General features: G+C 37.1%; 2 protein-coding genes across 2 annotated transcripts; both read right to left on the minus strand.

Annotated features, from left to right (window-relative positions):
* Window positions 1–31005: 31005 nt before the first annotated feature.
* LOC136222028 (uncharacterized) lies at window positions 31006–32973 on the minus strand. Its single transcript, XM_066009505.1, has 3 exons — window positions 32529–32973; window positions 31567–32089; window positions 31006–31496 (listed from the first exon to the last, which is right to left on the minus strand). Exons 1-3 carry the CDS (start codon window positions 32940–32942, stop codon window positions 31186–31188), a joined length of 1248 nt encoding a protein of 415 aa, XP_065865577.1. The 5' UTR covers window positions 32943–32973; the 3' UTR covers window positions 31006–31185.
* Window positions 32974–44041: 11068 nt separating this feature from the next.
* Window positions 44042–46864, minus strand: LOC136221799 (putative pentatricopeptide repeat-containing protein At5g08310, mitochondrial). Its single transcript, XM_066009225.1, has one exon. The coding sequence runs from the start codon at window positions 46789–46791 to the stop codon at window positions 44332–44334; it is 2460 nt and encodes an 819-aa protein (XP_065865297.1). The 5' UTR covers window positions 46792–46864; the 3' UTR covers window positions 44042–44331.
* Between the last annotated feature and the right edge of the window lie 25225 nt (window positions 46865–72089).

The raw sequence follows: 72089 nt of genomic DNA on the forward strand, positions 1-72089 counted from the left end.
GTTCGTGGACAAGAATTCATACGGCTTCCACCGATCGATTAATTTCATCCATCTTCTTTTTCTTTGATCTTGTGTTGATTAATTAGAGGCAATCTATTTTGGTTGCATCTTATACGGTTGATTCTAACTTAATCTCACTGTGTTCATGAAAGAAGGAAAAACAAACAAAAGGGAGAAATTCGTTTTTCTTCACCTACATCAGGCCAGTTCACTATTTCGCGGATTCCCGGAGATTGAACCGTCGGATCGTCGCGATTTTTGGACAGTAGCTTCTAGACATATTCTTCCACGTTTCCACCGAAGGAATTGTCGTTCGGAGGTCTGGAAGGTCTGTTTCGGATAGGGGCAGATTGGTAAACAGTTTCCATCTCTTTTGAAGTTGTGGGCACTTCATTAACAACGGTAGATTGTTCATCAAAATGTATTTCTTCTTATCCCTCTTTATATGAAATAACGAGTAACGGATCCTATGGTTAAAAGGAAGTAGGCTAAAATTTTTATATTTCCGCTGCTATACCTTAGCCTAATTTCCTTCATAAGTCGGCTCAACCATTCTGCAAGTGGATAGCTGACCTTGGTTGGGAAACCCTGTTTGGGCTTACTGGACTCACCTACCCAGCTCTTGTAATGGCACTAAGCTCACCATTACCCCCAAAGTACTTGGCTGACCTATTAAAGCTGAAAGCTGAGGGAAATGAGCTTTGAAGGGTTGGAGATGAAAAAGACATCGACTACGATAAAGAATACTGTAAGCCTAAGGGCTTTGCTGGTGAAGTCTCAGCAACTTCCCTTTCCCAAGCTCAACGACAAGCCCACTACATGCTGATCAACTTTCTCTTTCCAAAGTTTAAATCAACAACATCTGCCTCAAACTTTGATCAATGTTTCATATAGCATATGCTGGAGAAGAAAGCGCTAAACATGCCGGTCTTCTTGATCGGTGCATTTCAACGAAGTTCTGGGAAGCTCAGACTAGGCTCACTAATCACAGCCATTCTTGAGGACCACAGGATAAACCTTGAGAAAGAAGACTATGAGGTTAGGTCGGAGATTACCACTGAGTGTCTTCAGACCTTGATACACAGCAGGCCACATGTGCCTAAGGGCAAGAAAGCTGAGGCTACTGAGGGCACTGAAGCTGCCAAGCCCAATAAGGGGAAGAAACACAAAACTGATGAACCAAAGTCTCATTAGGTCAAGTCCCCCAACGACGTCATTAAAAAGGTTAGAGTCACCAAAGACGACTCCGAACCCACGGTTGCTGAGATGCCACAAAAGAGAGCTGCTACTGATGGACTTACTGAGGATGAGCAACCTCTTAAAAAGAAACTGACCATAAGGGTAAATGGATTAACACCTCAGCCACTGGTTGTTGTTGTACCTACGGATGCACACTTTTTAATGACATAAGGGATGGCTACTGAGGTCACTCATATCTCTATATCTGCTCCAGGTCAAGAAGCCCCTGTTGTCTTCACCATTCCATCATCTACTGAACAGCAGAATGTCCCAATTCAAACTGAGGAGGAAACGGCTTATGCTCCTCAATCATCAGCACCTATCTCCTATTCCTCTTCAAAACATCACAAACATCATTGGTCAAGCCGAGAAAAGAGGTATAAGAAGACGAGTAGAAAACCTAAAGTTCATTTCATTGATGAAGATACGCCTGCTGATGTAACCACTCTTGACCCCAACAATATAGAATTCATCTTTCCCTTCTTCACACCCAACACTCCGCTTACTAAGCCCTCCGCTCAGCAAAAGCAAGCCTCTATTTCCGAACCTCAGGAACAAGCCTTATCTGAACCCAAATTGGGCCCCCAAATATCCAACATCGTTGCTCCCAACACCTCCTCAACTGAGTAAGTGATTGACATAACTGCTACTCCCCAATCTTCCAACATTGAGCACACAAACCTTGAGTCCACTGCCACTGCTCCCAACACGTCAAATATTGAGCAAGCACATATTGACTTTGAAACTCCTGTCCTGACTCCTTCAATTGAGAAACCATCTACTCAAACGGACAAGGAAATGGCCGCTGAGACTTCTCGAGGTACTGATCATCATGCCTCAGAACCACCTACCCCTTCTTTCCTGAATGCCACTGAGTATGGGCAAAGGCTCAAAGCCACTTTTGCCTTAGTTGATGACATGGCTAAGTCTCATGCCACGGAATCTGCTGCACCTTCTGCTGAGCCAACTCCACTGAGCGAAGTCATGCACCTGCTGAATGAGCTTAACAGCATTAAAGAATTATTGCATGCACTTACTGCCCTTGTGTCTCAGCAGCAATATAAGGTGTTCACTGATAGAATGGCAGCATTGCAGCTGATGATGATCCAGCACATGGATACACTTAAAGGAAAAATCACGGCTATCTCAGCTGCCAACACAACTGCTGCCACGTCTGCTGAAGTAACTCAGCACTTCCAGCAGATGACCGTTGAGCTCTCTAAAGCTCAGCATTCTATCACGTCTTCACCCGAATGCACAATCGGGCAGGTTGCTGAGGCCATTAGGCTTCTCAATATAAATCGTGCGGTGATGGAGACTGAATAAAAGAAGACCTCTGCCATTTTTCATTATACAAAGGAATCATATGGGCATGTCAAACATCTGACCCAGCAGCGTCAAACTCAAGACAGCGTGGTGCTGAGCCTGAATCAGCAATGCATCGCCAAACTTACTAACACGATGTCATGGCACACAAAAGCACTCCAATTCATCCTCAGTAACCTGAGTGCAACTGGTGGTGTGCCTACATCTCAGATGGAAACTGGCCTATTAGTTTTTAACGGTCTCTCAGCCAGTGCGAGTGAACTTAAGATGTTTTCCTCCAAACTTTCACACGCTGCTGCTGCTGGCCAGTCTCTTCCTTCCTCTTCCCAACCCAGTACTGATGCTGGCAAAAAAGGGGAGAAAGAAAAGGGAAAAGCCAAGGAAGAACAAAGGACCCATTCCACTGAGCAAGGAACTCAACAACACACTCACTCCTCTTCTGCTGGCCCAAGACTGCACCAACAACTACAGCATCAACGGAAATCTAAAAATGTCCAATACAACATCAAGAAGTAGATAGACTCCTTAGATAGCCTAACTAGCTTCTTAGATCTTCTAGTTTCCTTTTATTAAGTATATATCTGTTGTGTTGCTTGTGTGCTATGTTGACTATATAAGAACGCATCTTTCTTCTATTGTGTGTTGACTATATACTCTGTCTATAATGCTTTCACTTGATTACGTCTCTCAATTTCATTGCTGTTGGTCCTTGGTAATTAGTTCCAAGGGGGGGGGGGTTAGGAACTAATATAACTTTTTCGCGTTTTAATTAAGCTGACTGGAAGTTATTTTTGAGAGTTTATTAACTCTGCCTTTGGTCAGCTTGGTGAGATATATCACAGGACAACTTTAGTCAGATGTTGACCAAAGTTGTTTCCTTGATAGTTAGGAATTGACACTCTTGGAGGTCAGTTTCTAACTCAGCACCACTTACTTACTCAGGATCAGCTTAGGCAATTTATATGCTGAGTAAATAAAGCAAACAACACATGCAGTTATAAGAGAGAGTTTAGAAATTACCCAGTATCACTTATCCTGGTTCGGCCTCTCTGCCTACGTCCAGTCCCCAGAGTCCTCCGGGCTTTTTGAATCCAATACTGAGCTCTTTAAAGGTATAGCACAAACCAATTACAAGGCAGTTGAATATGCAAGAGTATCCTCCTCTATTTGTCTACTCAACTCCTACTAAGTGCTACAACCCAGCACCTAGATTTCTCTACCACTGAAATGATTACAACCAAGCACTCAGCTTTACACTCTTAATATTCCTATTGATCACAGACTTGTTCTTTTTGAACTAAAGAACACTTTAGATGATTACAAATCAATCTAGCATTTACACATAGAATAGAAGAGTTGGTGTAAGATCCTTTTTGTATTTGAGTGCTTTTGAAACTTTCTCTCTTGCATTTTTCTTTCAATGCTTCAGTGTCTATCCAAGTTTTTCGATTGTCCTTTTATAGAAGGAAATCTGTAGATTTGATCGTTTTGAAATGTCTTAACCGTTAACATCAAAACGGCTCTTTTGGGGAACAATTTCTGGAAAGCTTCAGACTGCACCGCCATTCCATTTCTCTGTTTTCTTCAGGCATCAGGTTTGTCTTCTAGTCGTCTGGTTTGTCTGTTTGCGTCAGTTGTCTTTTTCCAATAATCCATCGTCCCATGACTCTTGGAATTAGTCTTTTAGGTGTCTTCGAGGTTCCAATTATTGGTGCAGAAGATTGGCAGACTTTGTCTTTTAGAGAACGGATCCTTCATGCTGTCCTGACTGTTACTCAGCTTCATTTGTTCTTTTCGAATGTTCAACGTTCATGCTGAGTTCCTTCTAGGTCAGCTCCGTTCTGTTTAATCGCTTCTGAAGAAATCTTCAATTGTTAGTCAGCTTCGTTTTGCTTCTGATTTTTTACTCCACTCAGCTTCCATTCTGTCATGCTGAGTTCCGTTCTACTCAGCTTCGCTTGTGCTGACTTTTGTCATGTCTTTACTTTATATATTTTTGCACTCAATATTTAACAAACATATTAGTACAATTAAATCAAAGCATCTAAATTTAATTGCCTCTTAATCATGGATGATTTTGTCAAATCAAAATCTTGTGGAAAGGTGTTTCAACAAACTCCCCCATTTTGATGTTGGCAAAATACATAATTACGGAACTCAGTTATAAGTTGCCCCATGATTGATATTTTTGATATGACTCCCCCGTAAGGGTTGCATACATTTTGTCTTAATTTTATTCTAAACCTTCCAAGATCTAATTTAATTAGACTTGATACATTCATGTGTACTGACTCAGTTTTGGAAGGATGTTGTCTCTCAGTTTAGTTTTAGTGTTAATGTTTTTAACTTTTTTGATTCGTCAACCTTGATTAGTCAGATCAGGAAGAAAACTGATACTTGTGATATTGGATTTAAACAACAACAACAAAAAAACAAACATATTAACCTAAACAGTAGACAACTAAGTATTCAAAGACAAGAAACGGGATATGAAGCTAAGTCTCTAGACACTGACTAGCTAGTTTTACTTCTTCTTTCTTTAAGCTGAGGGATCAACATAAGCAATGCCTTTTCCTTTGCTTCCAGACGCAGTACCTGCAGGTTGAGGCTGAGTTCCTCCTTTACTTGTCTCTCCCGTTTTGCCATCATCGGGTTTGTAGAGGAAAGTTTCATTCCGTGCGGCGGAGGAGAGATACTGAGAGTAGCGCTGGAGCCTTTTGGTGCTTTCACCCAAGCCATCAATGACTAGCACACTATCGTCTTGGATATGCCGAGGAACCCTAAGAGAGCTACTGATCATGCTGAGGAGGCATTCATGAGATTTGCTCAGGCAGGTGAGGGAGCTTGTGATCTGACCAAAAGCTTGATGGAACAGTTTGAGCAGAGCAGAATCATAAAACATGCGCTGGCCATTGTTGATGCGCATTGCCTTCATGATAGCTTGTGAAAAGCTCATGAGTTCAGTGTTAGAGATGGGATCAACATCCATTTGGGCTCTGTCGATGTTGAGTAGTCTGACTGCTTCACTTAATTGGTCAATAGTACACTGGGAAGAGGAGGATACTAGATCACATGTACTGGTCAGCTCAGTATGAAGTTGGGTGAAACATCTTTGGAGTTCGGCAGAGGTGGCAAACTCAGCATTGCCAGGTGGACTTAATTTTGTCAGCTCATCATTCAATTTGGTAAAACAGTCTTGCAATTCAGCAGACGTAACAGATTCAGGATTGGCAGGTGCTCTAGAGGTGGTCAGTTCCGCTGCTAGCTTAACAAAGTAGCTTTGAAGCTCAGTGGAAGTGACATACCCTGGATTGATTTCTGACAGTTGGTGAATTTTTCCTTCAAGCGAATTCATATGGGTGGCCATTGTAAGCACTAGTTCAGTCAGTTTTGTAATTTGCTCTTGGTTCGGTTGCTGAGTTTAAACCGCAGTGATAATACTAACCAAATCCTTAAGCCCTCGAAGTTCATTCAGAAGCTGAGTAATACCGGACAGGTGGGAGGACTCAGCTTGAGTAGATTAGTGACCATCAGCTTGAGTAGTAAGAAAATCTTGAAGCAAGGACTGAGCAGAAGCAATGACCCGTCGGCCAGACTCAGTAGCATTCAAGTATGCAAACTTATCAGTATTGGACTCAGAGGCTGGTACAGAGTTGGATGGTGGTGGAGGAGTTGGTTCTCTGCCAGATTGAGTACCTTGATTGGTACCTGGACTTTGATGTGTTTCTTGAGCTGAATCATCAACATGTTGTGTTGGGGGTGGAACTTGATTAGATAAGTTAATCTACTCAGCTTGACGTGGTGAAGTGGAGACAGGAAGTGTTCTACCTTGAGCATCTTGGATTGGGTCTTCAGGGTTTTTGGCTTGTCCCTCATCCTGAGTAACAGAGGCTTGTTTTTCCACTTGATCTTCTGGTGGTGACTCAGTTTCATTGGAGAAGTACTGGAACTGGATTGTAGAGAGGTCAGTTTCAGGCTCATCAATGGGAAAGTCGTCCATGAGATCAATTTGCTTTTGCGCCTTCTTTTTGAGTCTTCGCCGTGTCTCAGCTCTTGGTGGTGAATGGTTAGTTCGAATACCTTCACTGGACTCAGTAGCAACTGTTTCCTCTTCTACAGGTTGCTCAACAGGACCCTCAACAACATTACTTTCTTTCTTTTTCTGCTTAGCATCATCATTGGGATATTCTTCCTGCTCAGTATTAACTTCTTGGTGCTTAACATGTTGCTCAGTCTCTTCCACAGCTTCCTTTTCTTGGTCAGTTCCATGACCTTCAGGTTGAGTAGAGGCTAGTGGGACAGCTTCTACTATCTTTAAGGAGTTACCCTTTTTCTTTTTCTTCAAAGGGGTTTCTGGAGTTTCTTCGTTCTCATCCTCAGGCTCTTCTTGCCTCTTTCTTTTCTCAGCTTGCTCCTTAGCCTTGTCCGCTTTAGCTTTCTCTCTTGATGAAAGCCTTACTTTCTTTGGGACAGCATGAATGTCCTTGGAGCAGGTTTCTACAGCCTTCCTCTTCTTCCTTCTCTCAGGCTGAGCTGTCTCAGGTGACTCAGCATGAGCCTCAACATCTTCTGCAGGCTCAGCTTCAGGCTCAATTTCTTGTTGCTCATCTTCTTCATCTTCCTCAGCATCTCCAGCTCCTTCATAACCCTCCAAGGGTTGATTATACAATAGTCCATCCAGCAGGACTGCAGTGATTTCACTTCCCAATGTGCTTGTCTCATTCACCGTCTCTATTTGCTTGTCCTGTATAATTTTTGTAATGATTGAGCTCAAGCGGAGTTTCTTACCACTTCGTTGAAACGCTCCAACTAGAAAGACGGGAAGATTGAACGGAGTGCAGGTCAACATGTGCCAGATGAAGCACTGTTCGAAGTTTGATACGGATGAAGCTGAGCTGAGTTTGGGGAAGATAAAATTGGTCAGCATGAAGTGGACCATCTTTTGTGCTTTACCCATACAGGTGCTGGGTATTTCCCCCTTATGATCTTTGGGTTTACAGAACCCCTTTAGCTTATCAGATGTGGCTTTTGGTATTTTCTCCTTTGTCGTTCTAAATTGAATTCCTTCGTCTGGTAAATCTAGCAATGTGGCTAGATAGGCAGGGGTTACGATGATTTTCTGACCTTTAACAGTGGTCTCCAGATAGTCAGAGTCATCTGCATCAACATGTAGATTCGAGTAGAATTCCCGTACTAACCTGGGATAGGTTGTTCCTGAAAGAGAGAAGAGACCTTTCCATTTGTTCTTCTCGATCCATTCACAGAATGGTTTCTCAAACGAGACGAAACTTGGAGAAAACCATCGGCACTTTAAAACCTCCAGATTGTTGATCTTGGAGTATACCTTGATCATTTTCCTTTCGATTTCCATTGAAGGACCCGCGAGGTTAGTGGGTTTATCTGTGGTTTGAGTTTTAGGGGTTTTGTTTTTGCCGTGAGCCATTTTTGAAGATTTTGAAGTTCTTAGAGAGAAAGAAGTTTGATTTCAGGAGATTACAGTCGTAGTGAATGAAGAGTGGGGATTCTTCTACTTTATATAAATCTACGACGGCCCTTAATCATTAACTAGCTGTTTTTACCTAGGGACGTTCAACCGACAAAAATTCTGTCAATTATGACATCTTCGGCGCATGAGATTTGCCATTAATGTGCGTCTTCCCAAGGTGCCAGAGGTTACACGTGTAGGTTCTCTTTACGCGAGTGGGTTTTTACTAGGTTTCGCTAGAATTCGAAGCATCCGCGATATTTATTGCCTAACTTTTGAGAAATAATTTCTTTATCACTAATTAACTCAACATACATTACTCACTCATCATGTGTATTTACTCAGCATGGGGTGATTACTCAATATGTTTACCTACTCAGCATAGGATGTTTACTCAGCTTTTATGCCTACTCAGTATCATCACTCGATATATATGTTAATCCAGCATAGTGTGGCTTTTTCATTTTCAAGCTTAGTAAGGAGTATATATTTTACTCAACATGGCATTTGCACAATTATTCAAAGTTCCACTTATATGACAATTGTTCAGTACAGATTTAGTTAGAGTGGATTTGACATACCAATTGCTTCCCTTAGTGTGTTGAATTGTTCTCGTGCCAAGGGCTTTGTGAAGATATCTGCAAGCTGATCATTTGTTGGTACGTAGGTCAGCTTAATCTCATCTTTTAGTACATGGTCTCTGATGAAGTGATGCCTTATGCTAACATGCTTCATCCTGCTGTGTTGGACTGGATTTTTGGATAGATCAATGGCACTTTTGTTGTCACATTTGATCTCTATTGTCTTTGTTTTGACTCCGTAATCCTCAAGCTGTTGCTTTATCCATAGGACTTGTGCAACACAACTTCCAGCAGCTACGTACTCAGCTTCAGTTGTAGACAGAGCTACGGATGATTGCTTCTTGCTGAACCAAGATACTAGGCAGCTTCCAAGGAAATGACATCCTCCTGAAGTACTCTTCCGTTCTAGCTTATCTCGTCCATAGTCAGCATCAGTATATCCAATGAGTGTAAAGTCATTTGAGGTTGGATACCATAGACCTGCATCAACTGAGCTTTGCAAGTATCTAAAAATTCTTTTTACAGCAATTAGATGAGATTCCCTGGGGTCAGCTTGATATCTAGCACAATAGCATACTGAGTATTGAATGTCTGGTCTACTGGCAGTGAGATAGAGTAAAGAACCTATCATACCTCGATAGAGTTTACTATCAACTGACTTACTCTTCTCATCTTTGCATAGGACCGTATCAGTACCCATGGGGGTTGATATTGGTTTGCAATCTACCATGCTGAATTTCTTTAACATTTCCTTGGTGTATTTAGACTGACTTATAAAGATGCCATTCATTCCTTGCTTGATTTGAAGTCCAAGGAAGAAGTTGAGTTCACCCATCATGGACATTTCGAACTTAGTTTGCATCTGTTGGCTAAATTCTTTGCACAAGGATTCGTCAGTAGCACCAAAAATTATACCATCAACATATATCTGTGCAAGTAAGGTATGTTTACCCTTTTTCTTAATGAACAAGGTTGTGTCAGCTTTTCCCCTGACATAGTTCCTGGTCAGTAGGAAGTTGGTCAACCTCTCATACCAAGCTCTTGGAGCTTGCTTTAGGCCATACATGGCCTTTTTGAGTTTATAAACGTGATTTGGAAATTTTGGATCTTCAAATCCAGGAGGTTGATTAACATATACCTCTTCGTTTATAAAGCCATTAAGAAACGCACTTTTTACATCCATTTGGTATAGTTTAAAATTCATGTAACTAGCATAGGCACACAATATACGTATAACTTCTAATCTAGCAATAGGAGCAAATGTTTCTCCATAGTCTATACCCTCTTGCTGACTATAGCCTTGGGCTACAAGTCGAGCTTTGTTTCTAATCACATTTCCATGCTCATCTAGCTTATTTTTAAAGACCCATTTGGTTCCTATGGGCTTTTGATTCCTAGGTTTAGGTACTAAATCCCATACCTCATTTCTGGTGAATTGGTCAAGCTCTTCTTGCATAACATTGATCCAATATTCATCTTGCTCAGCATCAGCAAAGTTCTTTGGCTCATGTATTGATACGAATGCAACATTGCTGAGGTATTTTCTAAGTTGATCTCTGGTCATTAGTTTGTTGTTGGCGGCATCAAGAATGGCTTGTTCTGTATGTCCTCTTGGGATCTTTATTTCCTTGGGCAGTGTTGAGTCGTTTGGAAGAGGTGTTTCTACAATCTCTACAGGAATAGATTGGTCAGCAAATGATATTTCAATTTCTTGCTTACCTTGAGTCAGCTCCTGTATAGATGACATAGAGACTTCTGGTTGATCAGCGGAAGCTGAGCCTGGTTCATCTTCTTCAGGCTGAGCTGACTTACCTGTAGGGTCAGTTTCATCGAACTCAACATGTACAGACTCTTCTACAACCTGAGTTCTTTTATTAAATACTCTATATGCTTTACTGTTTGTTGAGTACCCTAAAAAGATTGCCTCGTCAGCTTTAGCATCAAATTTAGCAAGGTTGTCTTTTGTATTGAGTATAAAACATTTACACCCAAAGGCACGAAAGTATCCAATGTTGGGCTTTTGACCTTTCCAAAGTTCATATGGGGTTTTCTTAAGTATAGGTCTAACTAGAGCCCTATTCAGCATGTAACATGCCGTGTGAACAGCTTCACCCCAGAAGTACTTTGGAAGCCTATTTTCACTCAGCATTGTCCTAGCTATTTTGACAATGGTTCTGTTTTTCCTTTCAACGACCCCATTTTGTTGAGGTGTTCTAGGAGCAGAAAAGTTGTGGTCAATACCACAGGTTTCACAGAATTCATCAAACTGTTGGTTTTTGAATTCTCCACCATTGTCGCTTCTAATGTGAGCTACTTTTAGGTCTTTGTCATTTTCAAGCCTTTTAATTAGTGAGGTAAACATCTCAAAAGTTTCATCCTTGCTGCTCAGCAAGATGATCCAAGTGTACCGAGAGAAATCATCTACAATAACCAAGGAGAATTTCTTACCTCCCAAGCTGAGTGGCTGGATAGGTCCGAAAAGATCCAAGTGTAGTAATTCCAATGGTCTTTTGGTTGAGACAATATTTTTGCTATGAAATGACTTTTTAGTTTGTTTGCCTTGCTGACAAGCTTTACACAGTTGATCTTTTTCAAACTTTAATTTGGGTAATCCCTCAACTAATTGCTTTCTAGCTAATTTGGCAAGAAGGTCCATGCTGACATGCCCAAGTCTTCTATGCCATAGCCAGAAGTTGTCCTCTTTAGACACTAAGCATATGTTTTTAGAAAACTGTTTTTCTAAGTTTAACATATATAGATTTTCTACACGAGGGGCAGTTAAAATCAGTTCATTTGTATTTCCCTCGAGTATTTGACACTTAGTATCATCAAATACAACCTTTCTGCCGCTCTTGCAAAGCTGAGCTATACTCAGCAGATTGTATTTGAGACCTTTAACTAAGGAGACAGATTCAATAGTTGGGTTACCTCCGATAGTACCTGATCCGACTATCTTACCCTTCTTGTTGTCTCCAAAGCTTACACTTCCACCTCGTTTAAGCTCTAGTGTGATGAACTGAGTTTCATCACCTGTCATATGCCTTGAGCATGCGCTGTCTATATACCATAGTTTTGACTTCTCCACGCATGTCAAGCTGACCTGCAGTTCAAACTATTCATTTTTAGGTACCCAATTTCTTTTGGGTCCTTTCTTGTTAGTATAAACAGGTGCAAAATCATATTTTAGCTTGTGACGACATACTTTTATGGTGGGCCTGGCTTGCCACAGAAATCACAAAAAGGTACCCTTTGTGGGTTGAACTGAGTATAGTCAGCATTATTGTGTTGGGCATGCCAACATACTTTTGTGGTATGTCCTTTTCTTCCGTAGAAGTCACATTGGACAGTCCGCTTGTTATGCCAACATACATCCTTTGTGTGTCCCCTTTTTCCACAACACTCACATTGAGTAACTTGCTTATGCTGACTAGTATTTGCGTACTCAGCATGGGCTTTATTTCTTTTTGAGCCATTCTCTTGACTCTGTAACGTTGTGATATCCTTTCTAAGTTTCTTTGACTCAGATTGAACCTCTGTGACAAACTTATGTAAGATTTGCATGTTGGTATGCAAGTCAGAGTTGTCCTGGAGAAGATATCAGAGGTCACTCAGCTTGACCTCTTCAATCTCATCACAGCGCCTGCTGAGTTCCTTAATCTTTTTGTTACACTTCTTAGTTAGTGTATATAAGTCACTCAGGGCATTTACCATTTCGTTTCTAAGCAAAAGTAAGGATGTTACCTCATTGTTGTGATTCTCCTAGTCAGTTTCATCAGAGAGGTCAGCATGCTCAGATTGGGATTGGTCAGCTCCATCATCTGCCATAAAACATATGTTGGCTGTTTCATTTTGCTCAGCTTCAGATGATGTTGACTCATCACTGTCACTCCACGTGGCTACCATAGCCTTTTTGCTTCCCTTCTTCTCTTTCCCGAGGTTGGGACAACTTGACTTGATGTGCCCGGTTTGATGACACTCAAAACATGTGACAGATTTCGAGCTGTCCTTCTTGTACTTGTCGCTTGACTCAGCTTTGTACTTATCATTTCTTCTAAATAATCTTTTGCCATTTCTATCATTTCTCCTGAATAGCCTTTTCATCTTTCTGGTGAACATGCCCAGTTCCTCATCATCAGTTGACTCCGCTTCAGTTGAGTCAGCTTTCATGACAAGGGATTTTTGTTTCTTATCTTCTGATTTTTCTTTCTCTTTGGCTTCAAAGTTTTTCATAGAGATTTCATGGGTCAGCAGGGAACCGATCAGCTCATCATATTTATAGGTAGTCAAGTCTTGGGCTTCTTCTACGGCTGTTTTCTTTGCTTGCCAGCTCTTGGGCAGACTTCTCAGAATTTTCTTCACATGTTCTTCTTCAGTGAAGTTCTTTCCAAGCCTTTTTAGCTAATTTATAATGTTTGTGAACCTTGCGTTCATCTCTGAGATGTCTTCATCCTCCTTCATCTCAAACAGCTCGTAGAGTCTCATATGTTGATTGACTTTAGACTCCTTAACTTTGCTTGTGCCTTCATAGGTTACTTCAAGCTTCTTCCAAATCTCCTGTGCTGACTCACAACCTGAAATCTTATTGTATTCTGCAGCATCTAACGCACAGTGAAGCATATTTATAGCCGAAGCATTATTTTGTAATTTTCTGAGGTCATCCTCTGTCCACTCAGCCTCACTTTTAACAATTTTCTCATTGTTAACAGTTTTGTATGGCACATATGGACCTTGAACAATTGCAAGCCATGCACTCATGTTTGTGGCTTGTATAAAGTTCTTCATCCTATTCTTCCAGAAAGTATAGTTTGATCCAAAGAATAGGGGAGGTCTAGTGATCGATAACCCCTCAGGGAGTATCTGCGTTGTTTGGTTTCCAGGAAGGAAACGAGTGCTATTCTCACCCATTTTTAGGGATCAGCTCAAGATTGTTAAATCTTTGAGTAGTGAGCTTAGGCTCTGATACCACTTGTTGGTCCCTAGTAATTAGTTCCAAGGGGGGGTTAGGAACTAATATAACTTTTTCGCGTTTTAATTAAGCTGACTGGAAGTTATTTTTGAGAGTTTATTAACTCTGCCTTTGGTCAGCTTGGTGAGATATATCACAGGACAGCTTTAGTCAGATGTTGACCAAAGTTGTTTCCTTGATAGTTAGGAATTGACACTCTTGGAGGTCAGCTTCTAACTCAGCACCACTTACTTACTCAGGATCAGCTTAGGCAATTTATATGCTGAGTAAATAAAGCAAACAACACATGCAGTTATAAGAGAGAGTTTAGAAATTACTCAGTATCACTTATCCTGGTTCGGCCTCTCTGCCTACGTCTAGTCCCCAGAGTCCTCCGGGCTTTTTGAATCCAATACTGAGCTCTTTAAAGGTAGAGCACAAACCAATTACAAGGCAGTTGAATATGCAAGAGTACCTTCCTCTATTCGTCTACTCAACTCCTACTAAGTGCTACAACCCAGCACCTAGATTTCTCTACCACTGAAATGCTTACAACTAAGCACTCAGCTTTACACTCTCAATATTCCTATTGATCACAGACTTGTTCTTTTTGAACTAAAGAACACTTTAGATGATTACAAATCAATCTAGCATTTACACATAGAATAGAAGAGTTGGTGTAAGATCCTTTTTGTATTTGAGTGCTTTTGAAACTTTCTCTCTTGATTTTTTCTTTCAATGCTTCAGTGTCTATCCAAGTTTTTCGATTGTCCTTTTATAGAAGGAAATCTGTAGATTTGATCGTTTTGAAATGTCTTAACCGTTAACATCAAAACGGCTCTTTTGGGGAACAATTTCTGGAAAGCTTCAGACTGCACCACCATTCCCTTTCTCTATTTTCTTCAGGCGTCAGGTTTGTCTTCTAGTCGTCTGGTTCGTCTGTTTGCGTCAGTTGTCTTTTTCCAATAATCCATCGTCCCATGACTCTTGGAATTAGTCTTTTAGGTGTCTTCGAGGTTCCAATTATTGGTGCAGAAGATTGGCAGACTTTGTCTTTTAGAGAACGGATCCTTCATGCTGTCCTGACTGTTACTCAGCTTCATTTGTTCTTTTCGAATGTTCAACGTTCATGCTGAGTTCCTTCTAGGTCAGCTCCGTTCTGTTTAATCGCTTTTGAAGAAATCTTCAATTGTTAGTCAGCTTCGTTTTGCTTCTGATTTTTTACTCCACTCAGCTTCCATTCTGTCATGCTGAGTTCCGTTCTACTCAGCTTCGCTTGTGCTGACTTTTGTCCTGTCTTTACTTTATATATTTTTGCACTCAATATTTAACAAACATATTAGTACAATTAAATCAAAGCATCTAAATTTAATTGCCTCTTAATCATGGATGATTTTCTCAAATCAAAATCTTGTGGAAAGGTGTTTCAACAATTGCCTATGTCCAACTTATCTTGACTTGCTTATAATATCTAACACTTAAAAGATATTGAACAAATAACTCAACCTAAGAACATAAGACTCATTCAAGTATAAGCCACTGAGTATTTCTAACTTAGTAACCTTGATAACTCAATGTAACTTTCAACTCTGATATCTGAACACTCTTAATAGAATAATTCCAACAAGTATCAAAACTGAGTGAAATGAACATGTTCTTAAACCTGGCTTGCTTCTGACCTTGAACTCAGCCTTGCTTAGTTAAACCTTGAAATGTTTAAAGCAAAGCTAAGTCAGCAGGCCAACCCTTATGGGGGAGAACTCAGAAGCAAAACTAAGGTCAATAATCATAGGGGAGCTTCATGCTGAGTTCCTAATTTAATATTTTTCCAACATCAAAATGAGGGAGTTTGTTGAAACACATTTCCACAATGATTTTGATTTGATAAAATTATTCAAATTAGAATTAAATCCCTATGATAAAATATTCCAACACATTAAATTTAAATGCTTTGATGTATTTGTTACTAATGTGTTTGTTCAAGTGTTTTGAGTATTTAATTCACAAGTGTTGAAAGACATTAAGACCAAAGCCCAAAGTCCATTAAGCAAAGTCAAGGCCCAAGACAAAGTCAAATCGGATCAAGGCCTGTTGGAACAACTCAACCCAGCAAGAAGAAGGATACAGAAGACTGGATATCTCCTTCACAACGAAGCTGCTGAGTTCAACAAACAACGTGAAAGTTGACTCAAACAATTTGGAGAAAAAGCTAATCCAATTAAGGAAAAGTTCAGATGCAACAGAAAGCTGTCAAGAAGACTTTGCCATAAATGGAAAGACAACCTGACGCTTACTGACCAAAAGCATCTGAGCACTAATCAACACAGAAAAGGCAACGTTCTTATTGGCCGAAGACACTGAGCACTGAGGAGTGAAAGGGGCAGCAGAGCCATTTTCCTCAAACAGTTATTTTGAAATTCGAAATCACTGAAGGCTCAAGTGTCGCTATAAATAGGCCCTTCATTTGCTTCATTCGATGCAGATCTTCACCAAGTCGAAACGCTGACCAAATTCCTACTTAAAGTTCTGTGCCAAAGCAAAGCAAAGAAAAGAAATCTTACACACAATCTCATTCTGTGTAAAAGATTAGACTTTAGATCATTCAAAGTGTTCTATGTATTTAGAACAAAACCTTTATCAATTCTAAAGATTGTTAGGAGATACTAAGTTGCTCGGTTTTAGCACTCAGTGGTAGAATAATGTTGAGTATAGGATATAGAGGAAGGTACTCTGTATACTCGCTGACTATTGTAAGAGGTTTGTGCTTTACCTTAAAGAGCTCAGTAATGGATTAAAGCTCGGAAGGATACCGGGGACTAGATGTAGGCAGGAGGCCGAACCAGGATAAAACTGCTGAGTAACATTCTCTAAACCTTAACTCCTTATCTGCTTGCTTTGTATTGTGCCTAGTAAAATGCTTAACTAATATATATTGAGTTGTGTGATTTGGTGCTGAGCTCAGGAATAGACTGTCTAGTGCTATCTCTTAACTCAACGTTATAAGCAGCCTTGGTCTTTAATTAACTAAAGCCGCCTCTGACCTTACTCAATATCACCGTGCTGAAGAATTTAAGAGAAAAATTTTAAGTCAAGATTAATATAAGTCAGCCTTCTAAGAGAAAATTTTAAATAGTTCCTTAACCCCCCCTAGGAACTAATTCTCACATTTCAAGGGACCAACAGTCTTTTCTTAATCGCCGATATGTCATGGTGAATTTGGACCATCATACTGATATTTGAACCATGAATTTTCAGGTTCTTCCTCCCAATTTGAGTAGAATGAGTTGAAAACTTTTTCGGTCGACGAATGTATTCTCCATGAAAACTCATTCATCGCCATCTCCCTACAAAAGAATCATAAAAAAAGGTGAAGAAAAAGATAAAAGTATTAAAAAACGTTTAAATTAATAGAAGTTCGACTAGATTAATATTACAACTCAACCATCCCCGGCAACGGGCCAACAACTTGATGCGCGTTTTACGTATACGTGCATGTGAAGGCAAATGTACCTTAGTCGTGTATCAAGTAATAAAGTGAAAGTAGAGTATCGTTCCCACGAGGATGGTGATTATAAGTACTAATCTTTTTTCTTACTATCTATTATTTAAACAATCGAAAGGTAGAGTTTGTTGGATAACCAAGTTAAGACTTAATTAAAAAGTGAGATGAAAATTGTACAAAATTAGATGAGAGAATACTTATAATAGCTTCACTTAACCTTTTTGCTTGGTAATAACACTTAACCCCTTTTAAGTTGTTTTATCATTTTTAAGATGATGATTTTTCTTATTAACTAATAGTTCTCGAGATTGGTTCTAAACTCTCGACTAATTACTTTCCCTTGGCCCGGCTCAAGTAATTAATCAAGAGAAGCATTAAGTTTTATTAATCTAAACCTTTTTAACCTACTTTACCTTAGTCCGGCTAAAGTGATTACTTAAGATTCAAGAAAAACCGCCCGAGTAATTAGTTCTAAACTTTCGATTAATTACTTTCCCTTGGTCCGGGTCAAGTAATTAATCCAAAGAAGCATTAAGTTTTCTTAATTCCAAACCTTCGATTTATTACTTTCCATTGGTCCGGCTAAAGTAATAAATCTAAGATTTGTAATAAGATTCATGAAAAACCTTGAAAAACCAATAAGCCACACTAAACGGTCATCAGGTCCAACTTATGAATTTTGATTAATCAATTTAATCACGGTCAATATAAACGATTAATTATATTCAAGTAGGAAGTTGGCCAATCTCCTACAAGCATTAAGAATCATAAGTTAGTTCTAAAAAAGGATAAACATAGCTTAAATAGGTTAAACGTAATTACCATATAATTAAGGTTAAGATCCGCTTTTAGCCTTAGTTAAGGGGGTTTTAGCCCATGATTAGATTAAAACACACCTTAGAAAGATAGATAATGGAGTTCACAGTAATAAAAGAGATTAAAGTTTAGAAGAAACCGTAATGACGATTGCCGAACGAATTTCTTCGGTAACTTGAAACTTACTTTTATTGGATGAACTTTTGCACAAACAACACCTTAAGAACAATAACAACAATTACAACAACAAAAACAACTGGTTTTTGAAGAGAAAAATCAGCAAAATAACATTATAGAGGGAGGAATTAAGCATAAGCTTGGTGTGTCTTCAAATGGCACCCAAGGTCTCCTTTTATAGTAAAATGACGCACATAATTCCAAAGACCAAGTCTCCTTATAGCCTCCCACTCCCTAATCTTCTGAATTCAGCCTTTAAGAAAGGGTGGTGGAAGACTTTGACAATTTAGGAGTTGAAATGTGTAAAGGTGGGAAAGGAATCATAGGCTCCAACATGTTCATCAATTTAGATAATTTTCTGGGCCATTTGGAGATGATTATTATTAGTCATTTGTTCATCTTTCTCTTAGCTTTCCAACGCATTTTTAATCGCCTCAATCCGAGTCCGTATGAGGGAGATACGTTGAAAATACGAAAATGTGTCAAATCTGTCCTAGTGTGAACAATTGGACTTTTATCTTACAGCACCCATCCGCGACGAGGTGCATGTTGGGTGTCACTAAAACTCCTTTCTTCTAGTCCTTTTTACTCCCAAGTTGTCGCCTTAAGCCCCGACTTGGTTATTTGTGTCGAAAACCTTGCGAAAGTGCCTAGAAAACACACAAAGTGGCTTAGATACATAAAATGAAGAAAATATACAAAAACAATTATTAAAATGGTACAAAATAACTAGTAGTTAAATACTAAAATACTATAAATTACGATGATAACACTTAGCTTTTTTGACTGGTGGTTGATATTGATAGCGCGGCGTCTAGTGGTAGAGTTTCTACGACGAAATGTATATATTATGAGTGCGGACTCTATATCTATGGATGTGTTCTTTATAAATTGCTCTTAACTCTACTAGACGCTACGACTACTTAGGGGCAAGTGTACCCCGTCGTATCAAGTAATAATCCGGTTAAGACCGGGTATCGAATCCACGGGATTTATAACTGCAAGTATTAGACGACTCGGTTTCGTATGTTATTTAAGCGGTGTATACTTTGGGATTGGTGTGTGACACAACTACAACCTACTCCTAAACTATTGGCGACACAGGTTTATGTAACGGAAAACTCCACGGAATGATATGGGCGACGATAAGTTATAAATATAAAAGGCAATGACTCTGAATATATTCGATTGACAATTTACTCTTGCAAAGACGACTACGTGTAGTTCGACCAACCCGTGAAGTACTTAGACTACGTGGTTCCTAGTCAAGGCGTGTCTAATGCTGGGGATCAGAAACTAGGGCCCGTAAGTTCCGTGGTGTGTCAATTCCTACGGTTTCCGGAGCGTCACTTCCGGTAGGGCAACACCTATATGAATCCCTAAAGATAGCCCGAATGGCGTCGGAAATCGCGTTCCCCTACACAATAGTCAATTACGAGTATCAAAACAAGCAATAAACATCAACACGTATATAGAAACGGAAATTGCAAATCATATATTATAAATGTGGAAAGCATAAATGAGGAATACAACCAAGCCTAGTACATAGGAAGAGTGCAAGCTAATTAGCAAGCGAAGAGGGAAGAATCGGCCCTCGGAACTAGTCAACCGGACTCAAGGCCGTCTCTTAGGACTTGGAGGTGGAACTCTCGAGCTTGGTGATGAATGATGGAGCGGAACGTTGATGGAACGCCAGAATAACCGAACAAGCTCTCGAGGTGGGAGAGTTTTATTACATAAACTGAATCTAAAACCAAAACTATACAACAACTATCTAGAAGAAGTAAAATGTAGCTATGTTCAAGGTAAGGTAAAGGTATGTAGAGGTGTCTAAATGAGTGCTAGTCACTCTTATTTATACATCAAGCTAGGGGTAGAATTGTAACTTCATAAGGTACAAGTATGGAGCAACATTATTTGGTGCAGAAATCCCATGATACGCCCCGCGTATATGCCCATTTCGTCAGAAATCTCCTGCATGTGGACCAATTCCGTGTTTTGTTGTCTCAAGCACGCCCTGCGTAGCTAAAGTACGCCCCGCGTAAAAGAGTTGACTCAAGGAGACAGTGCAGTCTGACTTTCAGGATTAGGCCAATCATTTCCGACATATGTCATACGCCTCGCGTAAGGTGTCATACGCCTCGCGTATGCTGAGTCAGTTCTACGTGGTGTCTGCGGATAAGGCAATTATTCCTGACACCATGTTTTACGCCCCGCGTATTTGAGTAGATTTTCACTCCTTGCTTGTACCTGAAATACAAATCTTGAGAGCCGAGTTAGCTTGACGTTTTTATTCCCTAAACTAATAAAAAACGAGGAAAATTAGCTCGAAGCACAGACTTTATTCTTATTTCACTATTTTATTAAAAACACTCTATTTTTGTAATTAAACTTATTTGTTTCTTCTAAAATTAAACCGTAAATCACGCTAAAAGATAGGGGTAAAATACCCCTATAAAACCTCCTCGGACTTTAAAGTTTTACTTGTCCTCAAGTAAAAGAAATTGAAAGACAAGGGATTGAGAAAGTTAAGAAACAAACCGAAGGTTGGTTTTGCCAAGTGCGTGATTTCAAAGTTATGGTTTTGTGCAAAGGTTTCGGTAAGTACCTACGCAAACAATTGAGTACGAAACTTGTTTGAAACCTCCATGATCAAGATTTAATAGGAAATATTAACGGGGGTTGATTATCTTTTGAGAACCCGATAGTACCTCACCAAGGGATTTCGCTCTTACGCTCAATTTTAGGTGGGTCGGTGTTTTAGCACTCTTCTTTGCACTTACTCGAGATCATGTTGAATTTGCATTTTCATCCGGGTTTTTCCTCCTAAAATATGGTTAGGCAATATTAAAAATGAAACCGGAGGGGCGTTGTAATGTGGGTGGCTTCTTTAGTGGTTAGTTTAAAGAAACTCGAGTTCAAAAATACCATGATTGCATCGTACCATTGCTTATTTTGGCCTTGGCGAATTTTACAAAATATACTTCAAAATTGCTCGGGTGGATCTTGAGAATGCCTTTTTATTTTTATCGTATCCTTTGTTTTGATAGAGGCACAAAAACAATATTTTGAAGACTTATGGTGCTCATTTGCTAAGGCCGTGACTTATTCCGGGTAATTCGGGTGCAACTTGATTATGTCGGTAATTGAACAAGAGGAAAAAGGGTTAAATGTTAAGAGGGTATTAACAAAAAAGTTAGTTAATAGGCTCGAAGGGGTTTCCTAATGTTCAATGAAAACGAGAAAAATAAATTAAGAAAAATTAGCCTAAGTGGGTTCGATTTATCATCTATTGCCTTTTTACCAAAAATAAGTGTACTTAACCCGGTATTGGATGCAAATTCTATGAGTCGAGTGAAGTCAAAGCTCTCGAAAAATTGTGAAAGAATTAGAGTTCTCGTACGAACTCTTTTAGGCTCAAGAATACCTCACAAAGATTCGGGTTTAAATTGTGTACTATCAAGTCTTCGTCAAATTCTCAACTATCCTGTTTTTATTGCCTTTTTAAAGTTTATTATGAAGATAACATTTGAGTTAAGACTCAATGTCTTAGTTTAGTACTAATCCTAAGTTTTGCACAAATTCCCTAACTTTAAGATCAAGACTAAAATCTCTTAATTGAATCATTCCTTTATGTTCCGATGATTTTATTTTTTGATGACAAATAACGGAACTTTAATTAATTTCCGAAGGAGGGATAGCGTGTCGGGAAAATTTTAAAGAGTAATAAGTCAGTTTAATTATTTTGTTGTTATTAAATTTTTATTTTTGTTTTTGGTAGTGCAAACCAAACTAAAAGTGCGGGGTTGCACGGCCCTCCGCGTTATTTAAAATGACGCCTATTCCAAGGGCGTCGCAAAAAGAAGTTAAAACAAAAACAAAAATAAAGTAAAGAAGGAAAAGAAGACCCTTAATGGTCAGGGGCCCTACGCGAGGCGTGCCCAGGGGGGCGCCCCGCGTAGGGTAGCATTTTTAATGCGTTTTGAGTCAGAGACTCAAATACGCGGGGCGCAGGAACAAGGCGCCCCACGTGTTTGAGTTTCTGAGCTTTGTTAAGCATAAAAAAGGTGGGTACGCGGGGCGTACCATGGGGTACGCCCTGCGTGGTGTTATTCGAAATTATAAAAACGGAAATAACGAAAGCACAAAACACAAACGAAACTTAACAATTTTAAATAGAAGCAACATCGTACATTAAAAACATAAGAACAACATAGGAAATAGCAAAAGAAAATACATAAAGAAAACAGAAAAGAGAAAGAAAAACGGAAACTATGGTTGTGGTGGAGGCGGATTTCCGTGGAGGTTGAAGTATGAGGTGAAGGAGTTGGTGAGGGCATCAAAGCGAGCATCGAGATGGGCCCGATCCTCCCGTTGTTGTGCTTCGATGGAGTCGAAGCGGGTGTTGAGGGTGGCGAATTGGGGAGTCATAATGAACCCGGTCCCGGTGTTGGTTATCCTCCAAGATATCCAACCGAGCATAGATGGAATTGAAGTCATGGTTAGGCGGAGGACTGAAATTGAGGCCCATATCCGAATCCGAACCTTCCTCCTCGTGAGAGCGAGCCGCCCCCGAGGTTTCATCCGGGCCCGAGGTGGAGCACTTAAGGGATTTGAAGGCGTTCTTCTCCACGGGCCGAGGCAAAAGGCTTGGGAGGCGAGCAAGGGTAGCCTCACCAAGAGCGGAAGTGGCGAAAAGAGTGACTAGATGGCCCAACCCGATCTTGCCCCGCTTTCGGGTGGAGATGTGGTGGAGTTGGACGGCCACAAGATAGGAGAGGTCATAGGCACGGTTGTTGACACAATAATAGAGTGCCAAAAGTTCGTCCTTGTTGACCTTGGTGGATTCCGACTTCCCCAAAAAGTAGACGGAGATGAAGCGATGGAGAAGTTGGAGGATTGGATCACGAATGAGAGAGGGGCGGAGGTTGGAGACATCATAATCCTCGGACCCAGTGATGGAGGTCCAAAAATCACGAGCAGAAACATCCTCGGGCCAATAGGAGATACCATCTTCCGCTTGTTTGGTGAAGTGATTGCGGAGCCATTGGGTATCAATGGTGAAGGGGTGGTTGTGAAGGCGAAAATTGAAGAGGGCGGCACCGGGGACATTGTTAGAGGTGAAGGTGGTGTAGAACTCCAAAACTAAGGAGGGGTAAACGTGGTGCCGTGCAAGAAAGTGATCGTACCAAGAGAGGGCACGGAGGCGCTCCACGAAAGCCCCGCCAAGGCCGAAACGGTCAAGAGTGTTCCGCTCAATGTATGGAGTTCCATAAAGTGGGCGACGGAAAATGTTTGGTAGTGCTCGGCCTCCCCCTCGGTTAGGAGATGAAAAGGAGCCCGGTGTAGGCGGGTAAGTGGTGGTGTCCCCTCCCGTTCGGGTAATGGTTGTTGATTTTGTGCGGAACGGGAAGAACGGGCCCTAGTGGACCGTGGGGGACGCATGTCGGCGGTATGTTTTCGCCTAACCATGGTGGTGAAAGATAGGAGAGGAGTGGATGAGGGGTAGAGGGTGTAGGTAGGTTGTGTGAGTGAGAAAGAGAGGGAGAAGAGGGGTTTAAATAGGGAAAAAGTGGGAAATCCATGCAAAGCTCGGATTCCCAGAGGGGTACGCGAGGCGTGAAGGGGCCACGCCCCACATATCCCTCCCCCTGAGCTTATTTTTCGCAAGAATTGGTGCGGTACGCGGGACGTGAAAGAGGGCACGCCTCGCGTATCGCACCTCCTGCCCCTTTTTGGTGGAAAAACGGGCTAGGACGCGGGGCGTATATGGAGATACGCCCCCGCGTAAGAGGGGGAGGTGGAAGGATTTTTTTCGGTTTTTGATCAGTTTTCTGATTTTTAATTTTAAGTTTTATGAGTTTTTAATGAGTTTTTATGATTTTTATGTTTAATTATTAATTGCTTAATATTTTTATTTATTATTTAAATTGTAATTAAGGAGGTAGTTAAAATTTATTGTGGAGGGAGTTTGAATTTGAAAAGGTGGAAGTTGATTGGATGGAAAGGAAGGTGGAGTGTGGAAGTGGAAAAGGTGTATGGGGAAGATGAGTGATGGAAAGTTTGAGGGAAAGGGAGTTGCCATGGGGAGTTGTAATTCACAACTCCCCGAGGATAAACGAGGCGTGCCCTGGGGCGCGTCCCGCGTGTCCTCCCACGTGGCGCTTATTCGAAAAGGTTTTACTCACGATGGGTACGCGGGGCGTGACAGAGGATACGCCCCGCGTAGTGTGTCTTTTATTGAGTAAAATGGGCAGACACACAACTACGCGGGGCGCATGGGGTTGTACGTCCCGCGTAGCTCAAAAAATGTTTTGGATTAATATGGGATTTGTTTTTCTTATTTTTATTTATGCAAGAGGATACAAAAGAAAATAAAATGAGAGTAAAAATAAAATGATAGCTGAAAGGGAAGATGATGAGATGGCAGAAACTAACAATGACATACGTAAAAATACTAGAAGTAGAGACAAACAAAAATAAAAATAAGTTGAAAAACGTTTATAATATATATAGACAAGTGGTTCGAGAAACTCAAACCGGCGCTACGTTTTGAGTCGAAGTAGCTCGACTTTGAACTTCCTCCTAGGTGTATGCTTCCATTCGCGTTAGGAATTCAAATTCTTGAATAAACAACCCGTACCTGCAAAACGGATTGTTCGCTTCAAAAGAGTTTACCAAAAACCAAAAACTATATGTACAGAAATTATCGAAGAGTTTAGTTTGCTCCCTTTTTGACTCCTTTGGTAGTTCAAAGGGAGCAAAATGTTCCGAGGTAGAAGGAACCTCCGACTCTTCTAGCTTTAGATTTATTTCCATGGGTCCGCACACAACCGGCTCATCGATGTCCGTTTCCTCACAACTGAGACGACTTTTATTCTTTGGGGAATCCTTTTGAGAAAACCCGACTAACTCGAGCTTCCCATTTTGACAAACCGAATTGGACTCTCGACTTGATTCGTCCGCGGCAGAATCACGAGGAGACTTCAATCTGGCCCATAGATTTCCTATTTCCCTGAAATATGTCTCAGTGTTAGATAATCCTTCATGAATATCTTTAAGCAAAGAGTCTACTACATCAAATTGCGAGGTTGAGTGTGGGCATTCGTCATCCATGCGGTCGTCCCACCGATGACGACTATGAAGCATCATACCATGAAACAAATCATTAGTAACGACATAAAACGAAATAAATTATTCACAAAAAGAGAAAATAATATTTACAAATGCTTAAACTAACAATAAAACGTTTTTATCTAATATTGCAAGATATTATAAATCCCCGGCAACGGCGCCAAAAACTTAATAGCGCGGCGTCTAGTGGTAGAGTTTCTACGATGAAATGTATATATTATGAGTGCGGACTCTATATCTATGGATGTGTTCTTTATAAATTGCTCTTAACTCTACTAGACGCTACGACTACTTAGGGGCAAGTGTACCCCGTCGTATCAAGTAATAATCCGGTTAAGACCGGGTATCGAATCCACGAGATTTATAACTGCAAGTATTAGACGACTCGGTTTCGTATGTTATTTAAGCGGCGTATACTTTGGGATTGGTGTATGACACAACTACAACCTACTCCTAAACTATTGGCGACACAGGTTTATGTAACGGAAAACTCCACGGAATGATATGGGCGACGATAAGTTATAAATATAAAAGGCAATGACTCCGAATATATTCGATTGACAATTTACTCTTGCAAAGACGACTACGTGTAGTTCGACCGACCCGTGAAGTACTTAGACTACGTGGTTCCTAGTCAAGGCGTGTCTAATGCTGGGGATCAGAAACTAGGGCCCGTAAGTTCCGTGGTGTGTCAATTCCTACGGTTTTCGGAGCGTCACTTCCGGTAGGGCAACACCTATATGAATCCCTAAAAATAGCCCGAATGGCATCGGAAATCGCGTTCCCCTACACAATAGTCAATTACGAGTATCAAAACAAGCAATAAACATCAACACGTATATAGAAACGGAAATTGCAAATCATATACTATAAATGTGGAAAGCATAAATGAGGAATACAACCAAGCCTAGTACATAGGAAGAGTGCAAGCTAATTAGCAAGCGGAGAGGGAAGAATCGGCCCTCGGAACTAGCCAACCGGACTCAAGACCGTCTCTTAGGACTTGGAGGTGGAACTCTCGAGCTTGGTGATGAATGATGGAGCAGAACGTTGATGGAACGCCGGAATAACCGAACAAGCTCTCGAGGTGGGAGAGTTTTATTACATAAACTGAATCTAAAACCAAAACTATACAATAACTATCTAGAAGAAGCAAAATGTAGCTATGTTCAAGGTAAGGTAAAGGTATGTAGAGGTGTCTAAATGATTGCTAGTCACTCTTATTTATAAATCAAGCTAGGGGTAGAATTGTAACTTCATAAGGTACAAGTATGGAGCAACATTATTTGGTGCAGAAATCCCATGATACGCCCCGCATAAGGTGAGGCACACCCTGCGTATATGCCCATTCCGTCAGAAATCTCCTGCATGTGGACCAATTCCGTGTTTTGTTGTCTCAAGCACGCCCTGCGTAGCTAAAGTACGCCCCGCGTAAAAGAGTTGACTCAAGGAGACAGTGCAGTCTGACTTTCAGGATTAGGCCAATCATTTCCGACATATGTCATACGCCTCGCGTAAGGTGTCATACGCCTCGCGTATGCTGAGTCAGTTCTACGTGGTGTCTGCGGATAAGGCAATTATTCCTGACACCATGTTTTACGCCCCACGTATAGGATGATACGCCCCGCGTATTTGAGTAGATTTTCACTCCTTGCTTGTACCTGAAATACAAATCTTGAGAGCCGAGTTAGCTTGACGTTTTTATTCCCTAAACTAATAAAAAACGAGGAAAATTAGCTCGAAGCACAGACTTTATTCTTATTTCGCTATTTTATTAAAAACACTATATTTTTGTAATTAAACTTATTTATTTCTTCTAAAATTAAACCGTAAATCACGCTAAAAGATAGGGGTAAAATACCCCTATCAGATATCCTGGTCAGCCCGCTATGACATTGATTACTCTTTTTTATCTGACTTCTGCTTGTTTTCTTTTGGATCTTTAGTATCTTGGATGAACTTGTCCAACTTGCCCCTCTCTATCAGCTTTTCTATTTCTTTAGATAACTCTCAGCATGCTTCTGTGCTGTGACTATTTCTCCAATGAAATCGGCAATAGGCCTTGCCGTTTCTTCTAACATTCACATGCTCCCCTACTTTAGTGACGAGATATCATATGTCCTATTTGTATTGGATTTTCTCAATCCACATGAGGACTTCCCTTTTAGGGGTATTTAAGGGAGTGTAAGTTGGTCTGTCTTTTGTGGTCCGTTTGTTCCTGGTTGGCGTATCTCGAGAGCTATCTTTCCATTTAGATTCGATATTTTGGTTCTTCAACATTAACACATCTCTCTCTCTTCATGTCATTTACCTCCATAAACTTATTGGACATTTCGATTAGCTCCATGAGAGTTCTAGGGTGATGTGTGACAATGTCTTCCCTTAATCTCTCGCATATGGTGTTTCAAATCACTATCTCTATGGCCGTATTGGGTGATCTGGACACATAGCTAGTTGAATTTGTCGATGTACTCTCTTAAGGGTTGATCTTCTCCCTGCACAAGATCATACATCTTTCGACATGCCACCACTAGTGGGATACACCTTGCGATTTTTTTTGCACAGAACTCCCAACTTAATTTCTCCAGTCGTCAATGGATCCGGTAGGGAAAGATTATAACCAATCAAACTCTTGCTCTTTGAGGGTTGTGGAGAAAACTCTATAGATGATTCTCTTGTTGGTGTCACAAACATCCATTAGTTCCTTGTATTGACGTGCATGGGCTTTAGGGTTACCTTCTCCCTTGTATTGTGGCAAAGTGGGAGCTTTAAATCTTCCATCTCCTTCAAAGCCTAGGATTTGCGCAGTGAATGGCAAATTCTTGTTAGTAGGGAAGGTTTGTCTATTGGCCGAATATCCATGTCTCGTCATATCTTCTTGCACTCGCATGTCGATCTCGTCCTCCATATGTCTGATGTCAAACGGCGAGGTGTGAACGGATCCGGTGCTCCGCCTCGAGGTCCGTAGTCATATGTTGGGGTCTAATCATGAAGTAAGGGTTCAGAAGACCCCTATTGTGAGATAGCATTTGCCCTGTTACTGGATCAAATTGCCATTGACCCGTTGGAGTCTCCAATCTTTTCAGATTGCCAAATAGTTCCATTTGAAGAGAAAGAGAATTGTTTATGGAGTGACTAACTGTTGATTTGATGTTGTGGGATAAGGGAGGATTCGACATTCCAGGTGCCATGAAGGAGGAGAATTATGCCGAAGATCCAAGGATTGCCCCTCCCTGAAGAAGTGTTTGGGCACTGGTGACATAATATTCCCAAGGCCTAGGATACGCATACGTGCTTCCAGAACCAAGAAAGGCTCCCCTCCTCTACGAATGGACCGGAGGGCGATTGTGCATGGGTGCACCAATCTCAGCGGACAGGTTTCCTAAGATCTGTCTTATACAGTCCCTTGATTTGTAACCCATATTGGCTGCTACTTCCGGTTCAACTTCCTCTTGGAAGGTTCAGGGAGATGTATTATGTATGCCTTGGATGATAGGTTCAGTAGGGTGGGTTGAGATTCCTGAAGTAAATGGGGAAGCAATCCTTATGGTGATAGCAGTAGTGATCCCTGTTGAGGGAGGGTTTGGTGGTCCATCAGTTGTCATTTTTGTTCGTGGTGAAACTCTAAAAAATTGAGAGCTCCACGCTCATCACACCAGTTGATATTTGAGAAGTCCTTCCTTATGAGGTACCGTTGGGAGCGACGGGGGAAGCTCCAATGCCAAAGTCAGTATTGCTATTGGAGAATAATAACTCACAAAAGCACTTTAGTAAATCAGAATACATACCTCAAATACCTTGGGGTTGAGGTATTTATGTAGGATTCTATAACCTCTGGATATTGATGATATGGTACACGAACAGTCATGTCATTAATGCTCTTTAACATATTAATTGCTCATTCTTAGGATTTTTTCGTTCTTGCCATCAATGCTATTAATGGCATTAACCATTGGTTACCCTTGAGACCATTCCAAGAGGATATAAGGGTGGATCTTATCATCTTTGCTTCGTCTGGCATATGTCCATCCTAAACGGGTCTAGATCCAAGCCACGTGGCTGGGCATTATGCTGGTAAATACTCATTACTTCTCATTATTATATGTTTGCACCAAGGATAACACGCGGATGTTATCAAAGTTATATTACACTTGGCATGCATAAAAATGTGATGCATATTGAGCATACAAGATTTAATGAAGATCCATCTCTATGGCTATCCTTCATAATTTGTTATATATCATAATAACATATATAACATTCATAACACTTCACAAGGGTAGTGAACTTCAGATTTCTTTGATTAAAACAGAACAAGAAAAGGAAAAACTTATCTTTTTTTTGTCATAATCAATTTCAGATTACGTAGTTAATCTCTTTCCCACCAATCTATAGATAACCCTATCTTTGGATAGATTCGTTTGTACTGATAGAGTCAAGGTTTGAGTTCGGAGTTTCTATTTTGTTGACTCCGTTGTTTTGTTCATTGTGAAACTCTATACAATCATGATTTCGTGATCTTCTGTTTGTTAGTGTCCACGCTCACGGCACCAATTTAATAACTGCATTTTTTCTCCTCTAATATTTCTACTAGTGGCTCCGCTGTGAGGACCGTTAGGTTCGACCGTGGGCACTTCGATGATAAAGTCAATAATATCATAGGAGAATAATCAGTATTGAAAATAGGATAATGTAGCTAACTTACTTGTAACTCCTAGCTAGGGTATATATACTCTCTTTTGCAATTCTCCTACTTTAATTGACTTTAATTGTCATCCATCCATTAATTTTCATTAACCCTGCATTAATTATATATTAATTGCTAGTAATCATTTTTCTAGAAGGAATAACAGCTTATCATCATTTTTGTAAATTGTCATTATTTATTCTAAAAGGAATAATGGTTGATGACATCATTTATAAATCAGATGTTATCACTAAATATTCACGAAATGTTTACAAAATAGAACATATTGTAATTATTTGGTCCATAACCTATCCAAAATTATATCATTTGGCCCCTGACCTATTATTTGATCACATTTGGCCCTTGACCTATCTCATTTGGTGAAATTTCACCCAATTTGTATGAATACTTAACGGAATCGTTATCTCATTGATAAGTAACGTTATTTTGACACTTAAACTTGAAATGTTATATTTCTTAAAGTTTTTTTTCCCCCACATTATGTGGAAATAATTAATTAGATTAAAAAAACAAACCAACAAAAAACAAATCCTAAACTAAAATCTATTAAGTTCAAGTATCAAAATATCATTACTTATTAATAAGATAATGATTCGGTTAAGTTTGAATTCAAATTGGGTAAAAATTCACCAATTTGGGATAGATTAGGAGCTAAATATGACCAAATAATAGATCAAGGGCCAAATAACAAAATTTTAGATAGATTAAAAACCAAATAGTGCTTTAAACCTATTATTTTGATGGAAAACGTTTTAAACACGACTACCGATTAAAAAAGTTTTCACGAATTAAAAAATGTATATCTACTCCATAACAACATAAATTAAGGTTCGTATAATTGTGACACATTACACAAACTTAACAAATAGTAATTATTAATATGTCAATCCAAAAAAATATTACCATATGGTGTTATATTATTTTTGAATACCATCATTAATATATATACACATATGCACTAAAATGATATATAATCTGAAAACATAATATAAAATCGAGATCACATAATATAAAATCGAGATCGAGATCAAACCGATTAGATTGATATAATTATGAGTAAGATTAACGTTGAATAATTTGATACTAACTTGGTAAAAAAAACACAAATCCGATAATGTTAATTGTGAGTGAGACTGGTATTGTAAAGCGCCTAGATAAGAGAAGTGAATTTTGTGAAGAGTAATCCCATTATTTATGTTTTGCAAATGAACCAAATAGAGATAATACACAAAATAAAAGTATTAATTAAGGTTTATGAAATACAGAAAGAAATCAAAAAGCAAGCTGACGAGTAGATGTGCACCAGCGGTCATAAGAGAGTTGAAGATTTGGCCAATCGGAGGCAGAAATAGTGAAATCTTGTAGCCAGTTGGTGAGAATAACTTCTTGATCAGTTGCTGATAACGTCGAAATGACTTGGTCCATTGCCCTTTCTACTTCCATCTTTTCAAAGCCCGTCAAGAATGGATATGACAATCCGTTGTTGGCATGACTAAATAATGGAAGCCATAACACTAGTAATCTGAACTTCACTTGATTGGGAACTTGGATGTTCTCATTGCCCAAATCTCTTAATATTGTTGCTACATTATTTCCAATTAACCATATTAGTATTTCTTCTAATAAGATACTATTAAGAAAAAGAAAAGATACCTGAAATCTTGACAATGAAACCCTGAACTCTAGGGTTAGCTGTGAATGCTAAAGAAGCAACAGTAGAAGCATAACTCCATTGCATCATTGCTTCTGAGACAAAGCCATAAGATTGGAGTTTATTGGTTATCCAAAGAAGTTCCTGTGCCAACTTCTCCGGCACCACATCGTCACTAATCTCATACCTCTTCTGAAACTGTCCGGTTGCTGCCTTGACAGTTTGAACCGCGATTCGCAAGCACAATTTAAACGTATTCACGTAAGACGATATATGTGAACCTAATGGGAGTGCCTTTATGAGGGTTGAAGCCCCAATAAAATCGTTGGAGCCCTGCTGTTTTTCAAGGCTGCGGTTCAGCAGCCTTAATGTACGCCCGAATGCTGAACCTAGAGCCATCCTATTCACTTCCATCAATTCATCGTGCCCCTCACTGAAGTTTCCGTCCATTATTTTCTCTGCCATTGCCATTGCAAATTGATATTTTCTTGAGCTGGCTGGTATCTCGTTCAGCAACGATAGGATCTACAACAGACAGTTCATTAACCTTTCAAATTCTTCCAAAAATTTCGAATCTAATTATCCGATTTTTAATATGATTTATTAAAATAAGGATTCATGAGGAATTTTTGGAAGAATATGTATATATAAAAATAAAAGAAAGAAAAGTAGTGTGGGAGAAGAGAGGCACATGTCAAAACACAGTGATACGTGGCTTTCTATGGTTTCTGTTATTCTTAGTTTAGATTACGGAATTTCCATCTCTTACCATTTTGTCTGTACCTCCCCGCCAATTATAATAAGCGGTGCTCTTATTAATATTATATTGAAAGGAATGTAAAACCGGCAGAGAAAATTAATCAGTATTCAAATCATAATCATGTTCAGAAATCAGCAAGTTGAGATCCAGAGTTGTTATTCTATAAAAACTACATCAAAATTGAATAGTAGAAAGGAGACTTACATTAGTGAGGACTCTACCAAGAGCATCAACAGAAAAGGCATGAAAAGGATCCTGAAGAATCAAATCCATGGAAGAAGGAGTTGAATAAGTGGACAAGATAGCCATTGAAGAAGAAGAAGAAGAAGAAGGAGGAGCATAATCATATTGTAAGTTGGAAGAAAAAGGAAGAAGAGAATGGGGAGAAAAAGGGAAATAATCAATGAAAAGCCTAATAACCCAAACGCTAAACCAAGTCATCAACATAAGCATGAACTTGAAATGATCCCTTGGCTTCCATCTGTATGAACTCTCTATTTTCAGGTTTGAAGCAACTGAGACAAGTGATTTTGCTGCAACGTCAACAGTAGACATGAACACAGAATTCAACAACCTGGATCTCGATGGTTTTGTTTTGTAAGAATACTCAAGAGCCATGCTTTTTTTTAGTTGGATTGTGTTTGCTTTCTAACCCAACAATATATTATATACTCATTTCTTTAGGCGGTAACCTTTCTTTTGTTGTTATCCATTTTCCCTGTTCGGTTGCCAGCGTAACCTTATTTTACTTGTCTACGTGCTCATTTTGTTTCTTACAAATGTTTCACTCTGCCAACAAAAATATAATAATAAAAAATGAATTAAGGATGCACTAAGAGGTTGAGATATACTCTAATAGAGAACATGGATAGGTTATTGGTGGTTTGAGGAGCCATTAAGAGACTGTTAGAGTTGATTTTTAATTCTTTCTCTTCAAATTTTAACTTAAGAGTCAAAATTAAGAGACTGTTGAAGACGCTCTAGTTAGAAACAACAAGGGTTGTCTTGAGAATGGGATGGAGGTGCCTCTGTCCAAGGTCCAAGGGAAGGATGGACCCAAAAACAATAATATAGAAATTAAATTTTAAAAGATGCAACGTTTACGGTAAATAATCCTAGGTCTAAATAAATCGCAACACACATCTAGGCACAAGGAGAGAGAGGTTCTATATTAGAAGAGTGCAAATCTCTGTTAAGGTCTTTAAATAACGTTAGTGTCAATTTTATCAACCGCTATGCGAATAGTGTAGTTCATGAGCTTGCTTGAGCTGCATACTCTATGTCAGGACTGATGGAATGGTCCTTAAGACCTCCTAATTTTATTTGTTCTATATTATATCCTAATTTTCATTAATGAAATTTTTTTTATTAAAAAATATTCTTTTTTTAATCGAAATAAATATAATTTCTAGACCTAAACAATTACAACACACATATATGACTATATTTTCTTATAATATTTTTTCGCATTTGATGCACATAATGTTTTTCAGAGATGAAAATGTTGCAAATGATTTTGTCAAAATTATCGATATCTACATTTCAAATTCATGAGTTTGTCAAAGAAATAGATTGTCATCCAAAAGTTTTAATTGCTTTTCGAATTATTCTAATTATGCTAGTTACTGTTGTATCTTTTGAAGTTAAAATTATGGAAAAACTATTTGAGATCATCAACGTCATGGAAAATATTAAATGGTTTAACAATTTTATGTATTAAGAGAAATATGTTAGAATATATTGTAGACACCAATTTTTAGTGATTCTTTATCTAGAAATGCTCGTATATAATGTTTTGTATGAGGAACGAAGTACTTAATACAAAATAAAATGTTTATTTATATGAACATGAATGTTTTTATTAGATCATTCACAAGCATAATAAAAAAGTATCATTTTTAAATAATTTTTTTATACAATTTTTTTCTACTTTATTTTTTATTTATACGTATTTATTAGAATCTTCATTTTCTACCTCATTTTTAAACCTCTAAAATTTCAGAACCGGTCCTAAAAATAAAGTATAGACCCTCTCGTCGTTTGCAGTTCTTCAGCTTTAAGTCATCACCACCTAAAGAAGGTGGGTATAATGATTTACTTGTGGCATAGGAAAGCATATAACAAAGAGACAGCCAAGCCAACGCCTGCCTGCGCCTCTCTGGTTCCGTTTCAATCTTTGCTAAGTATTTTGCATAAATTGATTTATTACGTCAAATTTTTTTAATACATATATGAATGACGAAAGATCCTGAAAATTATAAATGCTGCTGCTCATTATTTGATATAACATTAGATAGTTGATTATTTAATATATTATATTTGCTTAATACATCATTTCCCCTTCAACTTGTCAAGAAAGATTAATTGTTCCTAAACTTTCAAAGCATTTCAATAGCATTTTAACTTATATAAAATATACAGTTAGTGTTATCATGGAACCGATTAAACTAAAAGCTCGAACTGATAGTTAAGGCCCAATCATATATCTTATATTAATCTCCAACACACCTCCACACGTAAATGCCCATTGGGCTTGCAGCGTGGACAACACATGCCCATCCCGTCTTGTGTTTTTATTAATAAAACACATGGCGGGATGGGCCTGTATTGTGCACGCTGCAAGCCCAATGGGCATTTGAGTGTGGGGGTGTATCGAGATTAATATAAGATATATGATTGGGCCTTAACTAAAAGCTCGAGCTTTTAGTTCAATCGGTTCCATGACATGGTATCAGAGCCTCTAGGACCAAACGGTCGAGGGTTCGAGTCCCGGCAACCTCATTAATTTGTGGAATTAAAACACATGGCGGGATGGGCCTGTGTTGTGCACGCTACAAGCCCAAGGGGCATTTGCGTGTGGGGGTGTGTCGGAGATTAATATAAGATCTATGATTGGGCCTTAACTATAAGTTCGAGCTTTTAGTTCAATCGGCTCCATGACATGGTATCAGAGCCTCTAGGACCAAACGGTCGAGGGTTCGAGTCCCGGCAACCTCATTAATTTGTGGAATTAAAACACATGGCGGGATGGGCCTGTGTTGTGCACGCTACAAGCCCAAGGGGCATTTGCGTGTGGGGGTGTGTCGGAGATTAATATAAGATCTATGATTGGGCCTTAACTATAAGTTCGAGCTTTTAGTTCAATCAGTTCCATGACATGGTATCAGAGCCTCTAGGACCAAACGGTCGAGGGTTCGAGTCCCGTCAACCTCATTAATTTGTGGAATTAAAAACACATGGCGGGATAGGCCTGTGTTGTGCACGCTGCAAGCCCAAAGGGCATTTGCGTGTGAGGGTGTGTTGGAGATTAATATAAGATATATGATTGGGCCTTAACTATAAGTTCGAGCTTTTAGTTCAATCGGCTCCATGACATTTGCGTGTGGGGGTGTGTTGGAGATTAATATAAGATATATGATTGAGCCTTAACTATAAGTTCGAGCTTTTAGTTTAATCGGTTCCATGACATGGTATCAGAGCCACTATGACCAAACGGTCGAGGGTTCGAGTCCCGACAACCTCATTAATTTGTGGAATTAATAAAACACATGGCGGGATGGGCCTGTGTTGTGCACGCTGCAAGCCCAATGGGCATTTGCGTGTGGGGGTGTATCGGAGATTAATATAAGATATATGATTGGGCCTTAACTATCAGTTCGAGCTTTTAGTTCAATCGGTTCCATGACAAGTGTAACACCCTGATTCAATACCATGTAGATATTGTACGCTCTAGCCCAAATCCAGCACCTTGGACCGCACAACTTTAAAACGCGTCTATATGTATTGGATTCACATCTTACTAATAAGCCCCAATCACTCCCTCTCCATTTCCGATGTGGGATTCAGTTCATTCCTGCCCCATCGTCATCCCTTAGGACCGCTCATTGCTCAGGCCTTCTACCCCGGCGCCACCCACTCCGGACCGGGTCGTTACAGGCCCACCAGCTTCCGCCTGGTTCGAGTCGGCTCTGATACCAATTGTAACACCCTGATCCAATACCATGTAGATATTGTACGCTCTGGCCTTAAATGTAACCCTCGTCTCGGGTCACATTAAAAACACTCCGAAATCCAAGGAATTATCATAATTTCATGCAAACAACAACACAATCAAATAAAGCCTCCTTATTTATTATTGTCTATCAAAAATCAATATTCAAAAGGTTCAATAACCAATAAAACAATGTAATCGATCAACAAAAATTCACTTAATCTAAACAAAGTAATCCACTTCAACAATATATTAAATCCTAATAAATGTCCATAAAATTTCTAATGAGAATGAGACGCTTGTGCTGGCCAGTCTGAATGCAGGGTAAACCTGAAAATCTAGCAAATAGAAGAACTTCTGAACCTAGCATGAAAATTTCAACATGGCAATTAATTAATTAATTTCATGCATCTTAACTTAACATTTAGTAAATCAAACAATCAAGCATCAATCAAGAATAAGATATGAACGTATCATCTCGTATGTGACTTGATTTATCTGAAACAATAAAATTATAATTTATTATCTTTATTTTTAAGGGCCCAGCTAGACCTAAGTGAAATATACTCAATGGTCTCATGGTTAACAATATTCCAACATAGGCATACGCTAAACGTACCCTTTCAACCTCATAATGATTATCTCAATAATACGATATTGCTATCGTCCCCAGTTTCAGGACACAGTACAAGCTCAATAACACCCTACCCAGGTGCCTGTGGTCACAGTTATCAATAAACCTCCAGACCATTGAATATACTCACTCAAGCTAACTATTTATGTTTTCTACTAACTCAGATATAAACCAAGACAATTCCATAATTCTTAATTTTCTGAACTCATATTCATTCCCGTTCTACCATGGTATCATTTCACGGCTAATTACCTCACTAGGTAAATAGATGAGTAACACCATTTCAAAAGAAACAAAACATTATATTGATAAATCTAACCATAGAGATAACATTTGAAACTCCAATATCAAATCACGATTTATATAAATAAAGTACCCATCAAATGATAATCATATACTCAACATACATTTAATTATGATATAACAACACATTAATAGACACTCACATATATATATATATATATAAACATAAACAATTAAGTTTACCTCTCGTCTCAAACACTAATTAATTTCTTCGGGTTCTAACTGACTCATTACTGGCTCCCCGGAGTTTCGCCGGAACGTGGTGGTCAGTCGCCGAAAGTTCGTCGGAGATACCGGAATCGCGAACCGAGACTATCACGAGATAAGCAACGATCAGGGGAGTCTAAAAGTATGCTCCTTTCACTATTAAGATCGTCTAAAGTGTCGAGATCTAACACTTTACCGGTGAAAAATGCTCATTCCGGCTACCACACTTTTTTTTGTCAGAAAAATATCAATAGTAGTCTTAAAATTTTCTTCACGAAATAAGAAATTTAATAGTATAATTTTTGTTTAAAAAGGTGGCCGGAATAAAAAGTTATAAAGGAAAATATAAATAAAGAAAATAAGAAAAAGGAAGGGAGATGAAGCAGGTATTTGGTTTTCATTCCCCAAAACCTGAAATCGCACCCTACTCCTACTGTAACTAAAACTCAAAATTAATAATTAATAATTAATAATAATAATAATAATAATAAATATAAAATAGTAATAATTAATAATTCAAATTCATCCAGTTATGGATAATAACAATAATAATTAATTAATTAATTAATTAATTAATGGGTACATATAATAAATTTTTTTTTATATAAATTTCAATTTGTAATGTTATAATTATAATATATTATGATTTTTATTTTGTAAAAATACCCTCTATAAAATTACGGATGTTACAGTTAGCCTTTTAAATTTGCATGAATTGTAATAAAGAGTTAGTTAAATATAGAAGATGTATTACACACGTCTTAAAAAAAAAGTAAAACGACCAAATCGGATATACAGTTCTAATATTAGAGAAAACAAGTTTTAGAGTTGAGCAAACAATAACTTTTTTTTAAATTTATTTTGTAAATTATGTAATGACATTTTAAATGTGTCATGCAACTTACTTTTTTGCAAATGAGTGATTAATTGATTACATTTTACGTAATTTTAGAAGACTAACTGAACATTTTATGCAAGTTGAAGAGCAATGAGGACACTATAAAAGTTCAGTGGACCAATCAACATTTTTGAACAAGTTGAGGAGACAAATGATATATTAAACCTATTATATTTGTTATAATTTTTTTATTATTTTCTTTGATAATAATGTTATTGCTGTTAAAGAAAAACTTTAGCTCTTCAAAAAAAAACCTATTATTTTTTAACACTATTGTTAATATGATATATAAAAAATAAAAAGTACATATTTTCAACATTATGCTACATCACGTGGAATGAAATAAGATACATTGTCCAAATAAGATATGGCAAAGGAAGTTGAATGAGAAGGATCCGCCAACTAATCTCATTTAACGTATATCCGCATCGTATCATTTCTGAACAGTTTCAAAAGAAACCAAGGTACACTGCAATTACCACCATTAAAGATAGTAGTCGGGGTACTAAAATGACATTCAATGACCGTTAAAAGTATTAATGACGTGATTGTTCAGATATAGTATCATTAATGATAAAAGGTTACAAAAATATATATAAATACTCTGACTCCAATGTATTCTAAGTATGCTCACTAATTCTCTTAAAGCTCTTGTGAGTTGTCCTTATTCTCAAACAATATACTGACTTTGGCATTGGAGTGTCCCCCGTCGATCTCAACAACACCTCACAGGGAAGAGATTTCGGCCAAGGAAATTTACACAATTATCAACTGGTGCGATGGGCGTGGAGCTCTGAGTAAAATATAGTTTAACCACGAATAAATATGTCATTTGATGGACTACCAAATCCCCCCACTACTGAGATTACTATTATACCCACTACGAGGATTAATGTTGTACCCAGCACTGATGCCGTCATAATGGAAAATTTGCATGATGCTTCTCCACGTACATCCATGAATGAAGTTGGAATGGTCGTGGCGACTCACATGAGTCAACAGGCAGGAGATCGCATAATTGCGATATTTGGAGAACTAGTTGAGAGACTTGTGGCATGTGCCCAAACTCACAACCGTACCCCAGCAACTGCGCAACTTGGAGATGTGTTTCTTGGATCCGGAAGTGCGTGTCCACACTCAATACTAAGCGAACACCTCTCCACTAGTGTACTACCTATTCTCCAAAGAGGAGAGATCCTGGGATCCATAGCAGACTTTTCTTCGCTCATACCTCCAAGAGTCATGAATCCTCCATTAGCTCGAAATACCGAATCAACGATTGGTCAAACTAGGTTTATTGATCGACCCATCCGAAGGGAGCTTTCCGGGAATCCAACGAGGTCAGAAATTTCGTGAGAGTTATAGCAATTTGGTCTGGTCACAAGATAAGGTTTATCTCAGAATAGAGATTGGCCAAATCATAACCTCATAATCAGGTCCCAATCCATGACTATTTTACTCCCCAACCTGCTAGCATGGGAGGAACAAAAGATGAGATGGATAAACGAGTGCTGGATTGGCTAGATATGGATACTTGACAAATATGCAAACTCTGTCATATAGAGTTTTTCTTTTCACATTGTGAATCGTAAGCTATGAGAGAGATCGAAGGTTCAGACCTCCCATCTTACCACAATACAAAGGAGAAGGCAATCTAGAGGCCCATATGCAAGTCAATATAAAGAATTGATGGAAATGAAGGGATAATATGTAGAGTTTTCTCAACTACCCTCAGGGGACCAGTGTTTGACTGATTCCAATCTTTTTCTCTAGGATCAATTGATGGATGGGAGCAGCTAAACCGTGAACTTTGTGCTAAATTTGCCGAATGTATTCCTCCGACAGTAGCCTATAGAATATTGTATGATTTGGTATAAGGCAAAGATCAACCTCTAAGGTAATATATTACTATGCGTACAGATCACATGAGTTGATCTCAATACCACCATAGAAGTTATGATCTAAAACACCGCCTATGAAAGACTAAGAGAAGATCTAGTTACAAATCACCCTTGGAACTCTCATGGAGCTGATTGACATGTCCAAAAAATTTATTGACTTAGATGATGTAAAGAGAGAAAGAAGAGCAATGTTAGAAAGCCGAAGGGGTGGGAATAAATAGAAAGAAGTCCCTCGAGATACGCCTCCAAATAACAAATGAAACATCCGAGAAAGACCAATATATTTGAATGCTCAAAAGAGAGAGAGAGATCCTTATGTGGATCGAGAAAAGCCAATATAAATGGGACATCCAATATCCCGTCACCAAGGGTGGGGAGAACGTCGGACGAAACTCCAAAGCATACTGCCAATTTTACAGAATCAAGGGCCATAATACAAAAGCTTGTTGGGAGTTGTCAAAAGAAATAGAGTGGCAAGCAAAAGTCAGATCCTAAAAATAAGTTAAAAGGCGTTATAAACGTCATAGTTGGTGGACCAGGATATCAGCCTCCGGTTAAAAGAACCAAGACATCTCCACGGTCTGACAGTAAGAAATATTCCCTTAATCGTCCATTCACCGAATCAGGAAACGCTATCTCCCCACATGTGGATGCTCGAGTAATAGCCATGACCATTAAAGGATGGGATATGAAGCGAGTGATGATTGACACCGCAAGTTCTTGTAATGTTATCACTTAGAGGGGCATTCGCCAAATTAAAAGTAGATCCGATACGAATCGAACCTACATTCGTAGAAATATTAGGAGTGACCGGACATATGATACAAACCGATGCCCAAGTAATGCTGGAATGCAAGATAGAGGATGAGAACCAGGCCTGGAAAGGTGATTTAGAATTCTTTATCATGGATGGATAATTGGCGTATAATATCATCCTGGGGATGCCATTCCTTTCAGAAACTGAAGCTCTAGTCTCCATTCGACATTTGGTGATCTATATCCCCACTTGTAAAGGCGGAGTCATGATAAAAGGAAGCCAAAAAGTGGCACAAGAAACTTACTCTGCATCACTATCGATACGCCCACAAGGAAAAGAAAAGAAGAGGAAGATGAACCAATTACCATAGTTCTTAGTGAAATAGAACGACTAATAATAGCCACTGGGAAGAAAGTGAAGATATCCAATTGGTAAGAGATACTGAGAGAACATCTACTTGGTTCATGTCTTCTTGAGACGACTGAAATAATTCGTATCAGTTGAAGGTCGTAATGGTTTGCTAGAACCCACTTACACTCAGTGGCCTTTGGTCCACGACTGACTGAGGATGGATCCCTAGGATCGTGCATACACAACTGCTTGGATGAAGCTTAAGTAATAAATACATGTTATGTATTTAATCAGATAAGAACAGGTTAATTAATTGCTAATTGGTTATTTATTAAATAACAAGTTAACCAAGTTAGTTTAGGAAATTGATTATAGTCGATTAATAAACTTTCTAATATAATTAATTGATCAATTGATTAATTAGATTACGTTGGGTAACTTATTAATGAAATTGATAATTCAATTAAATTCTTTAGGGTCTTAATTATAAAAGTTAGTTATTCTAATTGACTAATTGATGTCAATTGAATTAAATAAATTCTCTTGGAAATTTACTTATGAGATTGAAGTAATTGAGGGTCAATTTGAATTAACTGAATCATTAAAAACCTAATTTGAGAAAGTATATTAAGGCTCCTAAAAGAATCAACCCTAACCGTAACACACTAATGCAAATTTTGGCCAACACTAATTAGAGCATCCCCTTGCTCTATTTAGCAACTGTTCTTACTCGGCTAGCACCGGCTCATCCCGAAAGCGTTGGTGCACGTGACTCTAGAGATATAACCCGTAAGTTCTAATCTATTATTAGAAAAAGGTTTTTAAAGTTTAATCTATGGCAATCTAACACGATCGAACGGATTCTAGAAAATTTAAACGGTAGTTTTCCGCTGCACTTCGTTTTGATTTCTATGATGAATCCCCGATAACTATAACAACTATTGTTTTATAAGAAAAACAATAAAAAAATTAAGAACAAAATAACTAGTACATATAAAAAATATTATTATTCACAGCCAATTCGGGAGGAACACCTCACAAGTTTATGGGTTCACTTTCTTCACAACCTCGAAAGGATCATTTTGTTGAGGTTGAAGCATGCTACTCGTTATGCTTGAAAACCTCTCTATGCTTAAGTATACTAGAACTTCATCCAAACTAGAAATTGTAAATTTCCCCGTTGCTTATCCTCTTTAGCATTCATCTTGGCATTTTTTTTCCATTTTTTCCCAACATCAAATGAAATATCTCGACGAAACTTGTCGATCCACTCATTAGCTATCGTATAAACACTCTTTATAGTCCCATATTGTTTTGAGTATACCAATCGTAGACTTCCGTACTATTCTCTTCATTAACTCGATACTATTCACAATCTTCTTCCACTCGTAGCCGACATCAAATAGAATGTCTTGACGATACTTGTCAACCCACTTCTTAGCAATCCGGAAAACACTCTTTGAAGCTCTCACATTGCTTTGAGTTGACCATCCTCGAACTTCATCCTTCTTTTCACTAACGCGTATTCTATTCACAACCTTACTGATACCAAATGATGCAAAGAGGGGTTGAGAGAAAGAAAATAATGAAGGTTTTGATCCTAAACCAACGAAGAATTCTCAAGCTCAACATCAATCAGTTGAAACCCCCAATTTTATGAGTAATAACTTGAAGGAGTTGCAAAATCCCTAATTCTTAGGTATAAACCTTGACTCTAAAAAAGAGAGATCTGAAATTGATTTGATAAAGATGGTAGCTACATCTTACAAAACAATGTAGGTAAAATTACTTAAAACACAGTTACAAAATAATAAAGGGAGGTTAAAACAGTCAAAAGCATAAAGTAAATGGAGGGGGGACTAAACAAGAATTTAATCAAATGGAAAGAAAATGTTTAGCTGGAAAACCAGATGTCGGCCTTAGCTGAAGTTAGAGAATGTTTTTGTCATGGAACCGATTGAACTAAAAGCTCGAACTAATAGTTAAGGTCCAATCATAAATCTTATATTAATCTCCGACAGTTTCTAATTTTTCATCTTAATCTAAAATAAGGCATTCCCACACCCTTAACAGAAATTGACTGTTCCCATTGCTTCGCTTTGAGTCCAGTTGACTTGATTTCTCCCGATTACCTGTTTTATTAATTTCGATCAACTTGATACCCTCATCATGATCAAAGAACCTTCAATTCTCTAGTGGAACGATGAGTCAGATTATGATTCAGAGATTCCATCCAAATTAAGGTTTCAGGTTCTAGCTTCCAAGAAATTCAGTTTTTTCAACCGAGTTGAGTTGAGATCAGTTCCACTGTAATATAATGCTTCAAGACGATCAAGAAATTCCCAAGGGCACTACCTCCAAAACCTTTTGACTTTTCTAGAGATCAACAATCTTCAACTGCTGATAGCTCCAAAACTTTCATTAGCATTCAACACCCCATAGAAAATTAAAGACAGATCCACAAGTTAAGTAGAGCCAACAATGTATATCTTATCAAGCGAAGCTATGAATTTAAAGAATTTCCATGCCAACAACAACAATTCTAGTCCATAGAAACTCTGTGATTCTCATCTAAAGAAAAGCTCAGGGGCGTTATTTTACAGTTAAAGAGATCTTCCATGTTGGTGATGGTAGAAACAAGAATATATATAGAACATCCAAATTCTGTTTGTTTGACTAGATGTTAATTAACATGAGAGAAAGATTTGTTCGGCTTTGAAAGAAACAAAAGTATGAATTCAATATCAAACTCTTAACTCACGCATTAAACAAAGCAAAATACATGGATGAAGTAAGCATTATTTTCCAAAGGCCAAACAAGCAACACCTTTTCAAAATACGCCCATTTAGAGCTAAGATGATAGGATGTTTTTAACAAATTTCATAAAGTAGTACTTAAGATCAACTCGATACACATGGATCATACCTTGGTGTTGAATGGTGCAAGATATAATCTTCTTCAATGCTATACATCCCTATCCCTTTCCCTTCCACTTTCAATGTCTGAAATGCATACACCTGCTACGCCACCATACCTGATTAGCTCTTTAACACTTGAGGAAGTCCTGGCGTCTCCCAACAACTTAAGTATTGCATCTTTTAGGATTGCATACTTTTTATCAACCAAATTTGGAAATTTTTCCTTATCAACCATCTTTTTCAGTATCTCAAATGCCAGAGGGAGTTTGAAATCGGCAACTAAGCAACTTACTAAACTTGTATAGGTGTAAGTGTCAGGTTCCATTTCTTTCTCTTCCATATCACGAAAATGAATCAGAGCTGCTTCCGCCCTACCACACTTGCAAAGACCATGAATAAAAGCCATGAAAGCAACTCTATTAGGAAAACATTCTTTTCTCCACATTTCATTCCATAGCATGACAGCATCATCAGCTCGTCCTGCTTTACATAACCCATCTATTAAAGTAGTGTATGTAACGACATTAGGTTCAGTTTCCTTTTCCTTTGCAGACATACTGGAAAGACAAAGCAGGGCCTCATTCATCAAACCATTTTTGCAGTAACCATCTATAAGCAAATTATATGTAACCACCGATGGCACAAGACCCTTTCTCAACATCTCATTGAAAAGATTTTGAGCTTCAGCAATTCTTTGGGACTTGAAAAGGCCTTTTATGAGGATGTTGTAAGCAACCACATCTGGACGATGGCCACGAGCACAAATGTCTTGAAACAGCTTGAAAGACTGATCTATTTCTTCAATTTCAATGAAACCATCTAATAATGCAGAATAGGCAATTATATCTGGTAGAAAACCTTCTTTCAACATATCAGCAAGAAATATGGAAGCTTCCATGGCCTTCCCATGTTTACACATTTTGTTTACCAGCAAGGTGTAATGTTTTACCCAAGGCTCATGACCATGTACACGCATCTTCTTTACCATATCAATAGCTCCAGAAATGTTGCCTCTCCTGCATAGGCAACCGAATATAGAGTTGAGAGTAAATTGGGTTGGATCAAACCCAGACTCTTCCATTTCTCTCAAAAGCTCATAGCTTTCCTCTAATCTATCAGAATTGCATAGTCCATCTATTAAGTTATTATAAAGTAGTAAATCTCGATTACAATCAATTCGAGCCATATCCTGAAAGAGGCAAAGAGCCAAGTTCAACTTCCTAGCCTGTATCAAACCATTAATAACGATACTAAAACTGGTAGTATCACATTTATATACAAGGTTACTGTGGCATCCATTTCCCAACATTGCCTGAAGAAGCTTGTAAGCTTTATCTATGAAGCCAGTGTTAACAAGAGAATTCAAAAGGGAATTGCAAAGCAAAGTCTGATCTATATCTGTGTACTTGTGGATTTCATCTATTACGCGAGCTAATTCAGCTTCAGGAAAGGCCAATATTAGCTTAGTAACTATTCTAACATCAGGTTGAATGTTGAAGGTCTTCATTTCTGAAAACAGGGACAAAGCTTTTTCAAATTGTTTATTTGTGCAGAGGCCTCCAATGAGCACATGATATAGTGAAATATCAGGAGCGATATCGTAGTTGGTCATCATATAAAACAATTGGAGAGCCTTGTCTAGTCTGGAGTGCTTTGCAAATCCATTAATCAAATTGCAAAAAGTCTTCTCATTCAATCTAATATTTTGGTCTTCCATCATTTTAATAAACTCGAACGCCTTATCCACCTCACCCCACATGCTAAAAGACATGACCAAGATAGAGAATACGTGCGCATCAATCCAGCCACGGCTATGAATCTCATTAAAAATACCTAAAGCTTCATCGAACTTCCCCTCGTTACAATAAGCCTGTAGCACAGGTGTCAACGTGTACTTACTGAATTCGCATCCTTGATCACGCATTTCTTTCAGTTTCATTTCGAGCAAACCAAAAGAAGTAGGCTTGGACCTACAAATAGCTTCTAACAAACAATTATAAGTATAACTATTGGGCACACAAATGCCCATCCTTTTCGCTTGATCAAATAACAAATTAGCTTCATCAACCAATCCTACACTACCCAAACACCTAATCAAGAAACCAAGAGAGCCAGGAGTGATTGAACACCGAGAATTCAAGATATCAAAGGATAAGGCTTTCAGTGAGGCATTTTGTCGAGCACGTGATAGGATGGAGGCCATGACATTGTAAGTATATATGTTATGCTTATAGCCATATACATATTGGGTTGATGCCCAAGTGAAGAAGATGTGAGCTATTTTCCAGTTATTCAACGAATTTAACACAGATTCAACAACTTTGGTATTTAGCAGCGGAGCCAGATTCTTCAATTTGGGGTTTTCTGGGGAAAATGGTTGTTTGGAGAAGATGGAAGTGAGATCATTGGTAATACGGGTGATATCTGGAGGAAGCGCCGAGAGGTTCTTAACGGAAATAGATCGTGGGTTGCAGTTGCAGAGGATATGCTTCGTTATTTTCAACATTGCTAACCTCTAATTATTTTTTCTACTTTCCACTCTTTATTACAGCTAACTTTGAAATGCATTTGCCAATGGAGGTAAGCTAACTCACTTATGATTTTATATATATAAAAGAGATTCAGTATATATGTATATTTTGGTGCGACAAGCATTATTATATGAGAAAGACCAATTTTATAATTAACTAACATGGTGACAAATTCATAAATAAAATGAAATAGAAAATTATTTTATTTCTTTTCTTTAAAATGTAATTTTCCGACTTTTCCAACCTCGTTTTTCAAAAACTTTTATACCGTTGGACTCGTCTTAATTAGACGGTCATTTTAAGATCCTATAAGCTCAGTCAAAAAAAATTCTGGTTAACAGAATCCGGCGATCTATTTTTCTGTGAGAAAACAATGCCCAGAAAATTTTCAAAAAATTCCAAAAAATGTAAAACATCATTCCGAGAAACTTTAATTCTTGACTCAAAGTGAGATTCCTTTTAGTTTAGTCCCAAATCAATGGAATCCGATGAGAAAACAGAAAGTGCCCAGAAAATTCTCAACAAATTCCAAAAAATGTAGAACATTATTCTGAGAAACTTTAATTATTGGGTTGAAGCAGGATTTCTTACGGTTTAGTCTCAATAAAACAATTTCCTTAATTTTATCCATTTTACATGTTTCAACAATTTATTGAGTCAAAACCATAAGCAATCTCGTTTTGAGCCAAGAATTAAAGTTTCTTAAAATGATGTTCTACATGTTTTGGAATTTTTTGATAATTTTCTGGACACTTTTTGATCATACCTTTCAGCACTATGTGTTGAAATATTTTGTTGGAACAATGAGTATTCTGTTAGAACAATATAACTATTCTGTTGAAAAATTGGTACACTGTTTGAAACAATTGGTACACAGATTTATTATGTTGGAAAAATATAAGAATTAGAATTCTTTTCTAAATAATATAACTAATATAAATTTGAAGATATTATATTAAATACTAAAAAATAAAAATAAAATCGAAGACATCGATAATAAAATTGATTTGAAACAATTGGTAAACTGATTTATTATGTTGGAACAATATAAATATTATGCTGGAATAATATAACTATTTTGTTGGAAAATTGGTACGCTAATTTATTCTGTTGGAACAATATAAGTATTATGTTGGAACAAATGGTATACGGATTTGGAACAAATGGTACATTGATTTGGAACAATTTCGTACACTGTCGGAACAATGTAAGTAGGACAAAAAATGTATCCAGAAAATTATCAAAAAATTTCAAAACATGTAAAACATCATTTTAAGAAACTTTAATTCTTGGCTCAAAGCGAGATTCCTTACGGTTTTGATCCAACAAATTGTTGAAGCATGTAAAATAGATAAAATTAAGGAAAACGTTTCATTGGGACTAAATCGTGAGAAATCCCGCTTTAACCCAAGAATTAAAGTTTCTCAGAATAATGTTTTACATTTTCTAGAATTGTTTGAGAATTTTCTGGGCACTTTTTTTCTCACCGGAAAACGCCCACCCGGATTCCGTTCACCGGAAATTTTTTTACCTGAGCTTCATGGATCTCAAAATGACCGTCTAATTTAGACGAGTCTAATAGTATAAATTTTTTGAAAAACAAGGTTAGAAAGGTAGAGAAAATGTATTTTAAAGAAAAAAATAAAATAATTTTCTCTATCATCTCTTTCCTTTTATTTACAAATTTGTCGCATTGCCTTTTTTAATTATCATCAAAACTACGTAATTTTGTTATGTCACACAATAAGATCCTTGCTACACCTAGACCCCTTGTCGCTATATATATATATATATATATATATATATGAGAGATCAGGTGTAACACATTTCTTATGGTGTGACAAACCTTATTGTGTGACAAGGACCAATTTTGTAATTAACCAGGAGAAAGTGGTAAATTTGTAAATAAAAAGAAAGAGAAAATTGTTTTATTTTTTTCTTTAAAATGTATTTTCCCAACTTTTTCTACCTCGTTTTTCAAAAACTCTTATACCATTGGATTAGACGGTCATTTTAAGATCCCAGAAGCTCAGGTAAAAAAAATTCTGGTGGATAGAATCCGTCGATTTGTTTTTTTTTTTTGTGAGAAAAAAATGACCAAAAAATTTTCAATAAATTTCAGAAAATGTAAAACTTCATTCTGAGAAACTTTAATTCTTGACTCAAAGTGAGATTCCTTACGGTTTAGTCCCAAATCAACGGATTCCGGCGATTAGGTGAGCGTTTTCCGGCTAGAAAACAGAAAGTATCCAGAAAATTCTCAAGACATTCCAGAAAATGTAAAACATTATTTTGAGAAACTTTAATTCTTGAGTCGAAGTAGGATTTCTTACGGTTTAGTCCCAATAAAATAATTTCCTTAATTTTATCCATTTTACATGCTTCAACAATTTATTGGGTCAAAACCGTAAGAAATCTCATTTTGAGCCAAGAATTAAAGTTTCTTAAAATGATGTTTTACATATTTTAAAATTTTTTGATAATTTTCTGATCACTTTTTGGTCTTACTTTTCAGCACTATGTGTTGCAATATTTTGTTGGAACAATATAACAATTATGTTGGAACAATATAAGTATTCTGTTGGAACAATATAACTATTCCGTTGGAACAATATAATTATTCTGTTGGAAGAATATAAGAATTAGAATTATTTTCTAAATAATATAACTAATATAAATTTGAAGATACTATATTAAATACTAAGAAACAAAAATGAAATTGAAGACATAGATAATAAAATTGATTTTGAACAATTGATAAACTGATTTATTATGTTGGAACAATATATGTATTATGCTGGAATAATAGAACTATTTTGTTGGAAAAATCGGTACGCTGATTTATTCTGTTGGAACAATATAAGTATTATGTTGGAACAAATGATACACTGATTTGGAACAATTTCGTACACTGTCGGAACAATGTAAGTAGGACAAAAAATGTGCCCAGAAAATTATCAAAAAATTCCAAAACATGTAAAACATCATTTTAAGAAACTTTAATTTTTGGTTCAAAACGAGATTCCTTACGGTTTTGACCCAATAAATTGTTGAACATGTAAAATGGATAAAATTAAGGAACAAGTTTTATTGGGACTAAACCGTAAGAAATCTCGCTTCGTTCCAAGAATTAAAGTTTCTCAGAATAATGTTTTATATTTTCTGAAATTATTTGAAAATTTTCTTGGCACTTGTTTTTCGTCAGAAAACGCCCACCCGGATTCCGTTCACCGGAATTTTTTTTACTTGAGCTTCAGGGATCTTAAAATGACCGTCCAATTTAGACGAGTCTAATAGTATAAAAAAATTTGAAAAACGAAGTTAGAAATGTCGGAAAAATGTATTTTAAAGAAAAGAAATAAAACAATTTTTTTCTATCCTCTCTTTCCTTTTATTTACAAATTTGTCATCTTGCCATTTTCAATTATCATCAAAACTACGTGGTTTTGTTATGTCACACAATAAGTTCATTGTCACATCCTAACCCTCCAATGGTGAAAACCACACTAAGTAAAGGTACTTTGTAAAAAACAAAGTAACCATAGCGGGCACCCCTAACCCTTTATCTCTCTCTCTCACACACACACATATATATATATATATATATAGGGGAAGGATCAAGTGAGAACACTGCTTAGATGAGAACCACCTAAAACTACGTAGTTTTGAGTGAAAATTTTAATAAAAAAATACTAATATTGCTGGGGTTTGAACCCTGGCCTTCTCACTTACACTCCACACTGCTTACCACTAAGCCATTTACTTTCCTTGTGTATTTTGCCGCGCGCTGATTAATATATCAATGCTCTTGTAGCTTCTATTGTTTAATATTTGATGCATGCACTTATTAATATTGATTAAATTCGCATATAATAAAAAAACAAATGTGCATAATAATTAATTATTAATAGAAAAAAAAACCAAGAACATGCTCTAATTTCTTATTTATTTAATTCCTATATATTTTTGTAATTTATGTTTTAAATTGTTAAGGACGATGTTCTAAATATTGTTACATATGTTCTAAACTTTATAATTTGTGTTCTAAAAATTAAGATAATGTTTTAAAAAAATAGTAAATATATGGGCCATTTTTTTGTTCAAAAAAAAAACTCACATTCTAAATAACATAACGTATGTTCTAAAAAACATAACATATGTTCTAAAGTTTATAGTTTGTGTTCCAAAAATTAAGTATAATTTTCTAAAAAAAGCAGTAGATATCTGGATCGTTTTTTCACTTGTTCTACAATATAATTTATAACTCATGTTCGAAAAAACATAACATGTGTTCTAAAAAACATAACGTATGTTCTAAAAAATATGTCGTACGTTCTAACTTCATAGTTCGTGTTTTAAAAGTTAAAATATATGTTATAACGTATGTTTTAAAAAAATATATAGTTTGTGTTCTAAAAATTAAGTATAATGTTCTAAAAATCAGTAGATATCTCGATCGCTTTTTCATTTGTTCTATAATATAATTTATAACTCATGTTCGAAAAAACATAACACATGTTCTAAAAAACATAACGTATGTTCTAAAAAATATGTCGTACGTTCTAAACTTCATAGTTCGTGTTTTAAAAGTTAAAATATATGTTCTAACGTATGTTTTAAAAAATATATTTTCTTATATAACATAAATTACAAAAATATAAAGGAATTAAATAAATAAGAAATTGGAGCATGTTTTTGGATTTTTTTCTATTAATAATTCATTATTATGGACATTTTCTTTTTTTTTTTGACATTTTTTTTTGACATTTTCTTTTTATTAATAATTCATTATTATGCAAATTTCTTTTTTTTTCTATTAATAATTTATTATTATGCACATTTAATCAATATTAATAAGTGTATGCATCAAATATTAAACAATAGAAGCTACAAGGGCATTGATATATTAAGCAATGCGCAACATAATATACAAGAAAAGCAAATGACTCAGTGGTAAGGAGTGTGGAGTGTAAGTCAGGAGGCCAGGGTTTGAACCCCAGCAGCATTTTTTATTAATTTTTACACTCAAAACTACGTAGTTTTGAGTGGTTCTCACCTAAAGAGTGTTCTCACCTAAGAAAGGGTTCTCACAAGAGTCCTCTCCTATATATATATATATATATATATATATTGAAACCAATTTTTATAGAAACTCAACTAACTAATATATAAATTGAAAATATGAGCAATTTGCCTAAATTATTATTTTTTAGGACATCCATGCAACATGTTCATCTCATTTTTTGTTTTTCGAATTCCATCTCTATTTTCTATTTTAAATACATACTAGAAAATATCCTCACATCGCTTCATGTTTTAATCTTATTTTTAAGGAAGTGGTTCAAGAATGTTTGGAGTTCAATTGATTTGTTAAAAACTGGATTGAAGTGGTGTGTTGGCAGGGGAGATCAAATTATTGCCCATAAAGACACATGGATTTAGAGTCATGAGCGATTATGGTTAGGGCCTATGGAAAATCTAGATATTAGGACTGTTAGGGTAGAAGAAATCTTCATTAATGGTACCAGAGTCTGGGATAGAGGTAAATTGGAGCCACTTTTACCTTTAGTCGTTGGAGAAGCCATAAGTAGTATCGTTATACCGGTGTCTAATAGAGCTGATAGGTTGATTTGGCATTACACGACTGATGGTGTGTATTCGTCTAACTCAGGGTATAATCTGCAAATTTCAACTCGTGGTAACCAACCTGAAATTGAAGGGTGGAAGTCGCCGTGGAGACAGGGTCTCCCACCCAAGATTAAGTTGTTTATGTGGAAGTTGATGATGGGCATATTGCCCATAAGGCCTAGACTTGCTGAAAGAAGGGTCCCTATCTCAATTGGTTGCTTATTGTGCCTAAATGATGTGGAACATGGCTAACATTTGTTTGCAGGTTGTACGTTTCCTAGACGTTGTTGGCAGGTGGTGGATATTCCGCCCCCTGGGGAGGAATGGGATAGAATCGAAGACTAGGCTTTACACATGTGCGCTACATCTCCTACTGGTATCATTAAAAAAAGCGTTGCGGTTTTATGGGCTATCTGGCAAGTAAGAAATTGCATGCTGTGGCAGCAGCAGAGGTGTAGATCTGTAGAGGTTACTACATCAGCTCTTTGTTTTATTGAGGAATGGCTAGAAGCACATCGTTCAAAGAAGAAGTTTGATGTTAGTGAAAATACAGGGAGGGTGGATAGTGCTGATAGAAGTCCAGTTGAACCTTGCCAGAATATGAGGGAAGCGGTGGATGAGGGTGCGAGGGCTAACCTGCCTGAGGGTAGGACAAATGTTGTTGAAACCAGTAATGCAGAAGTGAGAGGGTTTAATGAGGATACTGGTGTGGTCAATCCTGAGATCGTGGATTGCGAGGGTAGGGAGAGCTCACAGTTCGTTTGAATATACTGTCGTCGTAGGTATTGGTCATTTCCCGGGAACTGTTGTTGCAGAAAATATTATTGAGGTACCGACGGAAGATGGCGTGGAGAGGGGAAGCATGAGGGTGGAGTCAAGTATTGTTGAGATGGGAGAAATGGAGATCCAAAAACAGAGGACTAATGTTTGTTGTGCAGGTACTCTGCAAGTGCAAAGTGGCGATAGAGATGCTACTCACTCGAGACTGATACCAGAATTGTACGTTAGGCGATCTGCCAACTTTATTGCAGAAACATGAATCTGTCATGGGGATATTCCGATCGCACAGTGGCAGTCGACAGCAATGTTCCAGGGAGGACTTTGTAGGACGCTCAGAGTTTCGAGTCGACGGTTAATAAGAGATGTTGTAATTACAACCTGTGACCTGGACATCCCTTCCTCGAGTGGATCAGCAGGTTCAACGTCGGCGGTTCTATCGGATCTTCATCATGACCAACGACATAGCAATTCAAGGATGGTTTTCATGCAAGCTATCGGATTGCAAAGTGTAGTGTGTTGCTCCACCCAGCAGTTCCGTGAAATGTAATATGGACGAGGCCATCTTCAACGCGGAGGAAGAATTCGGTGCAAGCGCTCTGTTACGCGACTGTTCGGGTTCTTTTCTTCAAGGTTTTACCACTCACGCAAAAGGCATGGTGTCAGCCAAATTGGTAGAGGCACTAGCTTTGAAAGAGTGTATTGGCTGGGTTCAGTCATTAGATTATGATTCTGTAGTGTTTGAAACTGACGCCAAGGTAGTAACTGACTCGATTCTATCACAACGGGGGGATCTAACAGAGTTTGGTCAAGTTATTAGCGAAGTGCGTGAGATTCTTAGTAATCACCCTAGGTATACGGTGAAATTTAGTTCAAGGTTAGCGAACGTTGCAGCCCATTCTATGGCTCGAAATGCACGTTCCTACGTTAATTCTTTCATTCAGTATTCTTGTCCTGTGTTTCTTCAAGGCATCCTCATTAGGGATGATCCTTCATTCAATCAATAAATTGAGTTTTTCTTAAAAAAAAAAAAGTGGATATATATATATATATATATATATATATATATATATATATATATATATATATATAATAGTTATAATAAAATATTATAATAAATAAATTTAAGTACAATTCTTTTTTGATGAATTTAAGTACCATTCGTGAATATTTATAAAGAAACAATTACAAAAATAAATAGAAAATTATGGTCAATTTTCTTCTTTTTTCCGGTGGGTTTAACATAAACTTCGTCTAAAAACTCTCAATCCCGTGACATTACTGGTTCCCTTGCAAATACTTTTCCTTTATAATTGAGAAGTAGTTGTAATTTCATCTCAGATAATAAAGTAGTTGCAACTTCATCCTAATTAATAAAGTATTATAATAAGTAAATTCAGGTGTGATTCCTGAATAATCATAAAGAAACAATTGCCAAAAATAGTTGAGAAGTGGTTGCAACTTCGTTCTTGATAATAACATTTAAAATATTAAATATTTATGATGAAAACGCACAAAGAATGTAATTCAAACGATGCCAAAAAAAAAAATAACCTCATTGATCATGTTGATTTAATGTTTTTTTATGATGAAGGTGATATCGTCCTGAAATAGCATATTGATATTAAAAATATGATTAACAAAATAAATTAAATATTATTTATACATATTCATTACAATTTTTTTTATACATCTGATGGTGAAATGCTTCAAATGCATCTTTCTCATTAAAATTGACACTGACCCACAAAACTCATGTGCAAGATGTAGGGAACTTGCTCTAATAAATTATTACAATAATAACACTAGTTTATAAAATTTGATCTGTTCTGATGTCAATAATAAATGGAATTAAATACACCAACAAATATGAAGAATTGTATTTGTGTGTATTTTTATATCCATAAAATCGTTTTTACTTTTAATTACGATTTCATTTTTTATATATCTAAAGTTGTTGAAGGGTTGCTAAAGCTGTTGGCTGAGGTCCGTATGTCAATATAATCTCGTTTAACACATTTTTACTCTATTTATTGTGTATTATTTTTCTTTATACCACTCTTCCTCCATTTTCGTACTTATTTCCATTTTATGAGTCAATAGAAAATTAAGCGCTTAATTGTGTAGTATTAGTCGAAGAACGAAAATTCATCAGTGATCCGAAATATTAATCAATATCCAGTTTGAAACATTATTTATTATTTTGATCACAAAAATTCATTATATATTACAAATCTCAATTCTAATTAAAATTATACTTATAAATATAAAATGATTAATCCAAAGATGTTATCTCGGGTTAATAAAAATTCAAATAATGAATTCGAGATGTTATTCCGAATCTATAAAAATTAATTCAAATTTATAGAAAAAATTGTCATCTGAGTTTAAAATATCCTTTATTAAAATTCAATTCTATTAGCATATATGTAAAATAAAATACATAAAAATTTGATTTTAGTTCAATCAAATATGATTATGTGTATGTTATACACGAAATTCAATTAAAATAGACTAATTTGAGATGTTATATAATCTAATATCGTTGGAAATTTTGGACAATGATGTGACATAAATAATTTTTTGTACAAAAAATAATTGAGATTTAGTTTTTTTTTTTAAATTGAAAGTGGAGGACAAGTCCGAAGATGCCAGGACATCCCAACTAGGTTGACACCCCCGAACACCCCCGAGCCCGAATGTATAAATAAGAAGAAAATTATACAAAGATGAGAAAACAAAGCAGTCCGAAAAGAAACTAAACGACTCGATACATGTCTCAATCATTGCAATACCCCGAATATAACTAGAACAAAAGCGAGGATGAGTATCCCACCAATGCTCCTCGGAACTAATCCTACCAAAATTCGTCAATGTATCTATAGCTTGATTACCCCCCCCCCCCCCCCCGAAAGACGTGTGAAACCACCAAGCGCAAACTAGCCAACATTACACAGCATTCTTGCCATTCGTGGGGCTACTCCCAAGGGGCGGGAAGCTCCGGGTTCCATAAAAGCTTGATGACATAGGTAGAATCGCTCTCGAGCCACAACAATCGCTATTGGTGTGCCCTAGTTCTTAGGATTTGGTTATATGCTTTGTATGGAACATTATATATATTGTTAAAATACATTGTATAAGTGTTATGTGAATAAAGGCATTAATTCATTCTATTTATTCTTGTGCTATAAACCTGAATGAAGAATCCATTGATTGTTAATCATTAATCTATCCGAGGCCTATTCTATTCATGGGAATGAATAAAACCAAAGGCTTATACATTCAGTATTTGTATAGTAGTGTTGAACATACAAATGCAATACTTGTATAGTAAGATATGAATGTAGGTACGTGTTGATGTAACTCAATACGGGACTGGATCGATCTTCTCTAGAAATATTCATGGTGGACGTGTCATTGATCTTTCTATATGTAGAACTCTATTATCTCTAGACCTGATTTCATTATAGTAAACGACGTGGAATCTCGTTCACTTTGATATACGCCTAATAGGTCCATAACAGGATGCCAAATATGGGTATGTTGGGTGAATTAGTGAACACATTGTTACAGATAAGTGAAGTGAAGGGATTACCACTCACCCAACAGTGAGTTGATATCACCGACCACTTGATAAGTGGAATTGAAAAAGTGTATGGTCATATCCTGATAAGTAGTTTACTTATCTGATTCATCAGTTCACTTTTGATCAAGAAATATAATAAAGCATACAGAGAATGATAGCAACAATGTCTATAGTTTATAATATCGATATGCAATTGGTAAGAGATATCGAGAGAATATCTACTGGGTTTCATGTCTGCTTGAGATGGCTGAAATAATTCGTATCAATTGGGGGCCATAATGATTTAGAACCCACTTACGGTCATTGGACTTTAGGCTCATGACTAACTGAGGATGGACCCATAAGATCATGCACACATAACTGCTGGGATGAATCTTAAGCGATAAATACATGTTATGTATTTAATCAGAAAGTTAATTAATTAACTGGAGGGACTAATTGATTATTTGTTAAATAACAAGTTAATCAAGTTAGTAATAAAAATTGATTACAGTTAATTGATAAATTTCCGAATGTAATAAATTAGTCAACTGATTAATTGGATTACATCGGGTAATTTATTAATTAACCTGATTAAGTTCTTTAGGGCCTTAATTATAATTGTTAGTTGACCAATTGATGTCAATCAAATTAAATTCTCTTGGGATTTATTTACGCGATTGAATTAATTAAGGGGTAATTTGTAATTAACTAAATTTATCAAAAACCTAGTTAGGAAAGTGTTATCGTATTTCTTGATGAGTAATCCTTGACTGATCTTCCGGTCACGTGAAACCACAATAGATGTCAAAAAAGGGGTCGGAGTTCCGACAAATCCTAAAATCAGTGATACCTTGATAATATAAGCTAATGTGATTAGAGAAATGGAGTTACGAGGAATATAGTTAAGATACCTGGGATCCTGAAATACCTCTACTATTTATAGATAAATTGAGACGCATTTAGACACATGGCAGCTCATGATAGGTCTTTGGACCATATCTTTCTATGCCAATGTATTTCTGAAAACAAGGAGCATGTGTTTGGAATCCAGCGTGCTGATTGGTCCACGTGTTTCCAAGCACCCTTCCGAAGACAACCTTCGGTTACGCAAGATGCCAGAAGCTTTGACTTTGGTCAAGCTTCAACTAAGACTAACCATCGTAGCATGCCTGAATGGGCGAAGGCCCATATGAGGTCTTCAGGTCATGATAGGGCTTTGTGGCAAAAGCCTAAAAGCCCAAATGACTCAATATCGTATCAGAAGTCCCCCCGTGCAATTATGAAATTCCTTTAGGTTTTCCTTTATTGACACGTGGAGTGTTTTTACTGCCAACTAGTGATGTCATTGTCATTATTACACATCCGTCATACTCATAAACTTGCAATAATGACTGACGTGTTTGCCTATATTCCCAAGTTGAACATTTGGTTTGCCTTTACATCGAACTTATAAATCATTTTCATCTCCAAGACTTTGTCTTCTCCGATTTCTTACCATCTCTGCTTTTCCTGCAACCTGTAAGTTTCTTGTCCCTTCCTTGATTTTTTTTTCTTTTATTGTTTTGCTTTGAAATGGCCTCTTCATCTAAGCACGGAACCAAGAAGGTTCGTAGACCCCTTTAATGTAGCGCCAAAACCCTTCTTGACCATGTAGAAACCTCTAACCAGTCCACTGAATTCCTAGAAAATCCTCATAGGAACAATGATGCTGAAATGGTTGAAATTCTAGAAAATTTACACAAAAATTCCACTAGTGAGGAAACAGTCAAACCTAGGAAGATTAATCCCAAAGTTTTTTACCATCCTAAAGAGAGTGAAATGGCACATCTGTTGAAACACAATTTCCACATTGATTTTGATTATGATAAAAATATTTAATTAAAGAAAAGCAAAGAAAGAACTGCTACATAAACTTTCATATTCCTCTATGTAATCTTTTCTTTAAGTCCATTCAAAGTGTTCTTAGCTTATAACAAAATTATCAATTCCTTATAATAGTTTGGAAGCTCTGTTTGTTCGGTATTTAGCAAACAGAGTTAGATAGTTCGGAGTGTAGGATTATAGAGGAAGGCACTCTGTAATTGGCTCAACAACTATTGTAATGGTTTGTGCTCTACCAGAAAGAGCTCAGTAGTGGATTAAAGCTCGAAAGAAGAATTTCGGGAACTGGATGTAGGCAGGAGGCCGAACCAGGATAAATCTGCTGAGTATCATTTTCTAACTCTTACTCCTTATATTTGCTTGCTTTTAATTCGGAACCTTTAAACAAACCAGAGTATCTTAAACATACAAAAGTTCGGAAGTCCTCTTAGTGTTGTCTTCCGAACCAAGGACATAAGCAATCTTAGTTGGTAGTTAACTAATGTTGCCGTTGAACCTCAATCTTTGCACTCTGAGTTGTGCTGTGAGAAACGTTTTACGTATGAAAAAGTTTTAAATCTGTAATAGTTCCATTAACCCCCCCCCCCCCCTCTAGAACTAATTCTCACATAACTAAGGGACCAACAAGTGGTATCAGAGCCTAAAAGCTCCACACATAAGATAACACTATCTTGAGCTAATCCCATAATTGTTGCCAATAGCACTAGTTTCCTGCCTGGAAATGAAACAGCTTAGATCTTGCCTGAGGGCTTGTCTATCACTAGACCACCTCTATTCTTTGGATCAAATTATACCTTTTGGAAGAATAGAATGAAAAATTTCATCCAAGCCATGAATATGAGTGCCTGGCTAGCAATAGTCAAAGGCTCGTTCATTCTGTATGAAACGGTGGATGGTAAACAAGTTGTCAAGGAAGAAGCTAAATGGTCAGAAGATGACCTTAAAAAATTGCAATTTTTTATACATCGAAAGCCTTTCAATTTTTTATCGGCAACATGTGCAACTCTGGTGCTGTGCCTCTAGAATCTGCTCGTGTTGGTCCTGTAATTTTCAATGGTCTGAACCAAAGCTCCCAGAAGCTTCAGACCTATACTGAACATCTCAACTCCAGAAGTGTTGCTGAACATGGCTCTCCTTCTGGTTCCTTCCCCAACACTGATGTTGGCAAAAAGGGGGAGAAAACCTATAAGACTGAACAAAAAGCCAAACAAGACAAGGCCGCAACCTCTGGGGGATAAGCTTCAGTAACAACAACTCAGCAACAACATCCATCAAAATCTAGAAAGTCTAACGTAGTTCAAGTTAACCTTAAACCACCAAAGTAGATAGGAACTTGTATTACTTAGCTTCCTATTATGCTTATAGACTATTCAGTCTTAACTGTTGTATGTTGAGATGTGTATATATACTCTTGACTTTTCCAATATTGCTTCTATATGATTAATTACTTCTGATACATGTCTTTCATTCTGACTTAATACCTTTCACACTTATAAGAAATCTGCTCTGATCAACCAACACTTAAACAAAAATAAATCAAAGGACAAACACTCTGGGTACTTAAACTCATAAGCTTTGATATATAAGATGCTCTAAGACTTAAAATGCTCTAATACATAAATGATACTGAGGACGTTACAACTTAACTCTGATATCCTATCAATGTAACTTTGATTCCTTAATTCTTTTTATTACAAGGACAATATCGCAGCATCGTTATGATATTTTATTCCCTTGATATATTTCACTCTGATTAACATGCTTCTGAATTTAAACTTAATTTTACTATTGAACATTCAATGTCTAATATTTTTTTCTTTTAATTAAAATTATTTTTCAGTAGCTCAACCCTTACGGGGGAGAATCCAGAAGCAAAGTAAGTCCATCTGTTATGGGGGAGATTAATACTATTGTTTTTAAGCTCTGAATTTTTGCTAACATCAAAATGGGGGAGTTTGTTGAAACACAATTTCTACACTAATTTTGATTATGACAAAAATATTTAAAGAAATTAATATTCCCATAATTAATAACACATTAAAATTAAATGTTGATTTATTTGGACTAACGTCTTTGTTGAAGTGTATGTTTAATTAAAGTGTAAGTATGAAAGAAATCATCAAAGGCCTTAAGAATGGATCAGAGGCCTAAGGATCAACTTCAGCCCAATAGCTAGAAGCATCTAGAAGCTCAAAACCATGCCTAAATGAAGACTAATTCTGAAGGCAGAAGATCAAGGCACAAGAGACAAGATCAAACGTTGACTCTGATCAACTGGCAATGCATCACCAAATAAGGAAAGAAACAAAAGCTCCAGACAGCTTGTCCCCTGGTCAACTTGGAATCTTTGCCTTGTTTGGTTAGACAGTCAAACTGCCTCTATCAAGATTCAGAAGCGTGGGATGTCAAAGACAGAACGGAAAAGAGAAGACCAACCATTGGCTAAGGACACCGGCTACTGAGGATGAAAGGGACGAAAGAGTTGTTTCCCTCCAATGGTTATTTTGAAATTCGAAATAATTAGCCTCAAAGTGTCACTATAAAAGCCTCATCAATTGCTTCATCTGGACTTGATCATCAATGCTGAATTCAAGAGAGAATCATTATTGAAGTTCCAAAAGCAAAGCGAAAATCTATACACACACATTGTATTCATTTGTGTAATAGTTCTAAGTTCTTTCATTGTGTTGTGAGTTAGAACACAAACTATCAATAGCTTAGAAAAGTTCAAAATCTCTTCTGTTTGCTTCAATTATAAGTAGACAATGGGAGAGGAAGATAGATAGCTGAGTGTTGAGTGTAAAGGAAGGTACTTTACAGTGTCTCTGTATCTATTGTAATGGTTTGTGCTCTACCTGTTGGAAAGAGTTCACTAATGGATTAAAACCCAAAAGAAGGTATTTTAGAGAGTGGATGTAGGCAGGAGGCCGAACCAATATAAATCACTACGTAACAATTTCTCTAACCCTTTTCTTCTGATATATTTATATTGCTTGCTGATAGGGGTCAAAAACCCCTATATTTTAGTACGGTTTTAGTGATTATTTTGTATCTTTTATTATCTTTTTATTTGCTTTAATAGTAATTTATCATTGTTTTGTCAATTTTAGATTTTTAAATTACTTTTTATTATTTTATTAAATATTTCTAACTTTTGTCAAGTATTTTATCACTTTTAATGAATTAATCTCTATATGTTATTTTGAGCTTTACCTGTACCCAAAATTAAGAAATTAACTTACAAAAAATAAATCAAATTTGACATGGTAATTAAAAAGGATTTTTGATAGGATAATTAATTAATTTTGGGTGAATTATCTAAATAATATTTTATGAGATTATGTGGAGATTTTCAGAGATAAAGGTGGAGATTTTTAAGGATCAGAATCAGGACACGCGCAAAAGTTCAAATTCAAATAAAAATCATGCAGATCTTTAGGGATTATCTTTGGGCTTTTTGTATTTAAATAATTAGATTTTTTTATCCCCAAAGATAAATTAGTTTTTATTAGATAATGTTAAAGTTAGTTTTTCATTAGAATAACTTTTTTATTAATTAGTCTTTCATTAGGAAAGCTTTTTATTAATTACTTTTTCATTAGGAATATCTTTTATTAATTAGTCTTTCATTAGGAAAGCTTTTAGTTTTTCATTATAAATAGTTCCATTTGTTAGGAATAATAAGTCCAGTTTTTGTTAGCCAATTTTATTAGTTAGCCAGTTTGTAAATTTAATCTTTCATTATTTTTAAAACCCTAGCTTTCCCCTTTGAAGAATTCTCTCCATCTCCTCCATCTCCTTCATCCTCCATTGAAGAACACTCAAGCTCCGCTCCTCGAGGATTATTCAAGGTTCCATTCTTAAGTCCTAGGAAGATACCTGTAGTGGTAGACAGGTTCCCTGGAAGGGATTTTCTTACTCTTTTACATCTTGTTACCTCTTGATAAAGTCTATGAATCCTAGGCTCATTGTAACTTCGTGACAATTTCTCCATCTTTAATATTAATTCAAGTTTCTTGTTTGTTCAATTGTTTGTATAATTTGATCTTTGTCTCACGCTTTGCTTAATTGGTTTAGCTCATTCATAAATCCAAATACATAGTTGGCACATATTACGAGGTAAATCTGACCCAGTCAGAGCCTGTAGGATTGACGACCCTGTGGAAGATTAAGCCTAAATTACTAAGCCTTAGAGCTAGTTTTGTCCTAAAAGTAGACTCTAGCAAGTGCACTAGATACAAGTAATATTTCAATAAGTAGAGTATCGTGTCCTCAGGGATTGATGAATAATTTTAATAGAAAAACCTTATAAAACAGGGTGTTTGTGGTAACATAACTTCTTTCTTTGGTTGAAAAATGGTTTTGTGTGATTGATTAGAAATGACTAAAAGCGAACGACTTTCTACTAGTTTGATCAGAATATGATGGTTTGTCTCAATAAGAGGTTGGAATAGGCTAAGCTACGACAGGAACAGGCTGCTTACAGTATAACTTTCATCTATTTATTTATGAATGAAATATGGTGAGGTCAAGGTCTCTGCTTTAGATTCACTTAAGTCAACTTTCGTGTGTTCTTAAGATTCTAAGATTTACTACAGCTTCAAGCGTCCTAAAAGTTGGTTCTTTCTTGCATTAGGCACGAAACAACATTTCATCTTTTAGAAAACCCTTGATACAAACCCCTTGTATTCCTACTTTGGGTTTTGTATGTTTAATGAGAGATATACGAGAATGAAAGCAGTTCCCCATCATTCATTAACGTTAAGATAAACATACTAAAGCATGAATTTAAAAGCATCATTAAACACCACATACAATAACATAATTCATTCATAAAAAGATTAAGTTAACTTACAGCACCAGCCCTTAGCCGGCTTAGCCCATTCAATAGACTACTCACTCATGGTGAAGAGTGAACATCCTGAAGTCAAGCCATGATTCTCCATTAATGGAGTTCTTGAGGTTCAGAGAGAGCTTTTCGGCCCCTCTACACTTCAGCGGGACTTCCTCACAAAAATTATCCAAAAAGAAGTATATGCCTTCCCTCCAACTACTGTTCTCTATTTAAAGGAGGCCCTAAAAATAATTAAACACTAAAAAATTACATATTAAAAAGATTGTTCTTAAAAGGTTGAATTGTTCTTTCATCGAAATGGGTGGTTACTTGTTGACACTTGAACACTCAAGGTCAGAATTGCATGTCATCATGTCACTTTAAGCCGCCTACTCCTGCTACCGCCTCCTGTTCACGATGTCCTCTCTGGTTCTTCCCTTTATCCGCTGGTCCGATGGGTACTTTTGCCTTTTTCCTGTAAAACAGGCTGCACGGCAGCTGTTTCGACTCTTCTATTCAAGATCTGCATAAAACCCTTTTTAGTCCTCAATTTATGCAATCATAAGCCTTAATTTACCCCATTTATCTCACATAAGGTATGTTTATTAGGATCAAATATAAGCTTATCAAATATCCCCAAATTAATCTTTGCTTGTCCTCAAGCAAACATAATGAAACACAGAAACAAGAGGAAATGGCAAAGAACTAAGACAATGGAAAGAAAATCATAGGAACAAAGATTGGAGTAGAAGAGATATAAGGCACGAATCGATAACACAATAGCAGCTGAACTCTTTTCAACTTTCAATTAACTCAACTGATGATTAGCAGACAAGAGCTTGATAAAAATGTGGTGAGACCAGATCTAAAACATGCAGTCCTGTTCAAGAGATCCGTTAAAAACTCGGGGTTGAACTTCAAAATTCAATCAAACAACCTGTTTACCCAAAGTGCCTCACTAATGAAGGAAATTTCACTCACTCTCAAATGGCCTTTGTTGCCACAAGTAAGGGAATGGAACTTCACTCCTTAGCTCAATACACGCATTAATAGGTTATGATTTTGCTTATTGGTCCAGTCTCTATGGATTAAAGAATTTCCAAACAAAGTCAAAAGGTCTTCAACATGGGTTGTAATGTTAGGTTTGGGTTATGGTATGGAAGTGAATGGCTATTTAAGTGTAAGAATTTTGTCTATATTCAATGCAATTCAATTATGCTTATTTCTCAACACTTAGTGATTCTGCCTCACCCAACTCACTTAGTACAACTTGTTTCACAACATTGGCCAACCTATTATTCAAACATACAAAAGACAGCCATCCAACAACTTCATTTTAAGCTTAAGATGTGAACGTGTGTCCTTAAAATGAAAGGACATTAGTCAAAGATTTTTGTTTTTGTTATTTTCAACAATTCCTAATTATGGTCCTCACTTAATCATTATCCCTCAAATGTCATCATTTCAAAAATTACACTCAGATTTTCTAAAAAAAATGTATTTTTCTTTAGCTAGAACGGCTTGTTCTGAGTTCTGAGACAAATTCAAGGTGTTTTGGCATTAAAGGGAAGGGAATTGGTTCCTTTAAGTAGTGTTTTAAGAAAGAATAGGCTAAGGCTCAAGTTGGTTATCCTAAAAATGTGAGTGCAATGCACGGGTAAGCTTTTTGTGGAGTGAATTGGGAATCTAAATCTCTTTTTCATCCTAAGTTCTTCCAAAATTTTACCATTTTGACTAAGCAGCCAAAGCAAAACCTACTTCAAGACAACATGTATTAGCCATCTCACAAAGAATCAATGCATTTACATGCTAATGTAGGCTCAAGTTCTCACTATTTAGGGCTTTTATGTGCACTTCGGGCTTAAGGTCCTTGAAAATTGAATTTTAGAATTTTTACTAGGTTCACCACACACTAAATTTGAGGTACAAGCATACAATCATTGATTGGCAATTGAAAGAATATTATTCCACTTCTATGTCCACAAAAACAGAGGGCAACAAGAACTAGAAATCAACAAGGAACATCTCGTTTAACAATAGAGAATTGACACAATGAATATATGTGTGAAAAATTATGAGCACGCACTACTATTCACAAGACAACAGAAAGAAAGAACTGGCTATTCTAAAAGTAGAACAGTCAGCAGATAACAAGAACATGGAAAGGACAAGCAGACAATTTCATTTGCAAACAAAAATTCAAGGGGTATAAAATGTAGTTGCAACAAACATACCATATGTAGATTGCAATTTGGCACAAAAATAGTCTATCCTATCATGTTCTGGCCAACAGATATTTCAATACTTTTTATATTTCCCACCCCAAATTAAACTCAACATTGTCCTCAATGTTGGTGCAACAGTGACAAGTGAATATGCAAAATAGCCACGCAACATGTACACAATAGGAAATAAAAGATTAAGGTGTCGAAGCATTACCAGATGGAGAGGACAGATAAACAAGTTGTTCAAACAAGCGGAGAAAGAGAGGAGTCATCCTCCATTTCCTTCACAGGAATAGTGCTGCCACCCTTTGAGGTAGCAACAACATTCAGATTTAGGCCAGATTTTTCCCTTACCGGGCTTTTCACCGACGTACTAGATGGACTTTCCCTCACATGCTCCTCCTCTACACATATATTTTTCAGGAGATCAACTTCTCCCTACAAATGAGTGTTTTGAGCCTGAAGTGCTCGGATTTGGTCCTGGTTGGCTTTGGTCTTTGCGAACAGGTCTTTCAGCTGGGAGAGGATATCCTCATTGGAAAGCTTTGAGCACTTGTGGTAAAAGCTTATGTCCTTAACATTGGAGTCTAGGGAGTCAGATTCAGACGAGACGGCAACGACACGCTCATTCTTACGCTTTTTGGTCTCAAGTCGCTTGGATTCTAGGTAGTCAATCATCCATACCCACTTCCCGTTGATTTGTTTCCCGAACAGCATGCTCTGAAGGCTCTTTAAATCAATCCGATTAGGGTGGTTAACAATGGTGAGCCGGTTCCGATCTCCAGGTTTGAAAACCCCAATTTCTTCGGCGATGCGGGTCACTATGCTTCCACAACAAATCAACGATGATGTCTTGTGCCCAAATGCACTTACATACTCCCCAAACTAGAATCCCAAATTCATCCTCTTGCCGTTTATCATGCTCCATAAGGCTACAAGATCAGCGTTAGGAATGGTTGCTTGATTCTCTCTTGCAAAAATAGTGTTAGACACGAGCTTGTGCAGATAACGCAGGGCATAGTCCTCGATGTTGGATGCCTTTGATGCACTTCCATCATAATTTGGCTGGCCAGAGATAGAATGCTAGAAAACTTGAGGGTCAAACTCATCAGGCGTTTCATGAAGAAATGCCCCCTTATAGGCCTCAGATTCCAAATCATCGTCATCAGTGCATCCGAGAAGCAAGTTGAACCCATTCAGTGACAGACGCTATGCACATACATAACCCTTTACAATATACTTGCTACTTGGATTGTACTCATTGAAAAGTGAGCACGGTGATGAAGTTTGCGATGCTCTAACCACAAGTTCATAACTTATGCTGATAGCATCAAAAACCCATCACCATTTTGAATGGTTTCAATCAGATAACAAGCCAAGTGGAAGGTATACTGTAAACCTATCTCAGCAGCATAACTCATGTTCAAATAAAAAGGAATCAAGTGAGTTCATAACATTTTCAGCTTTGGACTATAACTAATTAGCTACATGCCCAATGAACATTTATACACATACTCAATCAGTCTAGCTTCCTAAACAGGACATCAAACTTAAACATGCTTCATACACATACACATACTCAATCAGTTCTAGCAGTATAACTCATAGGTATAAGAGTATTTCCAATCACAAGGAACCTTTAAAGCTTAAGAGTATGCCTAATCAGCCACATGCTCAATGATCATTCATACACAAACTCAATGAGTTATAGCTTCCTAAACAGTTCTATCTAACCAATCAGCTTATACCAATCATTTCATAGCAATACAACTCACATACCAATCACTTCATATATGGTTAAGGTATTCAACCAATCATTTAATAGCAATACACATACAAAACCCTTTACAATATACTTTCCACTTGGATTGTACTCGTTGAAAAGTGAGCATAGTGATGAAGTTTGTGATGCTTTAACCACAAGTTCATAACTTATATTGATAGCATCGAAAACCCATCACCATTCTGGATGGTTTCAATCAGATAACAAGCCAAGTGGAAGATATATAGTAAACCTATTTCAGCATCACCCACAACATCATACATATACTCAATGAGTTCTAGTTTCCAAAATAGAACATCAAACATAAACATGCTTCATACACATACTCAATCAGTTCTAGCTTCCTAAACAGAACATCAAGCATAAACAAGCCAGCATGCTTCATACACATACACATACTTAATCAGATAACAGGCCATGTGGAAGATATATTGTAAACATATCTCAGCAGCACCACCCACAACAACATCATACATGCAACCAATCAGTTCAAACCAACATAACAATAATATATACTCAATAATTTAAAGAAATCTTCCCATATGCTAAAGGCATGAACTGATTGACAATCTCTTCAGTCAGCCTTCCCATATACTTAAGCATTCTTACTATCCCTGCAAATATTATGTTCAAATAAAAAGGAATCAGATGAGTTCATAACATCTTCATCATAAGGCACTGTATTTCCCTAGGTTAAAAAAGATAAAGACCCAAGCTTTTCAGCAGTGAATCTAACAATGGAATATAATAAAATCAGTGTATCTAAGCGAGAGATCTAACCCTTTCAACGATAGGTCTGAAAAATCAGTGTATCTAAGCAACAATATTTTCAAAAATTGATCTGAGAACCGGATATCATCAGTTGAAGATCAGAGAAGGAGATGTTCAGAAAACGGCTTTTAGAACTCGGTATGGGCATTATGAGTTTTTGGTAATGCCATTCGGGTTAACTAATGCACCTGCTGCATTTATGGATCTGATGAACCGAATATTTAAACCTCACTTAGATACATTTGTAATTGTGTTTATTGATGATATTCTTGTGTATTCTAAGAGTAAGGAAGACCACAGCAAGCATTTGAGGACAGTTTTGCAGATTCTGAGAGAGAAGCAGTTGTATGCCAAATTTAGTAAATGTGAGTTTTGGCTTGATGAAATTATGTTCTTGGGGCATGTGGTATCAGCTAAGGGAATTCTAGTGGATCCTAAGAAAGTTGAGGTTGTAGCTAACTGGAAAGCACCGTTGAATGTACATGAAGTGCGTAGTTTTCTGGGGTTAGCAGGGTATTACAGAAGGTTTATGAATGAATTCTCACTTATAGCTTCTCCAATGACGCAGTTGCTGAGAAAGGGAGTAAAATTCAAGTGGACACCCGAGTGTCAGAACAGTTTTGATACTTTGAAGTCAAGACTGATTAGTGCTCCAGTGTTGACACTACCTGTAGTGGGTGAAGGGTATACAATATATAGTGATGCTTCAAGGCAAGGTCTTGGAATTGTGTTGATGCAGAATGATAAAGTAATTGCTTATGCATCACGACAGTTAAGACCACATGAATTGAATTACCCAACACATGATCTTGAATTAGCTGCTGTTGTGTTCGCTTTGAAGATTTGGAGACACTACCTTTATGGTGAGAAATGTCTCATTTTCACTGATCACAAGAGTTTGAAGTACATAATGAGTCAGAAGGAATTAAATTTGAGGCAAAGAAGATGGATTGAGCTACTGAAAGATTATGATCTGACAATTGAATATCATCCGGGTAAAGCTAATGTTGTAGCTAATGCTTTGAGTCGCAAGAATGTTGGAAGTTTGAGTTATATTAAATCTGTAAAAATGCCTTTGTTACTTCAAATGAGGGATTTGAATGTAGAGTTGAATTGTGAAAATGAAGGAGTGTTATGTGCAATGTTGAAAGTGAGACCAATTCTTAGGGATAGAATCAGAGAAGCTCAGAATCAAGATGAGTTCTTGGAGAGGATTAAAGATGAAGTTGTGCAAGGAAAGTGTACTGATTACAAGATTTCAGTAGATGGTATGCTAATGTTTGGAGATAGAATGTGTGTTCCAAATATTAGTGATATTAAGAAGGAGATATTAGAAGAAGCTCATGATTCCTCCTATGCAATGCATCCTGGGAGTACAAAGATGTACAGAAACCTTCTTGATCATTATTGGTGGAAAGGGATGAAAAGAGAAATAGCTGAATATGTGAGCAGATGTTTGAGTTGCCAACAAGTTAAAGCCGAACATCAACGACCTGCTGGTACATTGCAACCACTTCCTATTCCGGAATGGAAGTGGGAGCACATTACAATGGATTTTGTTAGTGGATTGCCTCGTACGCAACATGGTAATGATGCTATATGGGTAATTGTAGATAGATTGACGAAATCAGCCCATTTTCTGCCAGTGAAGGTAACTTTCTCGTTAGAAAAGTTGGCACAGTTGTATGTCAAAGAAATTGTGAGACTTCATGGTGTGCCAGTTTCTATTGTGTCTGACAGAGATCCTCGTTTTACATCAAGATTTTGGCCTAGTTTTCAAGATGCATTGGGAACTAAATTGAACTTCAATACTGCCTTCCATCCACAGTCAGATGGTCAAAGTGAACGTACAATTCAAACTTTGGAGGATATGTTAAGAGCTAGTATTCTGAATCTCCAAAGTAGCTGGGATGTGCATTTGCCTTTAATGGAGTTTGCATATAATAACAGTTATCAGCCTAACATTGATATGGCACCTTATGAGGCATTGTATGGAAGAAGGTGTAGGACTCCGTTATGTTGGTCTGAAGTGGGTGAAAGACAGTTATTGGGGCCTGAGATAGTGCAATTGACGACTGAAAAGGTACAAATTATCCAGCAGAAACTGAAAGAAGCTCAAGACAGACAAAAGAGTTATGCAGATTTGAAACGTAGACCGATTGAGTACAGTGTGGGAGATAAAGTATTTCTGAAAGTATCACCGTGGAAGGGTTACTCCGATTTGGCAAGAAAGGAAAGTTGAGCCCTAGATTCATTGGTCCGTATGAAATTGTGGAAAGAATTGGACCTGTTGCATATCGTTTGAAGTTGCCTCAAAATCTTTCAAACATTCATGATGTTTTTCACGTGTCAATGTTGCGGAGGTATAGAAGTGATCCAAATCACATTATCCAAGAGAAACCAATCGAACTTTCAGAGGATTTGACTTATAAAGAAGAACCAGTAGCAATCTTGGCTAGAGAGGAAAAAGTGTTACGGAATAAAACAGTACCACTGGTGAAAGTATTGTGGCACATACATTCTCGGGAGGAAGCAACATGGGAAAGAGAAGCGGATATGAAACACCAATACCCTCACTTTTTCACTTCTTCAGGTAAGTAAAATTTCGAGGACGAAATTCTCTAAGGTGGGGAGAATTGTCACGTCTGTGTCCTTAATTTTTTATTATACCCCGAATCCTAAGTTATATTATATTCATTTTAGGATTAGTCGATTAATGGGGTGTTAAGGGTATAGTTTTGAGGGTAATTGCACATTTTTATAACAATTATAAGTTTAGCGTAAGTTTTAAAAGAAATTAGATGTTTGGAGGACCAAAAGGAATAATTAACCACTTATTTCAAGGCCTATATATAGCCTTATTTGAGAATTAAGAATCATTTTGATCAAACCAATCCTTCATCATTGTTCTTCCTCCATCCTTCTCCTCCATTCTCTCTCCACCTTCAACCACCACCAAAAACAGGGAAGCTCCACCGTTTTAGGTGTTGCCGGAGATCTAACCGTCCAAATGACCTCAAATTGTAACTGGAGACTCTAGACACTTAGAAGCAACTTCTGACCAGAGGGATTTTTATTTGGAGGTGTGAGAAGAGAATACGGGCTATGCAGATTTTGGGACAGATTTAGGGTTTTGTGGTGTTTATCTCAAATTTAGGCTAAGGTAAGTAACTATCAACTAGTTTTTGGTTTGCATGTATAAATATATGTATGTTAAGCTATAAATCTCCATGAATTTGTCTCCTAAGGGTTTTCTTAGAAATTATTTGAGTATTGGTTGTTGATTTGAGATTGTGTTCAAGTTTGAAGGAAATGAGTTCACAATGGTAATTTTGAACTATTTTGATGTTGAATTGGTTTTACCTTGATGTTGAATTGGTTCTTCCTAAGAGTTTGATTATTATTTAGTTCAATTTATATTGAATTGGTTTCCTTAAGGGATATTTAGTTCAATTGATGTTGAATTGGAATTCTTTAAGGGTTTTAATGTTATTTTGGTTCAATTAGTGTTCAAATTGGAATTTGGTTCAATTAGTGTTCAATTGGAATTCTTTAAGGGTTTTAATATTATTTTGGTTCAATTAGTGTTCAATTGGATTTCTTTAAGGGTTTTAATGATATTTTGGATTTCTTCAGGGTTCAATTGCTATTTTGGTTCAGTAAATGTTGGATTTCGATTTATTGATGATTGTAATAAAGTTGGATCTATTTGATGAAATTGAAGTTTGGTTGGATTTTGGGTAAAGTTTGTATCCATCAGGAGTAGTCCGTACGGGTGGTTTGATATTTGAAGACCATGTTCAGTG

This window comes from Euphorbia lathyris, chromosome 3, assembly GCF_963576675.1.
Source record: "Euphorbia lathyris chromosome 3, ddEupLath1.1, whole genome shotgun sequence".
NCBI lineage: Eukaryota > Viridiplantae > Streptophyta > Magnoliopsida > Malpighiales > Euphorbiaceae > Euphorbia > Euphorbia lathyris.

What these genes read in the sequence shown, in the direction of transcription:
- LOC136222028 (XM_066009505.1), bottom strand. Translation starts at nt 32,942, where the DNA reads ATGGCTCTTGAGTATTCTTACAAAACAAAACCATCGAGATCCAGGTTG. An exon ending in TTGGTAGAGTCCTCACTAAT is followed by an intron (nt 32,090 to 32,528) that starts GTAAGTCTCCTT and finishes TGTCTGTTGTAG; the next exon opens with ATCCTATCGTTGCTGAACGA. An exon ending in TTTCATTGTCAAGATTTCAG is followed by an intron (nt 31,497 to 31,566) that starts GTATCTTTTCTT and finishes GAAATAATGTAG; the next exon opens with CAACAATATTAAGAGATTTG.
- LOC136221799 (XM_066009225.1), bottom strand. Translation starts at nt 46,791, where the DNA reads ATGTTGAAAATAACGAAGCATATCCTCTGCAACTGCAACCCACGATCT.